Source organism: Psittacula echo, assembly GCF_963264785.1.
Source record: "Psittacula echo genome assembly, chromosome: 6".
In the NCBI taxonomy this organism is placed as follows: domain Eukaryota; kingdom Metazoa; phylum Chordata; class Aves; order Psittaciformes; family Psittacidae; genus Psittacula; species Psittacula echo.
The window spans coordinates 67851089-67923177 of NC_137743.1; the positions used below are offsets into that span (position 1 = coordinate 67851089).

At 37.7% G+C, this 72089-nt stretch overlaps 2 protein-coding genes across 12 annotated transcripts; both read right to left on the reverse strand.

Annotated features, from left to right (window-relative positions):
* Positions 1-605: 605 nt before the first annotated feature.
* Positions 606-45204, reverse strand: ATF2 (activating transcription factor 2). Of its 11 annotated transcripts, none has more exons than XM_080620428.1 (16): positions 44863-45119; positions 41328-41367; positions 40330-40392; positions 35834-35902; positions 35174-35243; positions 34209-34247; positions 33154-33250; positions 31315-31433; positions 29031-29159; positions 24132-24310; positions 23703-23817; positions 23438-23524; positions 14242-14391; positions 12455-12661; positions 6576-6681; positions 606-3211 (listed from the first exon to the last, which is right to left on the reverse strand). In XM_080620428.1, the coding sequence occupies exons 5-16, from the start codon at positions 35219-35221 to the stop codon at positions 2985-2987; spliced, it is 1503 nt and encodes a 500-aa protein (XP_080476554.1). In that variant the 5' UTR covers positions 35222-35243; positions 35834-35902; positions 40330-40392; positions 41328-41367; positions 44863-45119; the 3' UTR covers positions 606-2984. The 11 variants fall into 11 exon arrangements, 10 of the variants coding, with proteins under 10 accessions (XP_080476554.1, XP_080476550.1, XP_080476553.1 ...); XR_013957122.1 differs by lacking the exons at positions 40330-40392; positions 44863-45119 and adding exons at positions 11960-12032; positions 45140-45204 and having other exon boundaries at positions 3185-3211; XM_080620424.1 differs by lacking the exons at positions 40330-40392; positions 44863-45119 and adding an exon at positions 45140-45204.
* Positions 45205-49751: 4547 nt separating this feature from the next.
* ATP5MC3 (ATP synthase membrane subunit c locus 3) lies at positions 49752-53183 on the reverse strand. The gene is made up of 5 exons (XM_080620915.1): positions 53130-53183; positions 52966-53044; positions 51923-52000; positions 51361-51554; positions 49752-49998 (listed from the first exon to the last, which is right to left on the reverse strand). The coding sequence occupies exons 2-5, from the start codon at positions 53002-53004 to the stop codon at positions 49884-49886; spliced, it is 426 nt and encodes a 141-aa protein (XP_080477041.1). The 5' UTR covers positions 53005-53044; positions 53130-53183; the 3' UTR covers positions 49752-49883.
* Between the last annotated feature and the right edge of the window lie 18906 nt (positions 53184-72089).

Consider the following 72089-nt stretch of genomic DNA (forward strand, 5'->3'; position numbering starts at 1 on the left):
GCTTAAAGTTGTGTGCAGCTCAACTTTGATTTCCTTTGGTCAACACATGCAATAAATGCAAGTGCACAGCAACTTCACCCTTTTTCTTTCTCCACATCAGGGTTCTGTCAAGAGCTTTTTCAAATGATGATACAACAGAGATGTGCTTCTCCGTATGTTTCCAACATCTGTAAACAAACCCAAACCATTTTCAGTGTTCTCAAAAATCAAGCATGAGGGCATGTTTTTTTTTCCTCAACCTCTCACAACTGTGGAGCAGTTCATCTGCCAACACCTGTTATTTCCTGGCTTCATGTGTATTAAGGCAAGATGAAGATATCTGGAAGTTAGCTGAAAATTCAGGAGGGGCTGGAGCTCACTGCAGAGAAATGGAATCTGGCTTATTTTCTAAAGAAAAGTATGTGTTCTTGTTTACATAACATTACTTGGACATTATAGTAATGACTTCCAGAAAAACACTGATAATTGCAAGGATGAAGAAATGTCTGAAGACAGTGCTGCCTTTTAGAACAATTATAATTTCATTAAAATAGGAACATAACTTAAAGATAGATTTTATTCTCTTTGATGATTTACTCATGCAAACTGCACATAAAAGAAAACAGTACAGTTTGTGAAACATGTCAAATGTAAAGACCCAAAATGCTACGTACAGAAGTAGTGTGACATACGTCTCAAAACGGAACCCATGGTAGTACGACTAATAACTTTTGTCTATTTGCTGAACACAGATTTTAATTGTTCTTTTTCCAGCCCCACTGTTAAAAGTCATTAACCGTTTACACGTCTCCTATACACGTATGTAGACTTATTTTACAAGCGCGACAGTTTTGTTATAAAAAAACCTCCACTTATATAAATATGATTTAAAAGCCGTTGTGTTTAGGAGAGCAAATTGAAATATAATCAACGAGGCCTTATCTAGTCCACCAAAACTACAATGAAAAGTGACTGTATAGCTTTCTTGCAGAATTCACATTTTGTGCCTTTGTAACTAATTTCCTTCTCACAAGAGGTCCACTGTACTTCACCATCCTGGAAACACTCAGTAACTGTTACAGCTTTTTATCTTGCAATTGGGAAAGTAAGACTTTTAAACACATGAGGTTATAAACTCAACTTTCTTAGTTTTAAAATACAAAATATTTAGAATCCCTATTATTTTCATGCTTAAAGCCCTGCAATGATACATATATGACTTAGATACTTCTTTGTCCAGTTCTCATTATAGCATGGTTGTATATATATTGCAGAAATTATGATTTTCCTGTGGATCAATTACATTTTTAGATTTCAAACTGAATCAAATAGAAACTTGATGGCACTGACACTTAAAAACACATAATATAGTGTGGAGAAGGAAGAGCAAATGAATTACACAACCCATTATAAATGCATTAAATCTTTGTTATATACAACATAATGGAATCCTGCTTTACTGCCAGTTGCTACTATGCATCTGTTTTTGCTATTATACAAAGTTTTCCGACCTGAAAGCACACATCTACTTTTTTAAACAACTTAATCTATTGTAAAATATTGTACTGTATTTTGAACATGATTACAGAATCAAAATAGATAATGGCACATTTAAAAAACTCAGTATCCTACAGATGATTGGATAATGAGAAAAAGTGTACCTACAATCATCTCATCAGAAACAAACTACATCATGGAATGTTAGTTATCCAAGTTCGCACAGTAAATAACATTTTAAAACTGCAATCACCTATCAGCCAGCATCACATTGAAGGCATCTTTAAACATTCAAGCAAAAGACTGCTGGCATTAACTACTGAACCATTCTCACGCACACACCACACACACCACATTATAATTACATTGTTTCCAAGATACGGTAGATACTGATTTTTTTTTGTTGTTTTTCAGGTTTTTTTTCCACAAGAAAGGTATCAAAATTTTTGCTACTAAAAGATGACAGTGCTTACACAAGAATTAAGTACAAGTTAGCTTGCAAATACAAGACAATGACAAAAAAAAGTCTTGAGTTGTCTGAAGAAGGATTTTAGGCTTTTCTGGCATCCAAAACCATGAGTAAACTCCTTAATCTGCGACTCAAAAATCCACAAAATATCAACCTACTCTGGAATACCAAGTATTCCACATTGGATAACCCTGTATTTTACAATATGCTTACTGGTTTCAGCCTAGCAACAAAGGGTAATTATAGATATCTATTCTGACTGGAGAAATAAAGCTCTCCTCCCCCCAGAATGAAAATGTTGGAGGGAAAAAAAAAAAACACAAACCCAAACACCTGACATCAATAATAAAAAAAAGAAATCAAATCTATTTAGTAATGATTTTCACCTAGGATAGGTATGTGCATAAGAGTACTGTATGTCATATACTGTACTGGCCCTATGAAACAAATTAAAACCCTCAACAGTTAAAAAGCCAACCAAAAAACTATACATAAACCAACCCAAATGGTTTTCCCCCAATGTTCTTCCTCTCAATGTGCAAAACAACAAAAAGGCAAAAAGACTAAAAGCAAATTTACTGTTACTGTCTTTCTCTTGCCTAGTGCTTTATGACCTTGCTAACGTTACAAAGTCAATAGGGACTATGCAGAACTTTGGTATAAAAATGTCACATAATATTACTATCACAGTCATGGGGATGACCTTTAGTAAATTCACCCCAATGTTTGTTGAAATAATATCAAATTAAAAATGAAATAAACCACATTGTACTGTACACACACTTTACACATTAAGCACAAAAAAATAACTAGTAAAACTAATACTTAAAAAAAAAATAAAAATAGTCTTTTGCAAAGAGACCAGAACTGGTGTTCTGTCTCATCTTCACCTGCCAATTGTTAAAGCCAAATTTAAGTTGGAGTTTTAAAAACGAATAATTTTAAGCTACAATTTCTCCTAGATGGAGACTGGTCTTTTCTTGATTTCCCTTTAAAGTCACAAATGTATATCTAAAACTGATGCAATGCAAGTTTTTAATCAACTTCCTGAAGGCTGTGACTGGGAGGGAGGTGCCATGACGATCTGGGAAAGCACCGGCTCCGTGCTCTGGTCTGCCATCTGGGTGAGAACGGAGGTGGCCACTGCTTCTGCCTTGGAAGTTGAGCTTACACCATTGGAAGTGCTGACTGAACTGTGCTGAATAGCTTCCGTATGGGGACTGCTTGGCACTGATATGTCTTCCGAACTGTCATCTTTATCTGCAGCTGAAGAAGAAAAATTAACTTATTTTTTCCCCTGAAATGCAGCCCACCATATCCCACATAGCAATCACCCCCCTAAACAATTCAAATTCATAGTGTGACAGCACAAATTGCAAAACAAACTTATTTTCATTTTTAGAAGAAAATACTACTTTGTAAGCAAAAAATATGGACTGCAGTATGGAATATTCAGGAAAGAACATTTTCACATCTTCAAAGCCAGGGTTAAATCAGGCTATTAGCCTGATTTCTTGCCTAGTGAATCATCTGGGGGGTACCACATTTAATTCTAATGATGACTGTTCATGTCAATAAAAACAAGTTATAGATTAAAAATGCTACCAGATCTCTTGGTTCTATATGAATTGGCATTCAATTTTTAATACACGCAAGTGCCAATTCAGTTAACCCTATTCAACAGGCCCTCATCTTTGCTACACCTCTGTCAAGACCTACAAGATCTCATGCAAAAAACAAGTAAGAAGGAATACATGCAAACTTTGTTAACAACAGAAAATCCAGTGTCATTTCCTGAAAAATACTGCATTACTGAGACTAGCATATTGTTTCCCCCAGTCAGAATGAAATGGCAGTAAGTAGGACAACAAATATGGAATACAGTCTCCCCACTATAACACCTGCTCCTCGTCTTCAGAGCTGTTGTTATTCTCCTATGAATCTCATTCTTCTTATTATCCTGCTTTTGCTGATCCCCAATTTCCTTGTTGGCCAAATCCTTAGACTCAAGAACAAGGGTTAGTTTTAAGTGCTACAAGCCTGAGATAGAGAGGAAGTGAAGTAGATCATTAACTTCCATACAGAGAAAGCTATCGAAGAAAGGTCTTCCATTGTTCTGCATCCCTTAATAAATACGTTGTTAACTCAAAAGACATAATATCACAATAATATCACAATGGAAAGGAACATGAGAAAGATTTCTCCTGTACATGGCACTTCCACATGCACGGCCCCCCCCCAGTGTTTAAAGTCGCATTCAGAACCAATTATTTGGGAAATAAAAATGTTTAAATAATCATTTTTCTGATGTCTCTGTCCTGATGACACCCTCTTTTGAAGCAGGCACCAGACTTTTTCAATAAGGAAAATATCCCAAGAACAATTTTCGACAAAGAAAGGGGTATCTGCACAGCTGTGCTTTTCACTTGATCTAAGACAAAAACATGAGTGGGAAATCCAAAAGATCTTAAAAGATAAGTAAAAGTGCCAAAAATACCCTGAAAAGCAATAGACTATTTGTACCTACTGAAGTGCATAATACATGAAACCCTATTAGATTGCGGACTTAGCTGTTAAAGCACAATCTGCATAGTATGAACGAGTACTGTCTCAGCAGTGCACAATATTCAGCACTGCAGGAGCCCTGTAAGCTGGTGTCTTCAATTTCTTCTACAGAGACAGACTGTTAAACCACTCAATACCATTTTAGAAGCAATTCAATTTAGATTAGTTGATCAACATAATGCTTATTTAAAAATACTTTATATGAACACCATTTTCATGAACATATTAACTGAAATCATTTTCCCCTCTCATAAATTGTACTGTGGTAAGTCACTTAGCCAACATGCTTTCCTAACAATATTCACACAGAGATAATACAACAAAATCGTTTCAGAGGGATGGCATTACAACTATCATTCATGTTGAACTTTTATTTTCAAGAAACTAGATGAGCTATGCTTCCAATCTCCTTGCTTACTATAATTTTTTTCTAAAATGTAGGCTTTTTCAGTTTTTTAGTTCTTACTAATTTGGCATTCTTTAGTAAATTAGGAACATTATAGTTCTTTTCTGAGGACAGAAAATAAGCATTACTAAACAGGCCAATCATCAAATCTTCAATGAAGAAATCCTTAGCATGTAATTAGTTTGCCACTCCAAGACTTAAGTTTAAATATTTTTCATGCCAATTCAGGAACACACATCCTCTAAACATCAAAATTCAAGAAATCTAGTTTTTTGTTGCTTTGAAAACCTTGCATGCATAATGTTATCCCCTAGTAGCTTCCATATGAAATTATGTTGTTCTGTCAGATGGGAGCCATAATGGCCTCATCCCTGCAGCAATCATTGTTAATATAAACCCCAAACATATTTCTATACTGTTCCAATTTACTCCAAGATGCTATTTTCTGTCTTGTCAAAATGACTGGAGATCAAAGGACCAAGATTTATAAGCTCAAAACTGACAAAATCAGTATTCTAAATATATATGGCAATAGAGAATTGCTAAATCTCACGAATCTTTTAAATTAAAAAATATTGCCCATTCTGATGAAATTGCTTACAATGACTACAAGTAAAGATGGTGGCCATTAAGTTTTATTGCAAGCACCTGAGGATCCGTTTGCATGCAATACAAAATGTTCCTTTATTCTCCCGAATTACTGACACTGGCAAATTAAAATGAAGTGGCTACATATGGCAGAAACAATCTTCACATTTACAAATATCCTGAAATATCACTAAATCATAAAAATGAAAGCCGTGGGTTATATATTATGAATGTTGCCTAATGCATTCCTAGCTCAGTTATTTGTAACAAATTTGTGTACAATGGACAAAATTGGCCATTTATTCTATAGCACCAGCAGCTGGTTCTGGCACTGTGTATCATATCCAAAAAGGAAGTTACAAGTCAGGGAAGCATAATTAACCTTTAAAATGCTGGAAGGATGAAAAAAAAAATTAAATTAACAACTTTAAGTGAAAATATGCATTAAAAACAAACCATGCTGCTGAAACTTCTGTTATTCCCTTCAGTGTTAGAACTGCTTTTTATAATACCCTGTTTACAGAAAAGTAGTCATCTAATGTGGAAATCAAAACAAGCTAGAAGACACTGTACAGTAGGAGCCCTGAACCTGCATCTTATTATTTTAACGGCTTGTCTGATCCTGAATGTAATGGTAAATGAGGACAGCTGTTATATTACCTCTACTGAAATCTCATTACAATGAAGAAAAAAAAAACCCTCAAGGACCTTTCACTGTACTAGGCTAAGATAAAGTATAAAAAAATCATTTATCATGTGCTTTTAATACTTAAATTATATTTTCCAAAGCAGGTGTAGTAACCAATAGTCCTTAAATGCTAATTATCACATGCATTTATTAAACCAACATAAAACCTTCAATGTTACACAACATTTCAACTGAAAGGACTTAAAATATATTTCTAAATATCACATACACATTTTTGACTTCTAATAACCTTTGAGATTTTTAAAAAAATATCTTTAATGTTATATTAGAACTGCACTTCTCAATTTTAATGTTCATTCAGTTCACTTTGGCAGTATTTCATTGATGCAGCCTAAGGCTATAGGTAATGGAACATTACTCACTATGATAGCCAGATTTCTTCTGCATGGCGGTTACAGGGCAATCTTTATGAGCCAGAAGAAGCTGTTTCAGCTGTGCCACTTCATTTCTCAGCAGGGTGACTTCATTCTAAAGGAGAAGAAAGTTACGTACTTTACCAGGCTCAAACTATATACATTTTGAAGGTAAGTATTAAGTTTTATAGGATTTTCAGTTGTTCATTTAGGGGTAGATAAAACACAGGAAGTTTCCATTTGGCATATATTGCAAAAATGTATACATTTCTTTTATCTCAGAATATGTAAACATCAGGTGAAACTTGCCAAACTTTATTTTATGACTTTCTTAAACCAGGAAATGCTTTTTCTGGAAAATACAACATATGTTTTTCAGTTTGCAGATGCAGAGTCTACACAAGCTCATTCACATGATCCAGCTCCTGTAAGATTCTTCTGCAAAGTTTTGTGATGAATCCTCATCAGAGTAAATCTACATTTAACTACCCACATTTTAACAGATGCCACAGCCAACATTAAAAAAAAGGTAAAAAATTAAAATAAATAATCAGCTAATGCAGAATGAGTTTTGGTGATTATATTTGTACTTGAACTTTGAAAATGTCATGTACTGGAAAGTAATTTAGCAAATGTGCGTTCATTTCTAGATCAATTTTTGCTTTGACATCCATACATACACATGTTGTATGAAGGAATCCTTGATAATACTGACAAAATCCTGAAATGTCAGTTTATGTCACTAAAGCAGAGTGTAATCTAGGAGACAGCACCTGTGGAATCCAGTGACTGGGTTTATTTCTAGGCTGTGCCTTTCCACTACTGGGAGACCTTGAGCAAGGTCATTTTACTTCTTTGTGCTGCTATTTCCTCATTTGTAAAATGGAAGACAGCAATACTCACCCCTCCTGTAAAGCAGTTTGGTATCTATAGATGAGAAGCGCTACATAACTGCATCATATGTGACAACCCAAATTAAGAAGGGAATGGCATTTTGATAGACCCATTTTCACTTTAAATAGTAGAAAAATGTTTCTGTATCTACAGAATCAAGTTATCTGTAATGCTCTGTGATCCCCTTCTCTTGTCACAATATTTGCTTTTCATGGGTTATTTTATTTTAAATACAAACCCTTTCCACTGATACTTGAAGTTACTTAAAACTATAAGAACCTTTGCACGCTAGCATAAAATACCACATACATGACATAACTGTTTGGTAAATGCATATTTTTATGCATTTGGGAGCAAGTTAAAGAGAAAACAAACAAGGGAAACCTGGATTGCAACTAAAAGTATTTGGAAAAAATAAACCACAGGAAACTCGATGTATTTACTTGCTAGCTAGAAGTAAAGCGATGGATTCCAAAGCAAGGAAAACAATTTTTAAGAACAGAACTGAGTAGGTTTAATTACACTAAGTAACACATTTTACAAATATCTGCAACTAAAATAATAGATTTTTAAAAGAAAAGGCTCCTCTTTGTGCCCTCTTTTCCAATTTAGAAAACAAATAATTTCAAGTCTTTGTACTTGCAAAATCCTCTTAAACTATTAAGGACTACTTTTCTATTCATTTTATTGTGTCAAAAATGTCTTTTATCAAATTTGTAACAAAAGCAAGAGTTGAAATAGAGCCAAAAATCTGACTTGATGGACATTTCTAATGAAAGAAAAATGCAGCTGCAAACAAAAAAAATCTGCAATTAAAAAAACCCTACCAAAACACCCACACATTCTCTACTAGCTGGCATTACACATCCTGAAATGTGGGGCTGTTAAGAAAGCACACTACTTCTGCCTCCAGCTCTCAGTTTCCTCTTAGTTCATCACGTTATTACTGAGGACCCACAAATCTGGATGCCGAGCAGGCAGCTGCTCAGAACTGATGTAGCTGGGGAAAAAACAAGAAAGTGCTGATGTGGTTTTGAGACACTTCTTGATAATCTACAGAAGCAGCAATGTCCAAGAATATGAAACATGATTCTGTTACTCAGTTTAAAGGAACATTAGCAAAATAAGTGATTAAATTGGGGGAAAGCTTTTCAGGAATTTTCTACTTCCATCTTCCACATTTTAAGGAATAATTTTATATGCAAGCAGCCGATATAAATATGAAATTGCTGTTCATCAGTGAAATAAAACTAATGTTTATGAACACTTGCATTCCTATACTAAAAAAAAAAGTTGATGTTTTCTCATTGAATACATAGCTAGCACTATTAACATGAACACTGTATGCCAACAGCGTTACATGCAATGCACAAATCATCCCTGAAAGTAGAACAGAGTATGCCTGCTAGACACACAGTACCTAGAGTGTCACAGAGGGCTGTATTTACATATTAAGTGGTAACAACCACTTCTAACTGGTAATAAAGTGGGGTTGCTAGAACCAACTCCCATACACACTGTAATTTCGTATCATGTATGTGACAATGGCAAGTCTTTCCATCTCATTTAAAACATGTTAGCATGTAGTGGTCATTTAACATGTTGAAAACAGGCTAATAAGAAACACATGGAATAAACATTTCAATAGTTCACATCAAGAAAGATTATTTTAAGTTTTCACACTGGAAAAGTCTTTCTCATTAATGAGAGAGATATCAAGTCAAGTGTGCATCAGCATTTCTTTAAATAAACATGAAATATATCTCTCATGCTGTCAAAAGAATTTTTATGTTCCCAGATTTCAAAAAGTGCTAAGATTAGAAAGCAGGTTTCTGGCAGAAAGCATATCTGTTTTTACCTGCACTCCATTTTTCAAGAGATACTTTCCCTTCTGTATTCTTACAAAGGCACACCACGCAGAATACAGTATGTTCCTTCTGTATCTGCCTATTTCTCCCTGGATCCAAAATGCATATGCAATAGTGGGACCAGATTAACCCTTACTCAGCAAGGTGTGGGACAGTATTTATGAATAAAATATATTTACCAAAACTATCATCAAACACATGTAGATGTGACTTATAGGGATAGGGGACTGATGTGGCTCAAACACTGCTCTTCCTGTTTCTTTCTGCGCAACATCAACAAGATACCTCTATATAGGAAAGGGCCTTTTATTTTATTCCAGGCCAGGCTGAAGGGGACTTAAGCAACCTCGTCTAGTGGAAGGTGTCCCTGCATGTGGCAGGGGATGGAACTAGATGATCTTTAAGGTCCTTTTCAACCCAAACCACTCCATAATTCTATGACCTTAACTTATAGGCATTTCTATCAAAATTTAGCCTTCTGAAAGCAGCTTCTGCAGCATTAGTACAAACCACCACTTAACTGCTAATTCATTAAAACTTACAATGACCTTGTGAGGCAGATAGGCCATTCTTCTACTAATACTTTGCCCTCTAAGATTACTAAACCATCAAGGACCAAATAGAGATCACATAATGAACTTTGGCATCTGATCCTGCAATACAATTGAGTGGCCACTGGGGACACACTGTCAATACTTCCTTAATGTTATATAGCATATCAGACCCTGCTGTGATGTGTAAGGTACAGAGGCAACCCAATGTGGTATATAAAATTTAAAATCAATGAACAAGTTAAAACATTAGTAGAAAACACAGTCCATAAGAAGCAAATAGTAAATAAACTTTAAAAGGTTGCATGCATGAAAAAACCTTACAGGGCAAGACTATAATAAAGACAGCCAACCTAACCTACATATATTACTGGTGTTATGCAATAGATGGAAATTTCCCCTTAAGCAAAAATTGGGAAAATAATGCTTAAAAAGGAAGTTACACTTAAACACTTAAAGAAAGAAAGTAGGCAGAAAATCTACACAAAGCTGAAAACTATGAACAAAATATATATATCAACCAAGTAAATCTCTTCAAAATCTGTGTGTACTGTTACAGGGCTTCCAGTCATAAAAACCTTGACATTGACATTAGAAGGTCTGGCACAGACATTACAAGAAAGCTACTATTTGCATTGAAAGAAGTCAGAGTGGTTATGTGAAGCAATGCAATGTAGTTATTTTGGTATTAGCCTACTCTTGGACATGTAACACCTCAGTAAATTCAGCTGAGCAGGTCATTTAGATATTAAACAAAATATGAACTACTAAACCCTAACACTCAGTCTATAAAATTGTACTAAGCCAAAACTCCAAACTTATTAAATTTACTATTAAGCATAAAGTAAGTAATCATGGGTCATTACTGCCCTCTATGCCAATCAGCTGTGTTAGCCTGTCAAGTGAAAAATTATTATGGGAATACAGGATTGATTAATGTTTTCACATGAAGCACAGTTTAATTATTTCTCTGGCATTCAATTTTCTTTTCAAGTCATCCTGCTCTTCACAGTTACACGGTTTTGCTTTTGGCAGACAGTAAGAAATTTTTTGTTGAATTCACTATTACTGAGTTAACTCTTGGAAATCTGGAAATATTCTGGCTACGGTAGTTACATAATTTTTGGTTATAAAAATTGGTATGCAGAAGTTCCAGGCAGTTCACATAATACCAATAATTACTTCCACTTAGAAGCACTGAAATATACCCTATCTTTTTTGTTTGTTTTTCTCCCTGTGGATCTCCCTTCACCTGTTTCTTAGGTTGTTGAAGCTATAGTGCTACATACCATCTTGCAATTAATGGATTTACAGTGAGGACTGTGAGGAACATGTTTAAAGACTGTGAACAGGTATGAGAAGACTATGTATTTGCAAGAAGGTTATCTAATGCTGGTGCACAGTGTCATGATTTTTGGAATACAGGAAACAATTTCACATTGTGTGCTTAGGTAGGAATTTCTTACATTTTACAGTCTGGGATGCCGAGTATTTTTATTTTTGAAGACATGAACATGAAGACAACTGATACACTGTGATCTTGATTACATGATAAAAAGTAATCTCAACACACCGTACCTTCCTTTTGGTCAAACCAGAACATTTTCTTTATCACACAGCAAGAAAAAGACATTTTAATAGGAAAGAAAAGATTAGTGATTTTGACTCACTGAATAGCTCTGATGAAAGGACAAGTGAAACTTTAACATACCAAAATAATTTCCATCGCATTTTCTAAATGAATGTGTCATTTAGGAAATGACACTACTTTTTCTTTCTGTAATTTTCAAAACAAAGCTTTTTGACAATACTTTGTGCCAATTCTCACTTGCTACTGGAAAACGTTAAGAAAGTATGCTTCAACATTTAATAGTAATTTAAGCAAAAGGGTCATATATTGTTCTACAGGGGAAGAAGTGTGTCCACTTGACAACTTTCCAAGATTGCTAACCTCAAGATGAGGTGGAAAAATTACTTGTAATGTACACTAGACTACCCTCTTACAGCTGCTCGCTATAGGGTTTATGCACACTGGGAGGGCAGTGTGGGGAAATTTGCACTGCCACTGCCTGAGCTGTACCTGTTCTGTGGACAAAAGAAGCCTTCAGTTTCCAGTGATGTCAATCTGGCACCTTTCACGAGCACTACATTCACTTTAAAGGAAAAAAAGTGAAGTTAAAAAGAACCAAAGGAAATCAAACAAAATCTTATTTAAATAACCCAGGCTGTGATACAAATTATTAAGAGCAAGATGTTTGTAAGGTAAGGCTATTACTTTGATAATATGCCTTTACTACAACACATCTTGTCATCCTTGTTTGGCATCACAGTCTGAAAGTTATTTAAAATGGAACAAAGGACAAAACGGTATGATCCTGATGTTTACACATGTTGAAATCTCAGTATTTTTATTTTACTGCTATATGCAATTAGTGCTGAATTATCAATTCTGACCTGAGCCACCAGCTGCAAAACCATTTAATTTCAGATTTCATGCAAAGTTTAAGTTCCATTGATCCATTATCAGTAAGAAAGGAAAAACTCATTAATTTTTACTTGAAATAAAAAAGTGTACCTGTAACTGGCCATTTAGTGAGCTCAGGTCCTCTGCTTTTTTCTCCAAAGACTGCACCCAGACTTTCCGTTTCTGTCGGCATCGGGAAGCAGCAGCCCGGTTTCGCTCCAGAAACTTTCTTCTTTTCTCATCAGGGTCTTCATTGGCGGCTCTTCTTCGCCGACCACCTGTATTTGGTGTTTGTGGAGTAGGCTGAGCTGGTGATGCCTGAACACAGTAAAAAGTATTAAAGTGTATACATTTCCTCAGTGGAAAGCTATGTCCTTTAACTCGACATCTATGTTTTAAAACTTTCACTGTATTTATACACTCCTTACCATGTTACATTAACATGTAGTATTTTAATCATGGCTCTAGATTTGGTTTAAAACTGCTCTAAAAGAAGCCAATCACTTCACAGAGTTAAATTTATATGACACTTACATTTGGCAACTGTAAAAAGCCTGGAAGCAATGCTTCTTTAGGTCAACTCTCAGAACATTCTTTTACCAATTCTGATGACAGAAGTATTTACAAAAGGTAAAGTTTAAAAAGCTCTTCCACCCAAAATAACTTTTAAGTTAAATTTAGCAGGAAATAGATTTTCTACTTTTGACCCTTCTGAAATGCTCCACCCACAAACCTAGTCATAACTGAAATACTACACAGTTTTTATGCCCAATGTATAGAAGCTGTTTGACAAATGCTGTCAGTGCTGATACCTATCCTTGGATCTCCAGATAGCAATTACCTACTTGATGTGTTCCTCATGGATGCATACCAATTTCCCTTATATCCACCCACATATTATGAACAGATCAAAATATTGCAATATTGTAAATTATACATTATGCTCCTTTCATAGCTGTATAGAGACCCTAGGCAAAGACTTAATGAATTACGATAACAATATAATGGATCTTAAAATCCTTTAAAGTTATAGGATAGACAGAATATAACTGTCTACATGACATACTCACAGGTGCACCCACACATTCAGTCTAGCACAGTAAGAAAGCTTTAAATTAAAAACCCTAAATACGTCTCAGTTGCCATATTGATTTGGCATAAATTCTAGATAGCTAATAATTAAAAACACACCTGGGAACTCAAATCAGCCTTTTAGGAATGAAACACTTGCCATCTTTTTTCCTTTTAATACTAATTTTTTAAATACCGATTTTAAAGTAACCACAAAATTACTAAACAGCAAGCTTTTCATCTTGAAAATTCTGCCATGTGAGATTAAGAAAATATTCTTTTAAAAGCTGTAAGGTAGTATGGGAGTTCTCATCTATCATCCCGAAGGGACAGCACATCATTCATAGACTCAGAGCTTCCCTTTCAGTATCGAGGATGGCACAGTACACTTAATCACACAGCTGAAACTTTGTGTGGCAGCCCAGATAATCAAATTAACATAAGCATGATACCTGATGCAGTTAAAAAAAATTCTGAAGAGTATTTATGATATGAAATATTCAAGAGATGCAATATAAATACACAATGAAAGCACTTAGCTTTTTCAAATATATATTAACCAGCTGTACAATTTTCAGTTATCACAGAATTTCCTGCTAGCGAACAGAAATCAAGTGAACTTGGTTCTAAATTTGATCAGATACATAATACCTATTTTGAAATTGGCATCTTGGATAATACATTTTAGAAGCATTATGAACTCCTAGGGGAGTCTGCAGCACATGTTAACCTCTATTTTACAAATCAAAAGTAAAGAAAAACAGACTGGGTTTTTTTCTGCATAACAGAGAAGTGAGTAGGAGTAACCCTCTACTTTGTTGTCATACCGGTGTTTCAGTTGTTGAAGTTGCAGGCTGCTGTAGTGATTGTGGTCGTGGTTCCTCTGACTGAGTCCTAACCAATCCACTTGGATGTCCCTTGGCAGTATCTCCATTTGTTACCTGAGGGTGCTGCTGGGTCAAGGCTGCTTTCAATCTCTGGAGCAGAAAAAAAAAAAGAAGGGAAAAAGAAAAGGAAATATTCTATCATGCTAACTTGAGGAGATATTCATATTTATACTAGTAGTTACTTCCAACTCAGAAACAGAAGCTCAACTCTAAAATAGCTGTTTCTTTATTCAGGCTTTCAACAGTGATCTAGGCCTATATCTACTGATAGGTGACAATTTCTTGCAAGCATGACAATAGCAATGAGGCTTTACATAGGATCTCAGCAAGAGAATGATGGTAAGCTGTACAGAGAAATAAACAAAAAGCCTCCTTTGTGATGAATCATGCCCATAGAGAGATGACTGTAAGGTCATGAACAGACAGTTGCTGAAACTGGTATTACACAAGGTACAGATCAGTAAGATAACCACCATACAAGGGAAAATAGGCAATAAAAAAATAACACAAACTTCTTCAGTTTTATAAATCTTAGCGTTCTCTATCCATTTTTAAGTAGCTTGTAATGACTCCCTTTTTTCATGGTCTTTACAAAAACTCACCTTTACAATCCTTCCTATAAGTAATTATTAGATAAAAGCCAAGATCTTTGCTGAAACATCTCAATAATGTACAAAATAATAACAAGATTCATATTACATGTAAAGATTATATACAGAGAAATATGCAACCTGTTACAGCATGCTATTTTACATCAAAATTTTTTAAAAGGTTTGGAGTTCTTCCTTAGTTGCACACAGGCACTATGAACTTTAAAGTTCAGCTGTAAATAATACATTCAAGACCAACTGACAGCTTTATAGATTATTTTAAACCACTTTATTGACTACCTCTTGAAAATTATTTCACTCCCCTTTTGGTGAAATCTATTAAAACTATAAAAAATAATATAGCCTATTTACAAATTCTTAATCTTAAGTGATAAAGGGTCACACTAAATTTCAGTAGATAAGACTGCTCGCAATTCCCAATTCTTCCTTAAAATTTCATTAATACTGTATACTTCATCATGAATTTTCAGTTTTAATAAAGAATTTTCCTTATTAGACAAATGGTATTAAATAATGGTTTTCTACTGAGCACTAGACTTTTAAAGAATCCACTACAAGTTTAAGAACAGGTTAATGACTTAATACCTGACATTCTGTTAATACTCTGGTAACTTGTAACATCATATTTCAGAATATGAACAAAGTATTGCCAAAGTACTAGTATTAATATGATGTCTTAAAAATGCTGGAGCTAGGCTGCATTTGGCCAGCTCAAAATAAACAGAAGACATTGTACCTATTTAAGCAGGTATTCTCTATAACCTCTAGTATACAATGTCTCCCAACAATTAAGTAATTGGAATATAGCAACACCACTCTCCTCTCTTGCATGATGATAGGCTTTCCTGGATACTATTCTACAATCAGAATAACAGATTGCAGACTACCTCTGTCAGAACTGCAAAAAAATCTTCAGGTCTGCAATATGGCAGCTACATCAGCTATCAGATCTATAGAGTTGACTGTAGTATCTAACCACTATTGGCAGATATCCCATTTAAGGACTACAAAGAGAACCAAGAAACTCCAATGTTCCTCCGCAGGGCTGCTATTAAGGAATCTTTCACCAATGACTTCTGTAGGAAGTCTTTTCTGTGGTGACTGCTCTAGATTGAACTAACAGTACCAATTATCTGCAACACACCAGGTACAACGGGTCTGGGCCAATCCACCACATCACTCAACCAAGACACAGTAACTTGATCTATCTATGCTTCTCTTCCACTGCTATGAGAAATAAAAATTATGAGGTTTCATCCAACTGAAGTGTCTGGATGTGTAAGCTCAGTGGTAACAAGCTAACTTCTAATTTTCACAGCAACAGAACACAAGCATTTATATGGTTAGTATGTGTATGGCCAGAATATCTTACCTACTCTGCACGTGACTGCATGAGCAAATCCTTATGTAAGTATCCTCCACAAAAATACCTCAAAATAACAGAAATCGATGAACTCCTAAAAATGCTTTGCAGTGTTTGCGTAAAGTTGGTTACAAAGAAAAAGTTTCCCTGGCATATCCATTTCTTTAATGAAAGAGAGTCCAAGTTCAGAAGATTTAGGAGATAAAACATAACTAATTAGGGTTTGGTTAAGGTCTTGGTTTCTTGTTTCCTTCTTTTTGGTTTGGTGGGTTTATTTTTTTAATGTGCACATAAGGCAAATAACTGTTCTTATTGTCTAGCTCCATTCTTTCTACCTCTGCATTTCTTAAAGAAATATATACAAAGTTAAGCTAAAAAGAATGTTCATGCTATTAAATACGTATATTTTGCTTTTAATTTGAAAGTGGCAGTAGAAAGTGAAAGAAATCACCCAATACTGCCTACATTATAAAAGATCTATCATCAGGCACAATGGATGTTCTGTCAAAGGACTTTTCCTATTGTAATGCTAACATTACAACATTACAATTTTGTAAATTTAAAAGTAAATAAACTCCTTTTGAAAATTACATTGTTAAATGTAAAGAACTATGGAAACAGAAAATAATTGGGTTTACTTTTCTATTACAAATTTTAAAATCTGAAACTAAAATTGGTATGATTAACATTATCCATAAATGCAGAAATATTGTGAAAATCTGAGGAGTATCTACAGATTTTCACAAAGAGATATCCAACTCATGTATTTAAAAGGTTTCATATTATAGAAGGTAATGCTGGAGTAAAATACTATATGGATATTGGGCTTCCTGTGAGCAGGGAGATCGTTACCACAAATACAATGAGAACCTTATTTTTAAAAATCAAGTACATATGCAAACAAATATAAACAAATAAGTGTATAGAGGCATTATTATGTGGAGAAACCTTATGACAACCAAGGTTTGTTTGATCTTATTTGGTTATTAGAGGCAAAGTAAAATAGGTGTTTTCAAATAGCTTAACAGCTTTTAAAATCTTTATTATTAGCAAGGTTTTATTGTTCACGTATATCCTTGAAAACAAATCCTCACCACATCTGTCAAAATTTGGTAGGACTAGATCATTCTATCAAGAGCTCACAGAAACAAGATAATATTCTCCAGAAACAATTTGTGAAAAACTCAGATCCATATTTCATATCTGCCACAAAAGCTCATCAGAGTAATAACCCTCCTTCTCCTGGGTGTTATCCTACCATCTGCTGCTCTATTACTTATCTTTATTTTGCAACTAATTAACAGCATAATCTTCTAAATTCAGCAAGTTAATTATCATTATTGTGGTCTTTGCAGCATCATCAGTCCTTATGAAGTCTTGTCTTTCCACCCCCAGAGAACATACGAAAATGAAGTAGGTTGTGAGAGGGCCTGTTTCTTTAGAGTAGGCTCATTAGGTGTTTGCTGATTAGCTCGGCACGCAGAGAGACAGGTCAGAAGAATTCTGCTGAACACAAGGTCCCATGCCGGGCTCCAGCAAGTTAATGTCGGTTTTGAACATTTGCCAAGCTGCCCTCTGTCACTTCTCAGTAGTAACCTCCTGCAGAAAGCCTACTGGTTGCCCACTGTGTGCAAGGTATTTCTCAGATTGTGACAAAAGGGTTTATATGGGTATAAATTTATATGGATAGGAGGAGACAGAGGGAAATATCTAGTGTTAGAGCAATTTTTAAGTTCTGTAGAAGCTTCGGCAATCCATGCAGAAGGGTCTGAACATTAAGTTTGCATCTACAAGCTGTACACTCAAAAAAAGGTTGTTTTACAAGTAACTCATGTCTCATCTTTCATATATAGAAAGCATACAATTACAAATCTTCTCACAAAAGGATCAGAAGCAACTCTGTAATGGTTAGAATCATACATCCTTACCTTAATGAAGTTTTTTTGTTTTGGCTCTTTTTAAACATAGATACTGCATCTACTTCTAAGCCTCTCTAAAATACCACAAAACCGAGTTCTGCATTTGATTTCTTTAACATAGCAACAAATACAGAGTCACATAAAAAAAAAATAATATCATTTATATTATTCAGTGTGCCACAGAAATCTGGAATTCATTTTTACCCCTACTGAATGTCATTCTCAGTACAAGATACAAGGACATTTTCAAAACAGTAGCAGTAAATAGTCTGGAGCAGAAGTCTTATGAGGAACAGCTGAAGGAATGGGGTTGTTTAGTCTGGAGAAAAGAAGGCTCAGGGGAAGACCTGATTTATCACTCTCTATAACTACTGACAGGAGGTTGTAGTGAGGTGGGTGTCAGTCTCTTCCCCCAAGTAACAAGTGATTGGACAAGAGGTAACAGCCTCAAGCTGCACCAGGGGAGGTTTAGATTGGATATTAGGAGAAATTTCTTCACCAAAAGGGTGATCAGGCATTGGAACAGGCTTCCCAGGAAAGTGATGGAATCACCATCCCTGGAAGTGTTCAAAACCCGTGCAGATGAGGCCCTCAGTGTTACGGTTTAGTGGTGGTCTTGGCAGTGCTGGGGTAATGGTTGGACTTGATGATCTTAAAGGTCTTTTCCAACCTACTTGACTCTATGATTCTAAAAGACAGCTTGTGTCTGAATAAAATCCCTAGTCATACTTCACTTTAGTTCTATAAGCAATAGAGAAATAGGATCCAAGAACGTTCAAAACAGTGCCTTTCACAGGTGTGAACGGATCAGCTATGTTCACTACAATAACTTCAGTATTGGACAATAAAATTAAATGTTAGTTCCCTTATCTTTAACAGGTTTTAAGACTTCTAGGATAGCTGAATTAAAAATTTAATTGTGTTACACGAAGGCATCCTATGCCCATGACCAAAAAGATTTTCTGCCAATTATTTTAAGCATTAGCTTTTAGAAATCAAAATGTCAATTTTTATAAGATCATGAATGAACTTTAGCAAAAGAAAGATATGATGCTCTATGTACAGTCTGGCATACGCAAGCCATAAGGCTACAATAGGTATTCATCAAAATAGTAGTGTGTTATTTTCACATTAATAAAAAGATAGAAATTAGGTTCCCCAAACCCATATTTAAATAATTAAACTCCACAGCACTAGGAAAAAATGGCACTACAATCTCTAATCTGATTTGTATCAACTTAGTTCTCACCTTCACTTAATAAATAATGGAAGTCTAAACAACAATAGCCTTTTGTAAAAAGGTAAGAGAGGAAAGAATTACTGAGATGAGAATTGAAATCAGAGCACGAAGTGCTTTTCTTATTATAAAATTCTAAAATACATTAGTTCCTTGAAATGCCATGCAAGAAATGAACTGCTGAATCAGCCTATGTAGTGAAAGGCACAAAGCACAAATGAAGGGAAGTGTCTGGCTCCTGCCTTGATTTGTGCCAGTCATCCAAAACATAAGGAGTTGTGCCTTCTGCACAGGACAGATCTGTATCTGATAACAATTCAGCAATCTGGGGATATTGTATAAGTGATTATAAGAGATAAAGTTTCTGCAAACAGTTCAAGTATTTCACTCAATCTCTGAAGTAGGAGACCTGAGTTAATTAATAATACCTTGAGATAGTACACTCATACTGCAGAATGCCTTATTAGGAAAGTATGACCTTTGAATAAAAGAAATATTCAAACAATGATGGCCAAAAGCATATATGACAAAACCCTTTGGAGATACAAAAACACACATTAACTTTACAGATTTTGCATCCCATACACTACCAAATTTCCTTCAATATCTGAGGGACAGTTGCAATGTTAGGAAACTGTTTGAACATGATTTTTGTATTTGCTACATATTCTATTTCCGTATTTTATAATATCAAAAAAATCCATGAGACTGCAAGGTCTGTCTATAAAGAACAATAAAAGGTGTTTCCAAACAATAAGTAACAAATAGAACAAAGCAACAACTAAGAAAATTCCAAAGATCTATTACAAACCTCCTTTCAGCTAGTTGTAGAGAACGTAAGTTCTCCCTGAGCCTCCTTTTCTCTAGACTAAACCACTCCAGTTCCCTCAGCTGCTCCTCAGAAGACTTGAGGTCAGGTGGACAGGCCTGTAGTTCCCTGGATCCTCCTTCCAGCCCTTCTTGTAGATGGAAGTCACATTTGCTAACTTCCAGTCAACTGGAACCTCCCCAGTTAGCCAAGACTGCTGTTACATGGCTGAAAGTGGCTCAGTGAGCACTTCTGCCAGTTGGCTCAGTACCCTGGGTGGATCCCATCCAGCACCATAGACTTGTGTGTGTCTAAGTGGCGTAGCAGGTCAATAACCATTTCCCCTTGGATTACGGGGCTTCATCCTGCACCCTATCCCTGTTCTTCAGTTCAGGGTGCTGGGTACCCATAGCATAACTGGCCTTACTATTAAAGACTGAGAGAAACAAGGCATTGAGTAACTCAGCCTTTTCCTCATCCTTTGTTCCCATGTTTCACCTCACATCCAATAGAGGATGGAGATGCTTCTTTGCCCTCCTTTTGTTGCTAATGTATTTACAGAAAAATTTATAATTGTCTTTTATATCAGTACCCACATTAAGTTCTAGCTGGGCTTTGACCCTTCTAGTTTTTAATTTGCATAACCTCACAACATACTTGTAGTCTTTCCTTCTTCCAAAGGTTATAAACTCTCTTTTATCAAAGTTCAGCCAAAGCTCTCAGTTTAGCCAAGCCAGTCTTCTTCCCTAATGGCCTGTCTTTCAGCACATGGAGATGGCCTGCTTCCACATCTTTAAAATTTCCTTCTTGAAGCATGTCCAGCCTTCCTGGACTACTCTGCCCTTCAGGGCTACCTCCCAACATGAGGGAGAAATGTGGCTATGGTAGGCCAAAGGACACAGGAGGTGTGTTCCCAGTGTTCTGCTAACATAGCAATAAATCCACAAATTACAGTATGTTATTAATAGATGAAATATATACTGTGATGAAACATACAGTGTTCACTTACTAAAGTTCAGTGTGATGGCTTGTATTTCAACTTTAAATGTAAACTATTAATGAAATAAAAAGCAAGCAAGTAAAACTAAATATTAAGTCTTCTGTTGGCTTAATATGAAAACAAGCGACAAATAAACCTGATTACCATACCTTTCCAGAATTTAGTATGTAGGAAGCAAAATTATTTCCAAAAGATACATGAAAAAGAAAGGATCTGGCATTGCAGACTTAAATTTAAAAATTTAAATGGAACTTTACAGTTAATAAACCATCACGTATCTGCCAACAATGCATTACATGGCACGTGAGTTAGTCTTCCTGTTAGAAGCTTTTCTACATAAAGTTTCTCATTAAATTGCCTTTCCTTTAGAAGCGATAAGAAATTATGGGTTTTATTTTTGTGAACAGGCACTATATAAAAACAAATGAGCACAAGTAGCATACGGAATTCTGATATTCTTGAATTCTGCTCATGCTTTACATTAAGCAACAAGAAAGAAGAAATACAGCAAATACCCTTTTTTACAGTCTCACTTAAAAAAAAAGATAAGCAGTCACTGAAGTGTGTATATTTGCTAAATTCTAACGAGAAGACTAATGAGACTGTTAACTTTTAAGCCTAATGATCTTTGCTTTTCTTTGCATCTGAGTGATTGCTCCTTCCAATGTAAGATCAAACTCTTCCTCAGATACATGTATTTCCTTCTCTCCTTTTAAAACTCTGTGAAAACAAATCAGTCAGTAATATGCTTAAAAACCTAATTTCTTGTCCATATAAAAAAATTATTTGGAACCAGTTGCTCCTAGATTTCAAAGCAGAATTCAGTGCATGAGTCTCCTATGAAATGCACGATTTCTGAGAAAACAGTTCTCGTTTTCACTTTCTGACACTCTTCTCCTGTAGATCTAACAAATTAATTTCATCAGACCTGGTTACATTTAAATACTCAGTTATTAAAGGATTCCTTTTCCCATTCGCAGGGGTACAAGGATGTACACAAACAGACCTTCTTCCTGTCCTTCCCTACACTATTTTAAAAGTCATAGTGTTCAATAATGGAGGAAAATGAAGGAAGACCTTACAGCATTAGGAAAAGTCAGTGCACTTAGTGACCAGCTCTCCACCTTAACTTCAGTATCTGGTGAATGTGGTCGAGTGTATATACTGGAATCCCATTACTCCAGACAGCAGAATAATTATTATTCAAAGACCCACTGGTTTTTATATTGTGATTTGAAGAGAGAAAATGGGTAAGGAAAGAAAACCTACAGGTTTAGGTCGAGAGAAACGAGGTAACAAAGGATGTTAAGGGCATCGTTTCAATTAACAACACTGAAGTACAAAAATATGTTTTATCTAGCAGGTGTTCCTGATTCTTTTCCAGCACAAAATAAAGAGTCAGAAGAGGAACACTACTTCACAAGATACATACTGTTTACAGAGGCGTCTTATAAATACATAAATGCGTTAATTATGGTTTAAAAATAGATTTTCTATTGCTTTTGAACAGTTGGAAGAAACAGGAGAGCAAAACCAAAGAAGCAACTACCTAACATTGCAGATGATTTTTGAAGGAATTGATCAAAGTACCACCATAACTGGATCACTATTACTGTGGAAAAAAAAATAAAATCTACTCATGATTTTCCCAAATAATCCCCAAAACTGCCCCAAAACAACAGAAACAGCCTCCACACAAAACAATTTCTTAACTATGTCAGTACTACATATCTAATTACAAAACTCTTGCCAAATGAACTGTATTCAGCTGAGATTCTGAAAACATTGTTAAGAAAAAACCTTTTCCAATTTTTTTAAAGAAATATATCCTTCGGGAGGAAACATACTACGCTTCTCAGATGGTGATGTTCCCTGTTATTATGCTACTAATCTTGTCTTTCTTCCAACTAACACTTCTTATCCTCCAATACAGGAGCAAAGAGTTTATTTTAAATTAACTAGATTTTTAACTAACGATTGAAAATAAGATCAAAATGACCATTAATAACAGAACTAACATAGGCTGGAATCTGAAATATCTGTAAAGTAAATGCAGCTGTTATTTTTCTGGTTTTATTAAATTTGTACTTGCAGAATTTAGACTAACAAAAGAAAACTAGAGCTGTTTTAAAAAGCAATAGAATTTAATTAATTGCTCAAGTTACTCTTCTTGAGGAATAATGGAGTTTTTCACTTACCAATTTAGCCTCAGACTGCACTGGCTGTGGGGAGGAGGGCCCTGGGATTCCTGGGATACTAGGCACCATGGTGACAGGTCTAACAAGCTGACCAGATAAAGTATAAAAATGAAGAAAACCTGAGTATGTTATCATAACAGAGAGCATATGACAGCACTACCCTCTGAAGCCAAAACAGCTATCAAGCTGCTTAAAACTAAGTTCTATGCTGCACTTATGCAAATCTGCTCCACTTTCAAATTAATATAGCATCATGCTTACTTACTGGAACTGCAGCAGGGACATGCACATTAGAATTTGTGATAGATGCAGGAATAGCAACAGGCATGGTTTGTCCATTAGGAAGATGTAACAGCAGAGGAAAAGGACCTGGAACTGGACTGAAAAAGGAATGAACTATATAAAAGAAAACTTATTCAGAGAAAAGAACAAGTTTACACATTATTTTAAATTGGTTTGTTTGTAACGTAATACTTATTTGGAGATCAAAACCATGAATTTAGTGATGTGGAGAACATGGAATTATATTTCACATGTAGTGAAAGTTTTGTGTGTCATATGTAGTAAAGCACCACATTACACCAAAGCATCTGAAATTTGTACATTAACTGCAGAAACAGTAACTGAAAGTAAACAAGACAAAATATTTTCCAATTCCATAAGAAAACATTTTACTGAGACTTATGTAACTTACACTACTGGCCTGTTAGAGGATGGAGCCTGGGTAATAACAGTACTAGACGTTGGTGATGGTATTGCCTGCTGAATAATAACACTTGAGTCAGAACTCGTAAGTAGTACATTAGGAACCTGCAGCGACGCTGGACGAACTATTGTTGATGTAGGCTGTGCAGTCTGCTGCAGTGACACTTCCTGCAGGAATGAAAGAAAGTCATCAGTTTGTAAGATCCAATTATAGTCCATTAATTCTGACTGTTAAATGAACACAGTTTGACAGAAAAGATCAGGATTTCTATCACATTATGCAAGTAGAATCTGTTATACATTTAAAGACATTCAAAACCACCCCCCTTTGGATGAATAATTTACACCATCAAAGTGAAATTGTTCCAACAGCAGTGATTTTCGTTTATGACAAACCTTGGCTCAACTTACGCTAAGGCTACTATTATTTATAATTCAGTTTTGATCAGGTATTAAGGGGTTTTGTGCCAAGAAACCCACAGCACTATCAGCACCACCATGTCTACCCACACTCTGAATAAAAAAACCCCAGCATTTTATGGTGTCTTTATGTACATTTCAGGTTCAGTCCATTGTTCTGGATTTAAACAAGAGAAACAGAGGTTTTATGGTTCAGTAAAAAGGAAAAAAAATTAAACCAAAACAAAATTTGTCTTTTTTAGTAAGTCTTTATCCTTTTCCATGTACTTCTATTAGCTAGAGTGCTACTAAGTTAGAAATACTTGGAGTGTTACATTCATAGCTTTGCAAAATATATGCATATCCTGATGCAGAAGAAATTACTTTAGCACAGAAATTAAAATTCATCAGTTGCATGTAAGCAGTGGACAGAACTGACTATAGGTCTTAGCTTAGCAGTCAGGTAAAGTACCTTATCAATTAGAATGTAGAACCTGCATTTGCTGTTTCTCAAAACCTAGACATATCTTACTGTAACCGATGCCTTCCTCCTCAGGAAACCCTTGATATTGTCAGACTTCAGATTTATCTTCAGACAGGATTTTTCCTAGTTATTTATTCTTTTGACACTAGCTACTGCAATCAACGGCACATAAAACTAAGCTCATAAGACCAGCAGTATTTAGTTACTCCACTGTTAAACCATAATTCAAACAAACATCTCAGACCTGTGTCCTACAGGACATTTATATTTATAGCTTAAGTTTTTAAAATACATCCACAAAGCTTTAAGTAGTAAGGTCTTAGTTGTCTTACAGATTGTTTTTATTTTATACATCCATTGCAAAATATGTGTGTTCCTCTGAGCACTTTACAGAACTGTAAGTGGCCTGGTAAACTAGGCTTTAAGAAAGAAAGGACACTAGGTGATTAAGTTTTCTCCCTTCAGAAGCTCAGAGGCTAGATTTGCCATCAGGGTTCATTAGTTTGTTCAGCCTTTTCCCCAAGGGACCTAGAAGAACAGTTATGGCAAACAAGAGGTTTTGGAGAGTAACAATGAGCTGTATTGAAGAAAGCAAGAATTTTTTTCTTTAGTACAATCTGGTGTATTTATAAACGCTATATATGAACACAATACCTACAATTACAGATGAGCATTCAGTCACAAGAAGATAACATTCAGCATGGAATTACAGAATCAGAAAAAAAAAAAATTAGAGTTGACTAATGCATACCCTTAGGACAGGATTAAACACTGCTTTGCAAATAGGGCATTTGATATACCAGCTATACAGATTTTATTCAGTGAGAAGAGCCATAAAAAAATTATAAAAGAGACTGAACTGCTTGATCGTGGGAAATTAGAGGAAGGTATAAGGGGAGAATACTTGCCCTCATAATCTTTTGGCAATGGTCAATTCAGAAATGAATATTGTGTCATTCTTCACTGGTTTCAGCTTCACCCTTTCCTGCTTGTTGTCTGCCACTGTTACCTGTCTTATCACTGTGAACAAGGAGCCACTACAAAGTTCATTCCTGCTGTAGGGATCTAACACAGGAACACCCATGTTTGCTACCAACAGAGGGCCAAGAGCTTTTTTCCCCCGTTCTTCCTTTCACCTGTAACGTTCTTACATATGGCAACCACATTTATATAAAAGTATATGTATAAATGTAAATTTAGATATATGAACACCACAGAATAAATGGCTATGGCAAAGTAAGTCTTATTTCCATGAAAAAGGGATGAAGACTGTCGGCTTAGAGCAGCCGTGAAGCCATGCATATAGCTTTAATAAAAAATGTAAACTAAACAGATATTCACATATTCTCAGCAACAGTAATCCCGTACCAGCCTCTTTTGTATGGGTTTGTGCCAGTGGCCTCTGTAAATACCTGTCTGTGTGGATGGAGAAACAGCTACCAAAATACAGAAGGTCAAGAAGAGAAGTGCTGAGAGGCAGTGTGTCAAAGTCTCCCAAAAATGGATAAACTCCAGAGAAAACCATCCCTGTTGATTTGCAATGAATCATGAACTCAGAACATCAGCTGAATCTGTATGCTAGCATAAACAGGCTATACAATTCACACAACATCCAAAACAACAGTGCAAATCATACTGCAAGTATTTCATATCGAAGAGTAAATATTATGCAGTAACCTCCTAATGCTACTAATGAATACACAGAATTCTTTACACAGTAAAGTAGATGACCAGAACGAATAGTATAACTGATTACTACTGTAAGAAAACAATTGGATTTAAAAAATTAAGTTAGGCAATTAGCCATTTGATAAGAACTAAGCAACCGGGGAAACTGTTGAGGGTCACCCTTTGAAGTATTGTTACTCAGAAACTATAATGAGTTTGAAAGCTCTCAAAGAATAAATTAGATTTCATTTGCTTATTATTTTAAGGCTAAAAGGCTTAAAATATTTCTAATGATATCTTGGTCTATTCAAAGCAGAATATCAACTCTTACTGAAGCCTAATAGAACTCCCACAACTCTCAGACAACTAGGAAAGTAATTATGTTTTACAAGTCTCCTTAGACAACTATAAGGAAACTTAGGACTGTCTTGCACATACAGTAATGGGCTGTAATCATTTAAGGCTACTAAAATATATTCAGGCAACAAAGTGGTTACAGTGCATATATATACATATTAAAACCAGCTATGCCCCAAAAAACCCCAAACTTCCCTCCTTCAATACGTCTACAGGAGAATATAACAATCTAACGGAGAAAACAGCAGCACTTCACTCATGTTTCTCAACTTCTGCAGGCCACATTCAGCAGCAGCATACTCTAAGCAGCACCCTCATCCATGCTCAGCTTGCCTCTACAATCAGACATCAGAACAGCATTGAGCAGCAGCAGCAGCTTTTCACTTCAGCAGTGTTACAGTGACAACACTGAAATTACATCATGAATGAAAGAAGTTTATAAGTACTGCCAAGCATTGAGATATAATTTTCACTTGTAATGCTGCTAATGAGATACTGAACCATTACTGTATAAAGATGATATCTCCTGCCAAAATTACAGCACTTAGAATAAGTATTTGCAGCAAAAAAACCACCAAACTAACCTCTGAAATAAAGACGAAATAAAAACAGCTTAAGACTTGGACTATGATTTGCTTAAGCTAAGCAGCTCTTCACATGTATTCCTTTAAACTACTTTTATTATTTTTGAGACTACATGATTGCCTTGATTACCTACGATTACTCATCCTTGCTAACTAATAAAACTCAACAGAGCTTTGTAAAGCCAAATCTGAACTGAAACTCTCTTAAATTTCTGTAACACACTTAAGGCTCTTCTCACACTGGTGGCTGTTGGCAGGATAAGAGAAGGGGCGCAAGCTGAAACCAGAGATGTTCAGACTGGATCCAAAGAAAAACACTTTCACAAGGTCAGCCCAGCATTGGAAGCACTGAGAGGTTGTGCCATCTCCCTTCTCAGAAGTTTCAAGACCAGACTGCATAAAGCCAAGACTAACTCAGTCTTATGTCAGAGCTAGCCTCTGCTTTGAGGAAGAAGCTGGACCAGGAAATCCTGAAGTTCCTTCCAGTGTGAATTACCTCTGTATCCTGCTGTTCTTCAGGAATAAGGTAGCCAAGTCCCTCAAACACAGGCTGCCCGCTGAAGATGCACATAGTGAAAAGACTGACTAGAACAACCATATTGTTTTATTATGTTTTGCTCCTTATATTTTTATCTATTGAAGTAGGAAGAGAAATAATGAATTCCACTGACTTTGCTTCATTTTGTGTTCTTCAAGAGAATTTGATATGATGAAAACACTGCAAGTCACACATCAAAGTTACCATTACTACTTAACCACTTATTTCTTAGAGCAATAGTTCTAAAACTGATTTGACTGCAACATCCTGTAGTGACAGGTAATACCTCAGTCTTCCATAAGTATTCAAGTAAACACTAAAACAAGCAGATGCCCAGGATCATCACTTTTAAACAACACTGCTATAGCTGAAAGGGTGTAACATTTGAAACAAAAATTATCTGGTCCTTAGCTTTGAAAGGCATTCATCCTTGCACATTTCTGCAGGACATCCCCTACTGTTCTACAAACCTATTTATGGTAAAACATAGGGTAAACATAAAATTGTACACACAAAGAGTCACAAACTGTTGACATTATTAAAAACAAAGCGAAGAAACTGAACTTTCTTTTCTTGTTTATGAATGATGATGAATAAAACAGTTTAAAGAGCCCCCTCAGCCTTTTCTAACATAGCATGAATATTAAATTTTATTTCCTTTCTAGAAATAACTGCAGCAAGCAGAGCTAACTAAAGAATTAAACAAATGAAGCATATATCCACAGAACACAGCACATGAAAATTCTTCTAATTTCAACAGCTAAGTAGTGGGGCTATCAGCATGTAAAATAAACATACAGATTATGAGAAAATTTGAAAAATAAATTCCAAAAGGAGAAAAAAAAAAAAAGGTCTGACCTTTTCATCATTGGTAGTAGACTCTGGATGAGGTAAAGGACTATCTTGATGAGTTGTCTCTACAACGGAAGGTTCTTCAATTTTATTTCTTATAATTGGTGTGGCAAGAGGCGACAGATCTAGAGGCATCTAAGAATAACAGTGCAAACCAAAATTACTCAATCTCTAAAAAATTAGAATACACAAGAAAATGTAAACAACTGAAGAGAAACATCAGCCTTATAAGAACAGAGAGGTGTCAGTGTTTGGAAGATCTTAATGCAGACGCATTACCAGTCAAGGTTATTTTTCCAGCATCCACATGAACACTAATCATCAGTAAACCTTCGTCTTTCAACACAAATGTCAGACTAAGTATTTTCTTCTTGATAATTAAAAACACTTCTAAAGTTTTCCTTTTCCAAGAGTCACAGGAAAATACAGTTGAGGAAGGACTATCCTACACACAAAAAAAATACAGTTATAAGAAGGTATTATCCTTCTATAAATTATTACATGTTACAAAGGATAAAATCCTAACTACATTTCCAAATTGAGAAAACTACTCTGGACAATTAATTTCAGACTTATTGCAGCAAATGGTTATTGGAAATGCAAGTTTATATTACTACTTAGATAAAATCCACCAGGACATCTGAAATGCCACAAAGAAATTAAGTTATAAAAATTCTTAAAGCAGTACTATAGATTTGGAAGCCTTTATTCCTGTCTAGTCTGCTATACAGATATTTAGGGACAAAACTTCCCCAAAAGCTCATCTTCTACTTATGTTCTTCTAGATGTTTTTTTTTTTTTCGATTCATTCCTAGTTTTCCTACAGAATATATTACTAATGGGCAGGGAAGACTGTTACAAGTGGGATCTCTTTTCATACCACAGCTGAATATGATATGCTACAGGAAAAAACTAAATGATCAACTCCTAGAAAGTGTGCTATTATGGTAAATTGTTCCACTCTTTACTCTGATTGCTTTGGTATAATAAACAATCAGAGAAATGGCAGGAGTTTATTTCTCCTTGTAATAAACAGGAAAGTTTGGAAAATAAGTATCAATTAAAGAAATTGTTAAAATATTGAAAATATTTTGCAATTCCTATAACCTCCTCCAAGACAATGGTGAATTACACAGAAAACACAGTATTAGTAAATCCAGAATCAGTATTACCCTATGCAGTGTTTTAAGAACAGTTAGCATACACCAACTTAGAAAAAAAAAAAATTAAAAAAATCATTATTTGGTATAGTTGCAGTAACAAAACAAGGGTGAGGCTTCCTGAGGAATGGATAATAATCCATCCTATTCACATGTACCTACTAAAATCTTTATTAAAACAAAAAAAATGCAGATACTGATTCTGCAAAATCAGTATATATGAGTATAAAAATACACTTTTTATCACTGCCTGGGGAAGTCAGCCAGGTAGCCAACCACAGGCAAAAGTATTCAAAGGGGACATTGAACAAGATTTTTTATTTGCAGAAGTGTTTAAATGTTTGGGCCCCATACCAGTTATGACCGGGAAGCACTAAAATAAACAGAAGAAACTGCATTTAAATGTATGGGAAGTTCCTCATAAAAAACATGAAGTTGCTGAACAAATACAGTCCAAATCTTTCATATATTTCAATCTGTACATTAAAAAAAAAGGTAGATGTTTAGGTTGTGATCAATAATTTCTAGGTAAAAGTGATTTCAACACAAAGTGAATAAAATAACCAAATTACTGATGCTTCCTTAAATTTAGTCAGTATTTAACTCTCATTATGATGACTATTGATTCTTAGAAAAACATGGGTATTTTAAAACTGATCAAAATGATTAGTGTTCACATATTATCCTTTCGATGTTGGTTTCTTGCAAATGTTTTTCTTTCTACAAAAACTCTTTACTTTTCAGACTTATTTTTTGCTTACTCAGAGCCTAACAAAATTTAAATCAAAACTAACGATTAAAGAATTAAGACAAAGTCAATGTGCCCCACTGTCCCTGCTAACTATGCAAGATTAATCAGGTAAACTAACCTTCAGAAGAGTAATCTTAGATTTGTATTCTCTCCATACAACATATATAAGCAGCTGGCAAATGATTAGAATAGAAACATAGAATAGTTAGGGTTTGAAAGGACCTTAAGATCATCTAGTTCCAACCCCCAAACTGAACACTGGGTGTTACTGGTATAGTTTAGAAGGCAATATATAAATCCAAAGTTCAGGGGTTTTTGAATGGAAATTCTGATACAAAAAAAAGTAGAATCTCTGAGAAGAAAAAGGTTTTGAACATACTTTCTTAATGTCATCTTCAGAAGCCTTTTTAAACTCATTTTCAAATGGACTTGCTAGTTCATTGAATAAGCCCACTTCTTCACAGTTCTTCAAGAATCGAGTTGGTGTTGGTGTCTGATCTGAAATGAAGTGTATAAACAATCCACAATTTTATTCTGAAAATACTATTTATAAACCTACTTATCGTAAATATTTTTCAGAATAAAAGCAAACATAAAGAGACGACGTGGTTAAGAACTCTCCCATGCCTCACAAGCAGGCCCCTTTCAGCCTTGCAGGGAGGCCAACCAGAAGGCAGACACCACCTGCTGGAGACAAACAACTGAAGTTTAAAGCAGTAAGCCCCTTGCAGTTCTGGAAGGGTATCAAAGAGTGTCTTGTGGCTGTGTCCAGAAACCAGAGGGAGCTATTCTCAAGTGCTAGTCTAACACAGCAGATCACTTCAGTGAGCAAACAGGTTCCGTTTTTAAATAAAAGTAAAGCATACATACAGGCTTTAATTCTAAAAATAAAAGTGCACAGCTCACAGACAGTTTGCTTCTTTCATCTCATGCTGTGAAGAAAGTAGGGATTACTTTCAAGCATGTGGAACTTCTAAAAGGAAGTGTGATATTATACACAATTTTGTATTGAGTCCTATGATGCCTGTGTAGTCAAGCTGGAATCATAAGACTTCTGGTATCTGCATGACCACTGCATGAAGTAGTTTAAAATAAGTCTAAGGAATTTTTTAGTACTATGCAAATTCCACTTATTTCACTATTATTACCATGTCAAAATTAACCACATTTGCCACAAAGTTACCTGCATTTAAAATACTGTAAAACAGTATTATGCGCACCTTACTAATGTAAGCTGGCATTTACAACTAACAACTGGCTGCAGAGAGAGGCGCTGCTATGGTTTCCTTCTCAAACACCTGATTATTTGCTAGGTCCCCTTTCTTTCGGTATCATTGCCAGGGATCCCATAGACCAACTTAGCTTTAAACATGTGCTCTGGTTTAAGAGTAACAAAGGGTTGTTTTCCTGCTTGTCCTCACCAATTAGCCTCTTACAAGGAGAGAAAAAAAAAAAAAAAATAAAATCGAAGTGTCTGAAAACCTTTGTTCCACCAATGAAAAAAACCACAGTCTGCCAGAATAATTAGCATATGCTGTCTTCATTCAAGAACTTTAAAATTTGTAATACAATCCATTGGTGATTACTCCTGATCCTGGACAAAGAGAAATAGTTACAACTGACCAAGGGTATACGATGAATTCAGAGGGAGAAATACAGTAAAAGTATTTTAATTTTAAGCTAAAATGAAAACAAAAATGATTTTTTCTTCTACTATGCCATTCAAAGAATAATAATTACCAATTCTTTTTTCTAAAGTCACCACAGTATGTAAAAACCAGTATGTATTTTAAAATTTAAGAGCCAAGTAATACCAATGGATATTTAAAATTTAAATACAATTTAATCTAGTTACAGATCCTGTTAGGCATAGCCTTTATTACTGCAGTCTTACTGAATGCTTCTTACATAAGTTAATCAATTATTCAAGTATTGATAATTGAAAAATATTTAGCTCATACAACAGATCTAACCAAAAGTTATTTTTGGAAAACAGTACTGGCTTCAAATTCTGACAAAAGCGAATTATGTAAGAAAATATTGCCTAAGCATACATTGCAGACAACTACAATGAAGAAAATGTTTCATAATCTCTTAACAGAAGTCTATGCATTATGTACAGAAAAAGTCTATGCATTATATACAGAAAATACATAAAACAACATATGCCCATTCCAGCAGAAAAGTGAATAAACTAGTTATAAAAGTATATACTAACCAGCCACAATGACACTATCATTACGAGCCGGACCAAATTTCAGTGTCATCTCATGTTTATGTTTATGGACAGCCAAATGATCCTCATTGGTAAAACGCTGCAGCAGAAAGTTTTAAGAAATAGTTGTAATTTTGAGTGTGAACAAAGTCAATACAATTCTACAGAAAGTAAATTTTCAACATGTTAACAGACAACCCTCTTAGGCGATGTATGTTGTTCCTTGGTCAACAGTACCAAGCAGAAATATTACAAAACTCTTAATGATGTTCAAAGTAACTAAATAGTAGTAGTATGAGGGCAATGGTAATGCAAGTACCTGCATTCATCAAAAGCCCAAGATAAAATTTCTAAGTGCTGCAGACTTCATCAACTGTTAGCAAACAGATATTTGCTATACTAATGGATCATGATAATGTTTAGCAATTGATTACCACTATCTGATTTCTGTAATATGCATATTATCACAATAGTGAGAACTGATCTGTAATCACAGACTTCACTGTATTTAACAGCATAAAGTTTAGCTCCTGCCCCTGACCATTTACTACATAAAAAAGAGGCAAACAGAATAGGAAACACTGGAACAATGTCAGTCAACTGAAAAGCTGTTCATGAAACAAACTTATCAGATTTTGAAAAATCCCTTAGGTTTTCAGCAGTATGCAGTTCTCTGCAGATGTGCCCTAGAATTTGGAGTACACTCTATAAAAAAAAAAAAAAAAGGCAGTAAGCAGACAAACTAGGTGCTGTAAAATAGGTATTCTCACTTTTACCAACTTGCAATTTGCTATGCCTCTGTAATTGTGAGTAAAGACAGTGTTTCACCTGATATAATCCAAGAAAACACTTCCCAAGATACAGGTTTCCTAAAGAGAATACATTTTATAGAATACTCAAGTTCTTACTTTTCTTCGTGAACAGTTGGTTCCAAGACTGTTTTTGATTATTTCTCAGTAATTTAAGTCACTCTACATACATCCCCGAACAGATACACACCAAGGGTCATCTCTCAGAAAACAATACAAAAAGCTTAGGTGACCTCTGAGTACACTCACCCAGAATACTTCTGTGAAAAAGGACACGTGTGTGTGGAGCTGAGAGGAAAATGCAAAATGCAGGATCACTGAAAGATAGGGTGATACAGGCCAGGCACTTTTTTTTTGTTAGAACTCTGTTGCCAAGGGCTCCAAATGCCCAGCTCTCCATAGCTCTTATGCCTTATCTCTACAGAGAGCATAAACCAGAAACTTCGGTGTTCTATTACACTAAAAGATTTAAGTACATCTTTCTGTCCGACTATATGATTGACAAGTTCCCTCAGAGGGAACAGGACCTCCAGATCCTGACTCCCTTTCTGTTCTGTAATACGAGGTAGCATCTGGAGAAGCCTTGCCCATTCTTCACAGACACTAGGTTTTTTTTTCTTCACCGGCATGAAGGATTGCTGTAGCCCCATGATGGATCTTCTATGAGATTTAATTCCCAAAACACTCCTGACAGAGCTTACATTGAAACTAGATTCAAATATGATGGGGACAAACATGTCAATTAGGAGAAGGCAGTTCTCTTCTGCTACTTTTGATGTGTCTGAACATATTAGACATAAGAAGAAATCTTAGTCCTTTCCCGCCTTAAATATAGGGCTCCATTAATATAAAATTAATGTGGTCATTATTCCTAAAAACTAAGTTATGAGAATAAAACTGAAAATATTTTGAACTCAAAATCCAAATAATTCCAAGTGCACTAATATAATGAAAAAATACAGCCTATTCAAGAAATCAGTTCTATATAATGGCGGGTAGACATAATACAACGAAGAAAATCAGCTTAAGAAATTAATTCTATATAAAGGATGCAGGGATATCCATTTCATGCGGCAGATAATGCAAATTCATCTATTTTCAGGTTACTAAATTTAAGTGCTAAGGCAGTTTAAACCACGACAGATCCCTAGAAATATGTTTCACTATTTTACTTTTATTTAATCAATGTCAATAACTTCAAGTCAGACCATTACCTGGCCACATCCAGGGGCAGTGCATAAAAAGGGTTTGTCATCACTCATATTCCACAGGTCGTTGTGCTACCTTTATTGAAATAAGAATAGAATAAATTTTACAAATATTGCAACAAATTATCAATACATCAACATCTATGGGATATTTTAATATTCCATGGTCAAGAATTCTGCCTTCTGGCTAAGCTAAGAATCAAGTGCTGAGGATTTAAGTATAGTCTGGATTCCAGACTCTGTCAGGAAAGTACACAAAACCCAATAGGCACACAGCAGATTTTGAACACACACGTCAAACGGAAAGGCAAGTATTTGTACATAACATGGCTGAAAACAGAGTAAGCTAACTTGTTACTGAAATTAAAATACATTATAATAATGATCCAATTACCACAATTTAAAAAAAGAACAAAGAAGCAGACTGCACCAAATGGTTGATTCCTTAAGTCTTTTCATGATCTTTAAAGCTCACCTTTAAAGGTAGGTCAGCAGATAGCCCTTTATGTAAACTGTTATGAATTTAACTAAACCCCCCATGTACTCTAGTAATGTTTCAGTTATACAACTGAATTACCAACAGGCTAGAAACTATTTAAGAAAGAAGAAATATGAATAACATTTTGTGCTGTTTTGCATACTCACCCCACACACTAATACACATACCTGCCAGATTTCACATAGAAAACTGTTGCATAGGGCAAACTATCATATCCTCCTTTTCATGGCAATGAACTATAATTGAAAAAAGATATTTATTACTGTGCACGTAAAACATGTAATAATACATGATTTTGTAAAGATAAATGATATAATGCCCCCTATTCACCTATGAAACACAAGAGTTTTTCAAAGAAATGTTTACTCCAATATATCCTCTAATTAGTAACAGCATCTGTGGTTTCACCCTGGAGGAAATGCATTCATCTTTGAATATAAATATTTGTATGGAGGTCTAACAATGTTAGTTCTAAACACTGCTTAGCTTGATGAAGCAAATAAAGATGAATAAAGACGTCTTTATGATTAAAGATCATAAGCAAGATAAATCCATCTCTTCCCCCACAGGCTGGTCATGAAAAGTAGCAAGACTTCTGAAAACTGCCTAATCACCCTAAGAATGTATTCTTCTGGTACACCATTCAGCACTAGACACAAGCCAAATCAAGTAAGCACAAGCAAATAACAGATCTGTAGGAAACACATTATCTGATCCTTTTGCCTGCTCCTGTACAGTAAAAAACTATTGCATACTTTCTGGATACCTTCAAGGAGAGGGATAGCCCAGTGTCCTTGGTCATGGGCACTGAATAGCAAAGCAGCAAAACATGGTGTGGAGGAGATCCTTAAGTGTCACTGCTAAATATATACCTTCAACAGAATGGGGACACTGAGCTGAGATCACAAGCTAAGAAGAGATGAATGGCTGCCAGAAACTTTAGAGTCTTTGGCACTGACAACTCAGGGAAATTCACATTCCCAAGGAAAGGATGCCAAAGCAAATCCGGAATGGAGATTGTTCTGCTGTTCTTTGTAAAGAGTTCATAACCTGCCTCAAGTTTCTGAAGGGATTAAATATTTCTTGAGCTGTTCAAATTATGAACTTGGTACTGTCACCAATACAGTATTAACAAGGTTATGGGCAAATCTAAATTCTCATCACTAAGGCTTCAGGCCTTAGTCTGAGAAATAAGGCCCTTATCAATGAAGCTTTAGGATTAAATCCTTATGTTATCTGGAAATTCAACAGACACTTAAAAACTATCCCATGAGCTTATTATCCTTGTTCAGCTATGCAACAGTCAGATATTTTAAATGCATATCCAAAACTAACAGAGTCAGTGTCCTCTGGAACTCAGTTTGCTTTGTTAGGTCTTGATCTTGGGATACCATGTAGTTACATATAGGCACAATACACACACAGATACATAATCTGAGCAGAAGAATTACATCTGTATCAGAAATGTCTGAAGGTATAAGAAACAATTCTGTTTGGGGTTTTTTGTTTCCTTGTTCATTTTTTGTTTGTTTGGTGTGGGTTTTTTTGTTTGGGCTTTTTTTTAATCTGAATGATAAAGATTTTGATGTGCATATAGAGCATTTTTTCCTCACTCTATTACCATAGCTTATTGTCATACTTTAGTATTTTCCTTAGATCATAAGCTGTAAAGATAATTTTTTCAAGTCTGCTTATGTACTTATTTCAAGTCTGCTTATGTTAAAGGAATATTACCAAAACATTTGTATATGCATATGAAGTTATTATCTGATTTCACGTTTTGGTTTGCAAAGCCTGTGAATATTCAATGTCTGATACAAACTAAAAATCAAACCTTGTGAAAAACAAAAACAATGTTGTCCTCCTGGCAAACTTACTGGAAAAAAGTTGGAGATAAATTCATCTCCTGATCTTTGTAATGTTATTTGACTGCAGGCCACAAGGAATTTTGTGAGGTAATGCCTTGTAAAAGGATTCCAGCTAACATCTGAGGGAAAAAAAAAGTACCCTGAAGCACTGAAATTTTTGCACTAAAAGAGAAAGAAGTTCACTTGTGCATTCCAGCAAGACCTTGGACATTATAAATGTAACCAGAAAGCAGATCTGACAGCATGGGAAAAAGAGCTCACTTTCGTTAATACAGCCAAATTGGTAAGGATTTTATTTACCTATTACAGAGACAAATGCAAACCTTGCACCTAGAATGAAATAACTGCATGCAACAGTGCAGTCTGAGGGACAGCTGGCTGTCAAGAAGCTTTGGGGCAGAACCTGCAACTCCTTGTGGACAAACTGAACATGACTTAGCATCATGTCACTTGCAGCACTGAAACCTAGCAGCCTACTGGGCTGAATTAGCAAGAGCATAGCAACCAGATGAAGGGAAGTGATTATTCTTCTTTATCTGGCACTTATGAGACTACAGCTGGAGCGCTTGTCCAGATTTGAGCCCCTCAAGATAGATGACAAACTGAAGAGAAACCAGCAGGGACCCCACCAAAATAGGAGGCATGGCTATTATATAGAAGAGGAATACCAGGAAGCAAAGTTTGTTCAGCATGGAGAAGGAAGGCTAAGGAAGGACCTAATTATGGTATTACACTACCTAATGTATTGTTATAGAGAAGATAAATCCAGACTCTGGGTAGTGTACAACAAAAGGATGAGATGCAACATTCACTAGCCACACTAAGAAAGTTAACAGCAAGTATAAGGGGAGAGGAAAAAAGAAAAATGAAAGTCACTCAGTAAGAACAGCTGAACACTAGAACAGGTTTCCCAGTGGGGCTATGGAATCTCCATCCTTGGAGATAATGAAAATTTCAGTGGATGAAATTCTGAGCAATCTAAGATAACTCTGAAATTTGAAGTGTACCATAAAGATGCTATAGCCAGAAACAGAGGTGAACAGCCTTTCAACTCAGCAAAATCTGAGTAATGATCTGACAGTTTTAGAGGACTTAGCATGGTTAACTTTACAGCCCAACAACTAATACTGTTGGTGCTAGGGAAAACAGACAAAAAAACCCCATCCTTTGCCTCCTCTGTGTCATGTGCACTGTTTGTTGCCTGATAGGAATAATACAACTAATACATAGAAGGCAGATTTGCAGAAAGGAAGTTGATGATTGCCACTCTGATTTCAAAAGGCTATTGGAGACTGACTGCTCTAGAAGAGAATATCACACTAAAAAAAGAGAAGAATTTAGAAAATACTCTTCCCCTGAAAACCAAAATAGCAACTTAAACGCCATCTTGACAAAAATATTGCTCATCCAACCAAATGAGAAATAAAGTATGTAAACTGCTAACCTAATTGCTAGAGATGAATTATAGCCACCTTGGATTGTTACCCAGGCAACAGCAAACACCTTGTCCCATAGAAAAAAGATGGTTCCTGAAGCAATCCAATCTGAATGTGAAACTCCAGCCTTAATTTATCTCTTCAGATAAACTAAACAATTCAGTGCAATGATTCTTACTACAGTCCACTGAACTGCAATTTTCTTCTGTAAGCCTTCCAACCTTAAATTCCTTTCAGTAGCATAAAGACACCCTCGAGTCACATTGAGAAACCGGATCAGTGCTGAACATGGGAAAACCAAGAAATAATCTCAGCAATATAATCAACTTTGGTACTGAAATCAGAAAGCAGTATCTCTTTTTTGGTGTTTGCTCTATACTTAACACAAACGTAGAATACTTTCACGTTCTCTCCATTTAACATGTTGTAATATTTGCAACCAATTAATCAACATTTAGGACAGTGTGCTTACTGAAAAAATAAAGATGTTTTCTATGAAATGACACACTAGCGTTTATATAAATGTACTACAAAAATAGCTTCAACAATTATTTGTATATTTTGATAAGATTTTTAATTGAACATCCTAGGTACACTTTCTGGAAACTATTACTACACACTTCAGGGCTTGCTTCTAAACTATCTTCCTGCAGACAATTTGTAAAAGAATAGAATCATACACTGACTTTAGCAGTGCTTTGTTGACTTTACTGCTAAAGCTTTTTCTGTTTTCTCTTAACTCCCTACATACGGGAACATGTAAAACAGAACTGACACCTCATTTTTTTTTTTCTATTAAACATTTAAATAGCTGTTTAAAATGTACACATATTGATAAACCTTATAAAATACCCTCCAAATTTGCTGGGAAAAAAAAATAATAAAAAAATCATTCTTCATGCACACCTAGTAAAGATTCATCAGACTTCTAGCTAAAGCCTCTACACACTTTACCTGTATAAGGCATGCTGCATGCCAAAAGACCTCTACGCACTAACCTGCTTGTGGACTGTGCAGTCTTACCCTGTAATTACTTATTCTAAGCAGTGCTGCAACACCAAGGCTCCCCTCCTGTAACATTAAGGCTGACACAAACAGCACAGAAGAAAACAGCCTAAACTCAACACAGAAAAGACAGGCAACTATAAACATAGCAAAAAACCCCAAACCAACCAACCAACAAAATCGACTACCAAATCAGCTTTTTAATGTCAGCATTCCTCTATTCGTCACCAAGCAAGACGAGATGCACATCCTCACAAACATGTCACTCCCGTAAGCTGGACAGTCCATAGAGGACAATCTGACAGCTACTGTAGTATACTGATTTATCTACTACTGCTTACGTGTGATACAAACCCCAGTTTTTCTGCTAGGCTGACCACCCGCATGTGGCTCCAATTCAAGAAACATCTGTGCATTCTGGTTTGAAAAAATGAAAGTTCAACAAAAACTGGTTTAGGCCACTGAGACAAATCAGAATTACAGTAGTCCATCAGCACTGAGACTCGCCTGGGTCTATACGCTATAAAGTGCTTAAGCTACAGTATCAGTGATGTCTTTTCCTATGGATGTTTGTGTTTCCTCAAGACCAATCATGTCTATTCAACATTTCCTTTTATTCTTTACATTTGATCTGGAATTGTGACCCTTTTTATTGCAAGATACAAACTCTTACTGTATACAGAATTATTAACTCTTAGTAAGCTTTTTTTGTAGATCCCATCACAGTATGTAGTTGCTTTAGGTTGTATAAGATTTTACTTTATAGCTTCATTTTTTTAATGGGAAACTGAAGCACTAAAGGGCAAGGTATAGCAATATTTCAAAGTCTTTATCAACTTTAAGAGTTCTACTTGAGATGCATACTTTTTCAAAGTGAAGTGGACCAAATATATTTGCCACTGTAAAGAATGACATTATCTTAATGATTATCTGAAGAACTGAATTTAGTGTTTTGCTTGGCTCCAACAAAAATTCTAATAGATAAGCTTCTTCAGAGAAAAATAAAAAAAAAAGTAGCTATTTTTGTTTTCCAAATTTAAGCCCTTCACAGTTCAAAGAGATGCTTTTCTCTTGCAACCAAACAAATCAAAGCAAATCAAAACGAACAGGGCACCTTCTATACTTTCAATACTTGCATACAGTATTGCACAGCTTAAATTTTCATCACCTTTCACATTTAAGCCTATCTTTATTTCCACAATTATTTCCACAGTTTTCTATAGAGGCAGACTTGCAAGTTCTGCTTTCAGTAAAAATCCAAAGTTAGTATGTAGAACACACCACTTAATAAGAAGCAACATAAATAAAAACATAATTTGTATTTTAAAGGAAAAAACAATTGCTTCACTTACCTGAAGGGCCTGGAACAGCTTTTTTTTTTTTTTCCGTTTCCTATAAACCAAAAGAAGAAAGATGAAGCAAAAGTGGTGTAATTAATACTTGAGCATTACAGTCCACTTTCAAATGTGTTCTGTCTGTATTTGTGTAATGCCATAGAATTTAGAGTTCCTAAAAATTAAAACTGAATGATGAAGAGAATGGAGGAGAAAAAAAACAGAAAAGTAAAATTATTCCTCTTCTTAAAGAAAGTGAGATCACCAGAAAGTAGCTCAGCAGATTCTGCAACAAAACTGTAAGATGTAGGCCAGAATATTTAAAGGTTGTAAACCTCAAAAACTGGCAAGCAGTTAAACGGGAGCTCCTTCTTCACACTTCACTGCTTAACAGAATGGTTGTGCTATTTCCTAGAAGACACATGACCAGTTTCACAGAGTTCTGAGGAAGAATAAGGAAGAATTTAATGACCATAGCATAATTCTCGTATTTTTTCTTTTAAAACAGTCAAATGTTGGGCACTTTTTGCTTTGCTATTATTAACTGCTTGTAACTAATGCCTAAAGTTAATTCCATACCTTTCATGGTTTGTCTAAGATTCTATAAAAGGGAGAATATCTGGACAAGATGAAAAGATGCAAGAAGTGAGGAAGATTGACTTAAGTTCAAATAGGAACAAGAAAGTCAGCTGGACAGTCACATGTACAGAAACAAACCAATTAAGTCACTTCAGCTTTGTGGAAGAAGCAGGCTTTTTCCACATAAAGGTACATTTCTGGTAAACAGAGAGCACTAATGGAAAAAGTAAAGTCCTCAGGCTTAACATTTCCTGTTGGCTTAATACGGCAGCTCCTAAGTTAACCCCCTGGCTTATGTATTTTTAAAGGTGCCTTGGTCTTTCTTTGACTTACTGAAAACTCATGCTGTGTGAATTATAGCTCTTGTAGACAAGTGAAAGGCCAATGAACCTCAGAAGTAATATACACGGGTTAATATTCGACTGATACTTTCACAATTTGCTTAGAGAGATATAAGGACTTGGCTTCCCCAGCTCATTTATCTAGGTTTGAATGTCTTAATTTTGCCCATCAATCTAATAAACATTAAAAATACAATCTCCATTTCCTACACTACTTTCAACAAATAGTAAAAAAAGCTTAACAAAAAGTTACTTCATTTTTAGATGTTTTTTAGATTGCATCCCTGAAGTATAAAATTGAATACAATAATTAAGAATTTATTTTTAAAAAATATTTAAATATATCATAAGTATCTCACTACAGGACTCCCACTGCTCATTAAAACAGAACGATTTTTTTTTCCTGTGAGGAATAATACAAATGACCACTGTCATTTACCTAGAAAGGGAAACATAGCATATTGCTTGGAATAGAAAGGAAGCTCCTGTCTGAACTGGAGCTGACTGAAAACTTCTCAGGCTGAACTGAAACTGATGAAGAACAATGCTAGAAACAGTATGGCATAAACTTGGGATTTTTTTTTTTTGCATAATTATTAAATATTGACTCATATTTCTATCACTATATCAACTGCGTATTATTGATTTGAAATAAATGTAGTTAAGTTATGCAGGGGGACAACAATAACTTGAAATCTATTTATTATTCAAAAAGATAAGTTAGTAGTATTGAACCATGTTTGCTCCTCTGAAAACATTTAATGCATTATTTTTATCCAGAAATTAGAATTATTTTAAGGAACCATAACAAAAAAAAAAAAAAAAAATCAGAAATAACATATGACTTTTTAAAGATATTAAAACTTCTCAAAGTCAAAAATGTGCCTTTGTAAGTTTAAGTTAATTAATAACTGAAGGCAAAAAAAAAAAAAAAAAAAAGAACAGCTGATGACAAAAAAGGAATTACAGGCTCAAGATACACCAAAAATTTTAATTAAATGAGATTAAAATCATTCATCTCAGGCTGCCCAACACTTTGGTCACACAACAGAAGTAGAATGAAAACCAAAAGTATTTATAAAATTATATATGATCAAATGTAAGACCTGAAGGTACATTATGTTAGATGCTGCACAGTCTAGGAGTTTCTGGAAAAAGACATACCAAACAATCATATTTCTAGCCTTCAAAGCAGGATAAAAATAACAAATACACTGTGAAGAAGAAAAAAGGCCCAACTAGTTGATTAAGTATTAGCACACAGTATCAAGTATTAAAACATACACTCATAATGAATATTTTAAAAAAGCTGCTTCACTCCATGTACAGATTGATTCTTTTATTATTTCAAACTTTTTGATGTGTTATATTACAAGCAGCCCCTGACAAAGTTCCTGTTTTTAAATAAGACAGCTTCCCAATTCTGATTCTGGAATGCAGAATTATAAACACTAAGAGAATTTAAGTGAACACCTAATGACTACAGTCTGTCTCTCTGAAATTATGTCTGCAACTGGATATCTGCTAATAGATGTTAACCTATGTTGCAGTGGAAGGCTGAAGAAATCAGTCTAAAACACTTGTGGAAGACCAGGGCCACAAGGAAAGGTCCTCTTCATTTTATCAGCTAGTGATGAATTCAGCATCTAACACAGACCTAGCAGTATTATGACCTTAACTTCAGCAAGATCTCTTACTACTAAACTCCATCTAGCATGGGACATCATATTCACTGAGTAGAATATGGCTAGAAGAAAACAAAACCATTATTTTAAAATGTGGAAAAGAACACAGATCTTAGCCATACTCAGGGTCACTATTTCAAAAGCAGCAGATAATTCAGAATTGAGCTTTATTAAAATTTCTGATTCTAGTGCAAGGGGACAGGTGTCAGTATCAGCATTTGAAGATAAAACATCTCTGGGAAAAAACTATATAATGAAAAACAAATCAGTGACTCGAGTATATTGATAAAACATTGAAACATACTCATGGATCTCACTCCAAGAGAGTGTGATGCAGAAAATTGTAGCATGAGTAGGACTGCAGAAGCAACATGGCAGCACACATATCCCTTAACTCCAAACATTAAGTTGCATCATGGCATAAAACATCTGTGCCTAAAACATCGTGCAGCCATCACTGCTTGAGGGTTTATAATGTGAAAGCTTAGGAGACCTTTTATTAGGACAACTCGAGCGGCATAATGCACAATAACAGGCAAAGTCAATGGGACAACTGGTCCAAAAGGCCCACGTCGCGGGCAAGCCTCCACATCCCTCTGGTGCAGAAGAGCCGTTCTTACCTTCCCTCCCAACACACCCCCCGCACGTACCCCTCTCAGCACCTTCCGCACAGCACCGGATACAACCCAAGATCTCCCTTCAGAGCAGGCGGATGCAGGGAGAGGCCTCCTTGGAGCTGAGCTGAGCCGGCAAGCCCAGGCCCGGCTGCCCCCTTCCTCCCGCACTCCCTCCGCCTTCCATCTCCCGCCGCGGGCCGGGCCCGGGGCAGGTACCGGCGATGCCCCAGCAGGGCAGCCCACTTCCGGATGGGGGGCGCGAGGAACTGCAGCCCCCTTCACCACTCGCCTCCCCGCTCCGCGCCCTCGGGGCGCCCGCCAGGACCCCTACCTCCGGGCGGGTAACGGTCTCCGCGGCGCCGGCCGGGCCGCCCCGCCCCAGCTCTAGGGGCAGCGGGAGCCGCAGGCCGCGGTGGGGGAGGGGGCTGCCGTGAAGAGGAGCGGCGGCGCCATGTTACTGCCTCCCGGGTATCCCCCGCCTATTGCCGGGGGAGCGGGGCCGCTCCCTCCCCTCCGCCCTCGGTGCGCTCGCCCGCCCGGGCGCCGCCGCAGCGCGGAGGGAGGAGCTGTCGGGCCGCGACAGGCCGGGCTCGTGTTTACAAACTCACCCCGGGAACACGGGCCGAACCGCACATTAAAGGCCAGGTCCCCCACAGGCTTCCGTCACTTCTCGCGAGAGCTCGGCTGACATCTCCGCGGGTAGCGGGGAGGTGAGGATCACGTGGCAAGGGAGGGCGGGGCGGAGGGCTGATCCGCGGTGCCGGTTGGGCGCTGCCGGCGGCGGGAGGTGAGGCCGGAAGCGCCCGGTGCCCGGGTGTGGCTGAGGGGGATTGGGGCTTGTGTCTCGGGTATAGTGCTAACAGCAGCTCCTGCGCCCAGCATGCAGTGCAGAAATGCACCCCTGACCCTGCCAGGGAGCCCAGCGGGTGTGGCTGGCTGAAGACCTCGCCGGCTACGCTGGTAACGCTGCCGGCTACGCTGGTAACGCTGCCGGCGGTGGAGGATTTGTGCAGCTATGCCGGGTGGGGAGCGCGGAGGATGAGGCGCCCATCCTCTGCTGGTGGCTGTCCAGGAGTGCTGCTGCTGCTGCTGCTGCTGCTGCGAGGGGAAGGCAGCAGAAAGCGGTTAGAGCCTAAATCGCTCTAAGGCTTTGCTCAGCAACAGCTCTTGGTGCGCTGGACACGTCTAACTTTAGGAATAATCAGCCCTCCAAACCCGTGTACTGGCTCTGTTCCTCTAGCTTCCCCGTCTTTGTGCATCACAACTCCCATGTCAGGAGCTAGGTGTGTGCCTGAAGCCAGGTTTCTCCTAAACGTTCACTCGATTTAACGTTGCACCAAACCCGCTGCAGCACTATACAATGAAAGGAAGTACATAAATTTTACAAACGAGGAACTGGAAGCATTTTGCATTAATAAAAAAATTCATCATATATGATACGTGGTGAAACAGTTCAGCCACTATGTACCCTGAATCACAGATGAAGTTTTAATTCTCTGCCTGTGTATCATTTGGAACTGTCTTACTCCGAGACTGATCTGAGAGTATTGAAAATATGAGTAACCACAAAATAAATATATATTTTTAAAATAGTAGTATTAGTTCCAGGAAATTACACTTTTTCTAAGTTTCCCTGAACTTACAAAAGACAATATAGTATGTTTCACTTCTTGCAAATTATTTTTGTGCAACAATTTTGCAAAGTTCTTTAAGATAAGGTGGGATAAAAACCAGTACATAAAAGTACATGTTTGCTTAAAAGTGGAATTACTCTTTACTGTGAGCATGTTGCAAAGGGCTTAAATATGAGTGCAGAAAAACCAAGGAGTATAGATCAATTTCTTCACAAAGCAACTTAAAGCTGTATGTAAGCAAGTATTTTTCAGTGGTTTAGCTTTACCCTCACGTGACAACATCAGCCCTGACCAAAAACCTGAACCGCAAGTTACTTGCCTTTCTTCGTTCTAAAATTGGTGCAAAAAAAACCCCATAAATGGAGTGAAAGCAGGAAGGAAAAAAAAAAAAAAAAAGGCAGCAGGATGAATCACTTTTTTACCTGCAGCAATAACTTCAGAGTGTAATTTGTAACACAAATATTTCCTTCATTATACGTTAGGATAATGCTATTGTGCTCATCACTTTCAGAGGTGGCATGCTGTCTGATCTATTGGGATAGCAGCCAGCATAGTTATTCAGAGACAATGCAGATCTTTGCTTCAGCTTCAACAATGAAACATGAAGTCTTTGGATCTGGAGAACCTACAGTACAGATTTCCATGAGCTTTTTCCGTGAGTCTTTAAGGTCAGCACAGTCCATACAAAAGAAACTGAAAAAGGTTCCAGGAAAGTTAAGCCTATAGCATAACCTCATGGAACTTTCAATCTGTTTTCTCTAACCTATAAAAAAAGAGTTCTTGATGTAAACTCTTAAGGAGAAGATAAGTTTGGGTTCAGACTTAAACAGGGAAGATTTAGGTTGGATTTAAGAAAATTTTTTATTGTGAGAGTGGTGAGCCACTGGCACAGGTTACCCAGAGAAGCTGTGGCTGCCCCATCCTTGTCAGTGTGCAAGGCCAGGTTGGACAGGACTTTGAGCAACCTGGTCTAGTGAAAAGTGCCCCTGCCCACGTCAGGGGGACTGGAACTAGATGACCTTAAGGTCCTTTCCAACCCAAACCATTCTATGATTCTGTAAGAGTCCTGCTGCTGCCCAGTCACTCACTGCAAAGAGGCTGGGAGAATTTTGGTTTGGGGTGAGGATTTATTGTGGGTTTTGTTTTTTATTTTGGTAAAAAACATTTGATCTTTTACACATTTAGTTGTCTCTTTTATGAGCATTTTAGGAAAACTGAAGAGTATCTTCTGTCTTTGTAAGACCATTCAAATTGACCAAGTGCTTAAGTAACCACTGAAACTATGCTGTTTTACAAGAACAAGGAAAATACAGAATGGAAAAAGGCAGCCAACGTGCCCTGTGATCATTCAGATGTGAAAATCCACCCATCGCTCATTGTCTCTAAGCCCCTTATTGTCTATAAGGAGGATAATCCTCTGTGTGAAGGTTTGTTGCCATGTTTTGAAAGTCCTTGATTAGTCTCTTATCTGTAACACTGAGATCTGATTCTTTTGAGATTGACATAACCAAACAGGAAGTTCACTTGGGTTTTGTCCAAGTTCACCAGTCTAAGAGTGAGTTAAAAGATAACAAGCTTGGGGAGATGCTACTACTAAAACAGACAGGCTTCACATCCATACACAGGATCACCTGAGATGTCCACTGCCTTTCAGACAAGGCTAATCATAGAGAAAGGGGTACATGTTGACAGGGTGAACTGCATGGGAAAAGATGGGATGTAAATCCAGAACTTGTTATTCAAACCTTGGTGACTCCTGTGGCTTTCTTATTGAGGTTACAGAGCAATAGCTTAGCCAGATCTTCCAACACCAAACACAATCACAACTCAGCAGAACCATTTTATATGGTTCAAATAATATGACAGACTCGGAGCTAGACTTTGCCACGACAAGTCTGAAGAGACTTGTTTGATCGAAGTTGGAATTAAGCTACCTCATTAGACTAGTCCACAATATTAGCAAATATGGACTGCCACCTCAAATGCCCTCAGAGACCTCTACAGTACTGAAAGAACAGAGCAAAGTTCACCTACCAGCAGCACAGAAGTACACAGATGAGCTTTAGCCTAGAATTCTAATAATCATTATCTACCTTTCATCCAAGGCAAATGCACTGTATGTCAGCTCTGTAATAGAACAGCTTATGAGAATAAATAATAGTAAGCTCATAAAATAAACACTGCATGAGCATAAACCACATGAAAGATAACTGCAGTATGATTTACCTCCTAACCCTCTCTCACCCTGCAAAAAAAACCCACTTCCAGACCTAGTCATGTAAGGCACTACTGTGCTATAGCTGAATATTTAAGGATGCTGCATATTCTACACCTCTAAACCTCACATATATAAATGGATGCTCTCTGTATCTACAAAGCAACTTTTAATCCTTTTGAGATGACTGTGTTCTCCGAAGAACATATGGGGAGATTAACTTCTCATGCTAGGTTTGAGTTAGGCTACATGAATCATAGGATCATTCAGGACTACCAAGTCTACCACTAGACTATATGAACACCAGTGTGGTATTTGAATTTGGATGAAAACAAGTCTTACCTGCACCTTGCAATTATCTGAGAGCCACTAGTCATTTCTCCATTTCCCCAGGGACAGGCAGCTTACATTAAAAGATCTCCTAGATTTAATTCAGTAATCACCCATTTAACAGCAAGCTGACAAAGCTTATAACAAGCTTACCCATGTTCTTCCAAAGTACAGCTTACATTTGTTGAATGATCAGATCTATTATTTAATATTCTGAATAAAGCTTGAGATGCTATCACCTCCCCTACCAGATTAGCATATAGTAGCACACAGCATGTTGCTGTAAGCATAGACAATACTGTAAATGCATTTAAATTAAGACAGATATCGTGAGAAGCAAAGCTTGATAACTGCAGATATTTTCTTAATAAAAATGCTTTGATCCTACTGCTACTAAAAGAATTTGAGAGAGAATGCAAGGCTGACTTAACAAAATTAGGAAGCTGGAAGTTATCCCATTTAATTACATGATGCCAAGAATGCAGTAACTAAGTAAGAGTGTAATATCAATGTGCCACAATTCCAGACCACCTAAAAATATGGATCACCTGAAGAAATTGTTAGTTTAGTTCAACTGGAACACTGGTCAGACCCAAGTGGAAATTTTTTACCATGGTGATCAAAATTTATCATGTAACTGAAAACTGATGCAAAGGGAACTCTCCTATCACTGTTTGTGGATTTGTGTTTAGTTCCTTCTAGCAAAAGGCACCAGAACACCTTATGTGCCAGCCAGCCTGGAAAAACTGTGCAGAAACAGTGCTGGGTAAGTTTGAAAGGCAAGTGAAGGAACAAGGCCAGCAAGTACAGCCTTTCAAATGTAATCTGTGTATCCTTTGATTTTTCAAGGATATGCCACATTAATTTTAACAGACAAGCAACATGCTCATATATATTAATAAATAAAATGTTCAACTTGAAATCATTATTTGAAGGCTTCTATGTTATATGTCATTATCAGGAGAAATCCGTGGTGACTGAATGACAAGATGCTGTCTTCCAGATACCCTAGTGAGAAAGACAATAAATGCAGGCAACAGGTTGACAGTTAAAGTTGTTATCTTTAATGAAATGACTTCGGAAACAGCATCAATTTCCATGATACCAACATTTTGGGAGTCCCATAAAATGCAGAGTTACATTCCAATGCCAGTATTACAGGCAGATCTCCTTTCACATGGCAAATAGGATCAAGAATGCAACCATCAGACAGAAGAGACCCATAGCTTCAGACAGGGCGAATCCCAGGATAGCATATGAGAACAGCTGCTGCTTCAGAGAAGGATTTCTAAAAGAAAGTGAAGGTGTAAGTCCTTTTTATCTTTACAATTAAGATGTTTTTCATACAGTTTAATGCATCTGACAGATTCAGAACCTCATACTTCCTTGCCACATATTCAATAACTGGAAAATCCCATAAATCCAAGCAGGAGTAATTTTTAGCAAGGATCTTACTGAAGACAAATGAGTTGGCAATTAAGACTAGATTCAGATTATGCAGATTTTATATGGCTGTTACAAATAAGCACAGTTTTTGTTGATTACATTCCTATATGCTTTTGAATTTGACTTCTCCACATCCTCCCAAGCAGGAACTGTCAGCACTATGCTTTGTAAATTTACTTCACATCTGTGACATTAAAACTATATTCCAAGGAAGTTTGTGTGCAGCGTTTTAAGTAAGTCTAACACAAATAGAGGAACTGAAAGCACCTAGAGCAAAAAAAACCAAATAACTACACAGCAGTTTGTTTCAAAAATGCAATGAATTATCCCTCCAAGTGTGTGGAAGAGTAGAAAAACTTCAATATGAAGTAACATTCTACAACCTCTTAATGAAATTCATGCCAAATTAAGGAGACATTAGTTTTGTACTGAAAATACTTATACTTCTTCAAGTGGAAGGCGAACTTCCTTGTCTTCAGTAGGGCTTAAAAGTCTTTATTAAGAAATAAGACATTAAGTCTTAACTGGTTTAAAGAGCAAAGAACATGAAACAGTCTGTTAAAAGCTTTTTTATGTCTGTATCAAGTCTGCTCTTCCATGATACCACGCGAACTATTTCTACTACACGAACATTGTAAACTTATCTGGAAGGAGCTCATCCCTACTATAAAATTCCCACCCCCTTCAGATTCCATTCTATAAAATAGTTACACAGTCTGAGATACAAAGCTGATTGTGTTAGAAAAATGAATTAAGCACCCATTTCTAGGCAACAATCCTAACTACAAAGTCTAAAGCATACAAACTCACATTGCTTATTACCAGTTTTCATGCAGTCTCTCTTTAGGACTTCTCCCCTCACATGGGAAAAAAAAAATCCAGGCTAGATTTTTAGTTCAGTTTTGGAACTAAATGCTGAAACAGTGGACTTTGGTGATCAGAACATCAACAAAGTCTAATAATCTCACTTCTTTCATGTCTCTTCTCTAGGCAGGAGTATACATAATTCTGAATTTAACAACGGAGCCATCCCAATGAATGGTTTCATATTATTCTATTTAGCCATGTTTATCACTAACAGTAATTATTAACAAAATTTATTTTAGTGCCATCATCCTTATTACTGCTTGGCTTATCTGGGGGGTGCTGTCTCAACATATATCTGCATGCAATTCGAGAGCTTTGTAGGACAGAGATTGATTACCTGGCATAACCAATGATTAGACTACCGAAGACTGTTCCAATACCAGCACCAGAACCAGCCACACCTACTGTGGCAGCACCAGCACCAATAAATTTGGCAGCAGTGTCAATGTCCCTGCTGATAGCACTAGTCTGGAATTCTCTAAGTGCTAGTCGGGAGACAGTATTTTGAGCCCCATTAAGTGTTGAGTTGCCCTAAGAAAACAAAACATGAAAAAGATTATATTCAGACACAGACCATCATCTATGACCACTTTAACAGTGTTATTCTGCAATTTCAAAAGTTGTATTAGATCCAATGTCTAGTTGCTCTTCCAAGTGATGAGACTATACTAAGAGTTAAAAAAACTTCAGTGTTACCTGTTCCACATGAAAGCAATCAAATTTAAATATGAAAGACTTTTCAGGGGAAACAGCAGGACAGCAACAGGTATTATGGGGTGTTTGACTTAAAGCAAGTTTCATGCTATAGGTATTTGAGTTAGTACAAGTGAACTCTAGGTTGAGGACATTTAGGCTCACCAGGTAATTTAGGAAGATACAGAATTTTGTTTATAAGGTACCTCTCCATTCTTGACCTCTGGCCTAGACAACACAGATGCCGAAATTGGTCTGTACAAGATTCTTGATCCAGCACGGATCTGCAAGAGGAGGAAAAAACCTATAAAAAACCCCACATTTGATCATAGCTGTTCCAATAAAATAGTCTGTAAGATGGCTACTAAGCCATTTGTCTTACTTGAAAAACAGCAATCTTTGCATTTCTGGATATACAATAAAAGCTACAGAAGCGAAAACAACCATGAAATCTGATAGCATTGTTCTTCAGACACATTATTGTGAATAGTTATGTCATTCAATGAACCTGTACATGCTTTATACTGAGAGAAAATGTAGCAAAACAGCAACAAAAAAGCCAGGCAAACCAGCAGGCAGCAATACACATTTTGAAATGAAAAAAACAAAAGCCACCAAAATTAATTCCAGAATTGTTAAATGCACAGACACAACATAGGCTTTTAAATCGTCAGGCATAAATGAATGAACCCTCTTTCACAAGCGGCCTGCATATGTCCTTGGGCTTCCAGCAGGCTAAGGTCATATCGGCTCTTGCACAAAGCTTTTCCTGCAGGGCAAACCTGTGCCTGCACCTTGCAAAACGAGACGTTCTGCAGGCTAGAGAGGGCGGTTTCAAGCAGGACAGCCCCTTGTCTTTGCAAGGGCAAAAAATCCCGGCCTTGCATAGGGCAAGCAACAGGCTAGAGTTTGACCTACACCAAGGTGCAGAGCGCATCAGGCCCAAGAGCTTTTCGATGCGCTGCCCTCCCCTTCACCGCCCGTGCGGGAAGGCCCCTCACCTTGGCAAATGACTCTGGCCCACACGAAGGAAGCGCGAAGGAATACCCGGGCCCACCGCAGCCCCTTTCACCCTTTCGCACTCGGCCGGGCAGCCCGAGGTACTGACTCGTCCCAGGGGCCTACCGAGGGGCCCAGAGACCCGATCGACTACCGGGCGCCTTGCGACCGCCGCCGCCCTGCTGCAGCCCGGGACACGGCATTCGAAGCGGCACCGGCGCCCCCCGCGGGCCTGGGCGCCCCCACTCACCAGGGAGGGCGAGGCAGCGAGCTTGGCGCAAGCGAACATCTTAGGGGGCGGCGTCCCGGGGGGCAACAATCCGGTGTCTCTGCAGAGAAAGGGGAGAAGGTGAGGAGATCGCGGAGACAGACGAAGGAGGCGATGATCGCGGATACCCCAGCAATCCCACTCACCCGCTCCGGCTGCCGCACCTCAGACCCGACAGACTGGGACTTCTGTGCGCAGGCGCGGCGGGGCCGGCGGCAAGCGCCCGGATGCAGCGCGGCGGAAGGAGGCGGGCCGCGCCGCCAAGGTCACTTTGTATCCGCTCTACTGGCGGCGGTGGGGGCTGCATAGCCCATGGCAGCTCACCCCAGCGCAGCCGCAGTCGCGCTGTGCCCGCTTCACCACGGCGGCGCAGGCGGGGCGGTGACGTGTTTGGTGCGGTCCTCAATGGCAGCCGGGGACGTGGGTCAGACTCAGCACCCGCGCTTGGGGCGGCTCGGGCTGGCGCCCTGGGGCCCGCGGCAGGGCAGCAGCGCGGTGAGGAAGCTTCTTTTCCGTGGTGTGGAGGAAGCTCGTTAACCGGGAGAGATTTAAAGCGCTGTGGCGTGTTGCACTGAGGGGAAGGAGGTGCGAGGGCACCGCGGAGCGTCACTGGCTGGTGAAGCCAGGCAAAGCAACCCAGCCCCGGCCCGCCGTGTCCCTGCGTGTCGGTGCCTGTTGGGGTGCCGGACGCTCACAGGCTGCAGAAACGAACCCGGAACGCCTCAGGTCCCAGCATGGCAATAGTCACAGGCAGAAAAATAGGCCGAGTCCGGGAACACCTGAAGTGTTCAAAACATCCCCACTATTAAGTCGTTTTTGTATGATGAGCAGGTTCACATGCAAGTAATGAAGAAATACTTTTTAGTCAAGCTTAATCACAAGGTTGTCATTGCTGAGCTGAGATTACCACTTTAATCACTCACGTGTTCTTCAGTATTTTTCACTTGACATTGGGGATCATTGTTTAATGATCATTTATCACTGTTAGTAGTATTACTGCCAACTAGGGAAAATGTATAAAAATCCACGTTTTGAGTAAAACACTGGAAAACATATATTTAAGTTGTTACAAAACTTGTATTTGATAAAATCTGTGCCATAAAAATAAGCTCTGAAATAGTCTGTGTGCTACAAACTGTCTCCAAAGGAATGAGTAAAAGGATATGTGCATTATATTTAGGGATAGGAACGTAGCACGATCTCTTAGGAATCTGCTCCTGGCCTCTGCCAAACTTATGTGGAGTACTGATGTTGCTGTTGCTGATTGAACCACATCTGCCACACAGCTGAGACATACTCCATAACAGCAACTTGAACACCCACCAACAAACACGATTTATCGGCACTTTCAGCAGCTGCATACTAATGTTAACGATAATGTTGCTTTTAAAACCCACAGAGCTGTGCTTTCTGATACTTTGGTACTGCAGAGCTGTGCTCAGTTTAAGGTCCTAAGGTCAGAGACAACGGTACAGTTTAAATTTCCCAGCTTTCTGCTCCCTGCCTCTAGCACAACAGCAAGCTTGGTTTGGTTACGGTGTGCATCCAGAGTCTTAGTAATAGGTCAGTATAAAGGGAGTCTATAAAGGTCACCAAAGAGGTGGTAAGTTGCCTGCTTTTTTATTTTCTTTTTTTCTTTTTATGTCTTCCACTGTTCTCTGGGAACTGAGATGAATGGGCATGTCTGCAGTGCTCAAGATCAGAGCATCCCGACACGTAGGAAGTCAAGGAAGAGGGCCAAGAGACCTGCGTAGCTAAATAAGGAACTGCTGGGTATGCTCAAGTGGAAGAGCAGAGTTTACAGGTCATGGAAGGAGGGGCTGGCCACTTGGGAGGAATATAAGGCTGCTGCTAGAGGATGTAGGAAGGCAGCTAGGATGGCTAAGGCCTCCTTAGAATTAAACATGGCGAGAGGGGTCAAGGACAGCAGAAAGAGCTTTTTCAAATACATAGCTGATAAAACTAACACCAGAGGCAAGGTTGGCCCACTGGTGAATGGGATGGGTGCCCTGGTGACAGAAGATACAGAGATGGCAGAGTTATTGAATGCCTTCTTTGTCTCTGTCTACTCTGCCGGAGGCAGTCCTGAAGAGCCCTGTACCCCTGAGACCTCAGATGAAGTCAGGTCACTGGAGCAGTTTGCCTTAGTCGATGAGGAATGGGTTAGAGACCAGTTGAGCAATCTGGACATCCATAAATCCATGGGTCCAGATGGGATGCACCCGCGGGTGCTCAGGGAACTGGCGGAAGTCATTGCTAGACCACTCTCCATCATCTTTACCAAGTCTTGGGAAACGGGAGAGGTGCCTGAGGACTGGAGGAAAGCAAATGTCACTCCAGTCTTCAAAAAGGGCAAGAAGGAGGACCCGGGTAACTATAGACCGGTCAGCCTCACCTCCATCCCTGGAAAAGTGATGGAACACCTTATCCTTGGTGCCATCTTAAGGCATGTCAAGGATAAGAGGGTTATGAGGGGCAGTCAGCATGGCTTTACCAAGGGGAAGTCATGCTTGATCAACCTCATAGCCTTTATGAGGAAATAACACGGTGGATGGATGATGGCAGAGCGGTGGATGTGGTCTACCTTGACTTCAGCAAAGCATTTGACACAGTCTCCCACAGCATCCTCATAGCTAAATTGAGGAAGTGTGGTCTGGATGATCAGGTAGTGAGGTGGACTGCAAACTGGCTGAAGGACAGAAGCCAGAGAGTTGTAGTCTATGGGGCGGAGTCTAGTTGGAGGCCTGTATCTAGTGGAATGCCTCAAGGGTCAGTATTGGGACCAGTATTATTTAATATATTCATCAATGATTTAGATGAGGGAATTGAGTGTACTGTCAGCAAGTTTGCTGATGACACTAAGCTGGGAGGAGTGGCTGACACGCCAGAAGGCTGTGCTGCCATCCAGCGGGACCTGGACAGGCTGGAGAGTTGGGCAGGGAGTAACTTGATGAAATATAACAAGGGAAAGTGTAGAGTCCTGAATCTGGGCAGGAACAACCCCAGGTTCCAGTATAGGTTGGAGAACGACCTGTTAGAGAGCAGTGAAGGGGAGAAGGACCTGGGGGTCCTAGTGGACGGCAGGATGACCATGAGCCAACACTGTGCCCTTGTGGCCAAGAAGGCCAATGGCATCCTGGGGTGTATTAGAAAGGGGGTGGTCAGTAGGTCGAGAGAGGTCCTCCTTCCCCTCTACTCTGCCCTGGTGAGACCACATCTGGAATATTGTGTCCAGTTCTGGGCCCCTCAGTTCAAGAAGGACAGGGACCTGCTGGAGAGAGTCCAGCGCAGGGCAACTAAGATGATTAAGGGAGTGGAGCATCTCCCTTATGAGGAAAGGCTGAGGGAGCTGGGTCTCTATAGTTTGGAGAAGAGGAGACTGAGGGGTGACCTTATTAGTGTATATAAATATATAAAGGGGGAGTGTCACGAGGATGGAGCCAGGCTCTTCTCAGTGGCAAACAATGCTAGGACAAGGGGTAATGGGTATAAACTGGAACACAAGAGGTTCCACTTAAACTTGAGAAGAAACTTCTTCTCAGTGAGGGTGACGGAACACTGGAACAGGCTGCCCAGGGGGGTTGTGGAGTCTCCTTCTCTGGAGACATTCAAAACCCGCCTGGACACATTCCTGTGTAACCTCATCTAGGTGTTCCTGCTCTGGCAGGGGGATTGGACTAGATGATCTCTTGAGGTCCCTTCCAATCTCTAACATACTGTGATACTGTGATACTGTGATACCAAGTGGTTCTTCCATAGGCAAACACTAAGTGGGAAATAAGTATCAATGGCAAAACCCTTTAATGGTTAGGCAGAACTTTGCACTTACAAAAAATAATTTCAATCTATCTGCTATTGTGGTAACAAATATTTTCAGCACCATGAAAAAACAAAACAAAACATAAAGCAGATGTGGATGCTGTGCTGGTGGAATGGCTTAAATGTTGCTGTGCGCTAATATACAAAGTACATCATTTACCCTTAGGAAGTGTAGCAGCGAGCAGGCCCTTTGCAACAAAGAAACTCACTTGTTCATGGCAGGAAGCACAGCAGTTGGAGATACACTTTCTTCTTGGGAAGGTAGTGGTCTGCAGCTCCGGGCATCAAGCAGATCTTTCCAAAGCTCTCACGAATGGAGAAGAAAGAGGACATTAACGCTCCTGTATACCCACAGTGCCAAGTCACATGGATTCAAACAAGTGTTAAATGGAAACCCTCTTCTCTCACGAAGAAAGTGCCCTCTTCTGTCATGATTCCCACCGAGGAATGTTTTGCAAAAAATGCATTCACAGACAGGCTGATGTGAACAATGTCAAAACCACCATTAAACAGTTGTTTATAGTTGCTTTTAAGGCATAACAGCTGATATTACATTTTAAGTGCAACTCATCTGCTTCTTTCAAGGAGGAGTTAGGAGAGCAGTTACTGATCTCTGGGGACCATGTTCAGTTTAATTCAAGCACATCTTCATAAAGAAAAAAAGATTTGTGTTAATCTCACACTGTTTTCTATCTGGTTGACCTGTTGCTAGGTCCCCAAGGAAGTGCATCAGTGCACTAAAGAACGGTGTGATTTCCAATTGGTCACTACGTTTCTGAAAGTCTATTTACTTGGAATTTTATCTTAAACTCCCAAAATCGCTTGGAATAGATTCTGTGCTTCCCAACTGTCTCTCCCAGACAGAATCAGTTATGCATGTGGGCAGTGGCCAAGGCTGTCGGAGGAGGTTTTCTTCCCATTTTGCCTCTGGCAAAGAAGACAGAGTGCAGCTGTTTGAGCAGTACACTTCTCTCCCACAGTTCTCTGCTGTTAAAACAGGTTTATGTCAGGGCAGAAAGATCAGTAAGTGACCACAAGCTGTAGTTCACTATCATGGCCTCATTTCCTATAAAGGAAAGAGAAAGTTGATCCCAGGTTTCCCAAGCTTTTGGAAGATTTTCCCTTAAAGCATAAAGATTCTCTCAGTCATTTTGTCCTTATTTTTAGAAAAGCAACAGTCTGTGTCATCCTCATGGCCAAGCAGCTCATTTCCTAGATACACCATGTAATGAATCAGTCCTACAGTGACATGTAGTTTCACTTTGTAACCCAAAAATGAACTGGTATCTACACATATTGGACTCTGTTACAACACATGAGTACCAGAACAGACGTTGCATAAAAATGGTACTTTTGCCTTGACTTCTTAAAGAGATCTGTGAAGTCTCATATCTGTTAAGTTTGCCAATCAGAAAGCAAATAATAAGGAAACTGGACAGAGTACCTGTAAACTGGTATGTCTGCCGAGTAGATGCAGGTTGGTTTTCCTCCAGGTACAGATGAATTTTGGCAATTGCAGATTGATTCAACTGAACAAGTAAAATCCTGTGCAATGCTGAATAAATGAGTACGTCCAGAGTGCTTTGCACCAAAGGGTCCATCAGAGTTCAACATCTATCCTTAATAACTTATGAAAGATGAATGTCTGTTCTGTATTAGCTAAAGGAGAAATCTTGGTTAGCTGAGAGAAATGCGATAGCCCAAAGCCTAAATAAAAAGTCCTTCTAGATCAAACCCTATTCCTGCAGGTTAAATTTTATCTCCCAGCAGAGAATTATTAACACAAAACATGCCACATACTCACACTAATCTTTTTTTTTTTTAAAAAAAAAAAAATCTGTTTTGAAGAGGAGATGTGTTTGGAAAACCTGTATATTCCAATAACTTTTAATTGTTGGAACACCCCAACGGATTAAATTGACTCAAAGGCCTCCTGAGATTGTCCTAATGTTTGTGAAATGTTTTGAAATGTAAAATGGTGTTATTACTTCAGAGTTAGCTGTCTAGAACTTCAGGTTTATGATGTAGTTTGCAGGGCATTGATTGATACTGATTTACAAAGTCAGGGTTTTTCAGTGTTTTTTACTATGGTCAGTATTTTTCACTTCTACTTTTTCCATTCACCACTGTGTGGCTGAATCTTCCCATTCAGGACTGCATAGGTCTTCTCACATAACTGGAGCCACAGCTTGTGGAAAGAAAGTATATGGAGCAGAACTAATACACTTCGACATATTTAAACCAATTTAGCTCTGAGAAGAAGGAATGAAGCCATTATTAGAGGGCTCTGCTTTAAGTAGAAATGATCTTGGTAACACTCTCTAAATACCTCTTTACCTTATTGATTATTAGTATTTGGCAAATGTTGATATAAATAATGTTGGGAGTTTTAATTGCTGAGTTGGCTGAATTGGAAGTGATGCTTTATCAGAAAGCAGATAATAAAGTTTTCTCTCATCATTGTAACTTTTCCTTTACAGGGGAAAGGGAGAATCTGTTTCCTAAGTGAGAAACTTTCTCAGAGTACTTACCCAAGCTACTTTTTTTTGCTAAAATTAGTTGTCTTTTAGTCTCAACAGCTCCTTTGAGTAGAGAACTGAAATCAATTAACAAAGTAGGGCTAATTTAGACTGTAGAGCATTCTGCTCAACAGTTCATTGATTATTTTAACACCTGAGCCCTAGAAACAGATGGCTTTAACCACGAACATTATATCATGTTCATAGTTAGCAATATTCTGAAAGTATGCTAATCTTGTTGAGACCAATGATTCAATTTGAATTGAAAATCATTATAATCCTTGCCATGTCATTTCTGAGTCTCTGAGATCTGCTTTAAATGGCACAACGATTGTATATGTAGGCTCTACTACTACCATAGCCGTAACACATAACGAAATGGGACGTTGACAAGAGGAAAGCCATTCTGCTACAGCAGAAATTCAGCACGGAAAAGAGGTGTTTTCATCTTCATCCTGCTACTGCATTCTGGTGGAAAGTGAGATAAAGACTCCATGAAGCCGTGCCAGAAAAGACTGGTAGATCTGCTCCCCCTCTGGATAACAAGCCTTGTTGTCCAGCATTCAGGTTCTGCTGGTTAGCTTCAGGATGCTGTGCAGCACTGTAAACATGTACAGCCATACCCACCCTTTGTAAAACCCAGCATGCTACAAGGTGGAAGATGATCCTGGTTTGGTTGGGTTTTTTTTTTTTTTTTCAAATTAATTTTATATGTCAGCAAAAACTACAAATTGTCTAAAAAATACAGATGCCATATTTTAATGTAATATTTATTTGTATTTGCAATATAATGGAAAGTGGAATAAAAGGTTTGTGGATAGATCCACTTTATGCTCCACATCTGTTACATTGTGCGTGTCAGGATTGCCACATTTGGGGTGAGTTTTCATGTATTTAAAAATCATTATTGTGTATTACTTCTTATTTTTTGCAAAATTGTTTTTTCAGGAAAAGCAGTAATAAACCAATCCACTGATGTTTAATCAAGCTAATTGTTATAAATACACATAAAATTTAGAACCGTTGGAATGAAAGTTCCTCTTCATTTATTATGTTAAAACATAGACTCTCTTAACTAAGGTGTCTTATTCAGATGACTCACATTATTTCCCAAACCTGTGTTGCAAAAAAAAAACCCAGCTGATACCTGAAATGGTCAGTCAATTGACTGGGTAACACACATGTAGATTTCTAGTTTATGGAATATAACTGGATTAAATGAAAATAAATTCTGCAATGGCTTTTATTCCTACTAATAGTACTAAAAACCTTTTTAATAGAAGATGAAGTTCAGCCATAAGTTGACTCTTTTAGCTGCACTGGTTAGAACACAATGTCAGCAACCCAATTATAACACATTTCTTATGATACACACTTTCTGATAAAACACAGATCCAGAGAAAACACAGTCAGCCAAAACTTTGGCCATATTAGAGCCAGTGTTTCCAAAAGTATATATAAATTTTGGTTGCTGAAGTTGAAGGAACCCAAAATGGAGGGATGTTTTGTTAGCAGGCTCTTTCTGAATGTACAAGCTTTTTGTGCAGGGCAGATTGCAAATCCAGATTCTTAGTTTTAAAATACAGTACCTAAGCTCTTTTTGTTACATTTTTGTTCTTCCCGTTTGTCAGAATCATGTAAATTATTCTAGGCAAGTCTTTCTGGGCAATATATTTTGGAAGTTCACAATCTGGAAGGAGAAATAGGCAAGGTAGCTGTTCAGTGCTCAAAAACCATAGGAATTGTAGTTCCTGTTTGGAGATTAGTGTTTTGGATAACTGATGCGCTATGGCTATATGTGCCATGTAAAGAGCAAAAGCAGGGTACACATATATTGGCTAGGATTGTGGCAAAAGGATTTTGTTTTCCTCCACCCTCTCCTCAGAGAGTATAGTTCCAGTTTATGGTGGGAGGGAGATGAGACTATAGACCATTAATACATACAAGATTCATTTGCTTAATTGTAAATGATGTACCTTACAACTATGATTTTAAATTCTCATACACTTGCAAATTGCTTTGGGATCACTGCCTGAAGGCACTGTATAAATGAGGAATATTCATTAGCATCTGAAAACTCTTCAGTCTGAACCACTTAGCAGAACACCTGTGGAATCATTTTGACTCCAGTGCAATTTTTGCCCTCTAGGACCTGGCGCCAGTCTGAATACAGAGAAAAAGTTGTTCTAATTCAACTGAGTACTATCATGCTCTGTGTGGCTCAGATGAGATGTCTTTAAATTAGTATAATTAGTTTTGCTTATATTTATAAATAAGATCATATATTATTTTATTCTGAACCTAAAGTATAGAAACTCTGAACAGCCTGCTGTTTCTAAATTCTTGGGAAGGACTGTGTCCCTAATATTTAGACTTGATGAACATACTGGTTCTCTGGCATGCCTGCATTCACTTCCATCTGTCGTGCTGGCGTCGTTCCCATTTGGAATTATCTATGCCAATTTCAACAGGGCATAGGTGCTAACCAAACATGGTTTTAGAGGGACACCTTTCATAACACAGCAAGTGCCATCTCTTTTGCCAGGAGATCCTGCTGTTTGCAAATAATTCCAGCTTAAGGCCGCATGCTTCATTACATAGGATCACATCTGTAGATGCTTGTGGGCATTATAAAAAATCAACAAATGTCTACTGTATTTCTCTTTCAGTTTGGCTCAGCGTTTGGAATTCTGCATGTGGAGAATGAATGCTCTGCACCTTGTTAACAGAAGAGAGCCATAGGCTGTTTATGTTCTAAGCAGTCTTAAGAAGATTTTGCATCAAAGCTGGGGCAACAAACTGTGGAGGTTTACTAGAGTTGTGCTGCTTTTTCAGGTGATCCTTGATTGCTTTGTGTCTATGGTATATTCTAAGGATGGAACGATAAGAGGATTGTCTTTTTGCACCACAGCTGTTGCCTTTCCAGATTCTGAACAGATTTGTGTATAAGGCATATTTTGCCCCTACTCAACTGTAAAGTGGCATATATGTACAGCAAAATTAATATTGCTTGTTAAACCTTATATTTTATATAATGCTCTTTATATGTAAATATTATAAGAATATATTATATGTATCATATCAATATATTATAGCTGCAAAAAACCCTTCTGTTTTGCCCCACTGAACAGATTACTTGTGTTAGCAGAACTACTCAGTACCGTGTAAGACTAGAAATGGCTTAGGAAAGAGCAAAAGCTGTTCATAAACCTCAGCTGGACAGCCCACTATGCTCAGAGTCTAAATATAATTTCATAGTTAAGCAAAATAATATTTTGCACACAATATTTCTTCAAAGACAATATTTGGAATAAGATTCAGGGTGGGTAATTTCCAGCCATACATTTCCAGTCACAACTGCTGACTTTAAGATATTTTGCCGTCCAGCCAGGATGCATAGAAAAGAAAACAGAAAACACAGCCCTCTCAACACCCATAGTGTTTTTACAATAGTACACTTGCATTATGGCACTAGGAAAGACCATGTTCACATGTCCTGCATAGAAATGCATTTTTGCAAATCATGGGAGGCATTTTCAATTGTTTTCTTTACAAGAAAAACTCTTACGGCTGTTTTAAATATATTTTACATCTCCTGAAATAATACTGATTTTAAGAATGTGAAGAAAAGTAAAATTTTTAAGGTCCTAGCATTTTCAAGGATACAGAGTGATATGTAGATGCATGAATATATTGGAAAATGCTAATGAATTCTATTGAGAATTAAGGTCTACAATTACCAAACATCTGCAATAATTGAACATTTCAGAGTAGTCGTATACATTTCTGATTGTTTTTGTTGTTTAGCGTAAGTCTATGGCATCAGGTACAGTTGACAAGATTTCATAGGCTTTGAAGTACATTTAATGTGCTTCTCCTATGCTATTGAAAAGTCAAACTTCAAAATACTGTGTTGAGCTCAAGAAACAAGGATAACCAGTCTCATTTCACAGTGCATTACTGTACCTATTTTTCCTATTCTTTGCCTCCTGTCACCTGTCCCTATTCTTTTCAGCAGCTAACTTGACCTTCTGGACTGTTAGCACTGATTTGTCTTCCAGACCACTTGGGCTCAGAGATACTTGTCCTCCATCTCCTTCTTTTCCTTCCATTAGCTCCTAAAAGTACTCTCCTGTAATAATTGTATTCGGGTTCAAACTTAAACAGGGGAAGTTTAGATTGGATATAAGGAAGAAATTCTTTACTGAGAGGGTGGTGAGGCACTGGAATGGGTTGCCCAGGGAGGCTGTGAATGCTCCATCCTTGGCGGTGTTCAAGGTCAGGTTAGATGAGGCCTTGGGTGACATGGTTTAGTGTGGGGTGTCCCTGCCCATGGCAGGGGGGTTGGAACTAGATGATCTCAAGGTCCTTTCCAACCCTAACTATTCTATGATTCTATTCCTTGGAAATCACCTGTCCCTCAGGGAAGGGGAGCTGAGTGACAGAAGGAGCTGTATGTTAGTGCCATGGAATAAAAAACCTTGGAGCAGATGCTTGAGGGACCAGGGGTTTTCCATCCCAGTAGATCTTAAGGAATGAAAAGAAGGTAGTACTCAAGCACGGTCAGACAAGACGCTGCCTCATCTAGGGTATGTTGTAGTTTTGTTAGAGCCGTATTTTAATTGTTCCTTACTAGTCACAACAGCAGAGTCATAAGGCAATAATCTGGCTGCCTGTTAAGACTCTCAGCTGTGAGATGTTGCAGTGAGCAGCCAGTCCATTATCTCTGAATCCAAACCTCAAATCTTTCCATAAAATATGAAGTCAGCCATGGTATTCTTGTTATGGAGCACCTAAAGGCAGCATAACCAGGGCAGGCAGTAGAGTAGTTGTAAGAAGTGACCTGTTTGTTTAGGTATCTTGGAAGATTTGGCTAATTGAAACTGCTATCTCAAGAACACCAGTAATTAAAGATAGCTGGATTGTTCTGATTCATGGATGGATTGCATTTTTTAATGCCTCAAAAAATGACTAATAGTGTGTATAAATAGTGACATCCAGTGTTCAGTTAGATCAACCACAGGTCTGTGTTCCATAAGGTCATGCAATTAGAAGATTTATTACAGAGCCTATTTAAAATGCCTGTGTAAAGATAGTAAGCTAATTTGAATATTAACTACCTGCCAACTTCAACACACCTCCACAATAAAAATTTCCTTCCTGACTTGTTGGGGAACAAGAATGGTGTGGCTCTTGTATAATGCTTTAACTTTCTTTTTTTATGACAGCAAGCGTCTGATTATTCCCAGGTGTTCCTGATTTCTTCTTTTTCTGCTCCTGTTGCCGTGAATGTGGCCATTAGGGCAGCAGTCATAAAGGATGTGTTCACCACTTCCTTCTGTGTCTGTCTCTTTAACATAGCCACAAGTCCACCGTCTTCTATCCACATTAATTCCCTGAGGTATCCACACAGTATTTGTGTTGACTGCCTTAATTTTGATCTTCTCTAATCATTCCCTGCCAGATGGCAGTTAAAGTTTAATGGTCCCTGTAAAAATAGTTCCCTTTCTTCTTTTAATCAGTCATGTGTGTTTACTTAGCTAACTGTTAGATGTTCAGAAAGCATGAAGGGACCACCAACACAATTACTTCAAAATACACATCCGTATTGTGATTTTGATGTTATGTAAAAGAGTAAAGGGTTATAGGGTAAGCAAGATTCCTGGAATTGGCATGGGCTACACGATCCTAAATTTTCTGTGTTTCTTTAGACACATTAGAAAGATGAAAGTAATTATTTATGACACTTCATATAATTAAACATAGAATAACATCTTCTGAGCTCAAATGTTTTTGTATGTTATGCTAGAAAGCATGAGTATTTTCCTATTAGGGATGAATTAAGCAATGCATTTAAGCAGATGCTTAACTTCAGGCATTTGTGTATGGCTAATGATAGATAATACAGCACTGAGCAAGGTACTTTGGCATATGCTTAATGTTAGGCCCCTAAGTATTTCCACTTAGGTAAAGAGGGTAAATAACCTTCTTGCATGTTTAAGACTTCATATCGACACCTAATGACACAGAACCTAAAATTCTCCACTATGTATTTACTTGATTGAGGCTTATTAGAGGTTTGAGGGTTTTGCTGAATCGAGAACTTAATTCAATTGCATATTCATGCTATTCCTAAGTAGCATATCACTTTAGAGGCAAATGACTTAAGCTGTATCAGACACCTATGGAATGAGAAGGTATTATTGTACCATTGAGAAATATGAAGAGCCTGGAAAAGTGATAGGCTAGGAGTCTAATCCAGCTCACAGTGCTGCCAGAGAAAAGATTCCTGTGGAATTAAATGGAGGCTGGATCAGGCCCTGAATGCCTTGCCTACAGCAATACAGGAAATATATAGAAGAGTCACTAACAGAACCCAGATCTCCTGATTCAAATTAGATGACTTTTGTATCTAACATCTGTGTGCACTGCAACTGGATGTGTCACTGCAGCCTGCACAGGCTAGATTCTAGATTAAAGCTTGCGTGAGAACGCCTAAGTGAACTGCAGGCTTCACGCCCACCTACACATCCCAGTAAGATGACACTAGGAGAAGCGTTGACCACCCTATATTATTCTCCCTGGTGAAAGACTGAGAGAATAGGAATCCTCATACCTTGCTCCAAAGCATGTTTAAACAACCATCTCCAAAACATGTTAACAGATACAACAAAGTATGCACTGAAACAGTACTCCCTGCCCCATATTTTTTGTTTTAAATTACAGTGATGGAACTCAGTTATGCAGAACTTCTGATCACCTTAGTGTTTTTTGATTTTGTCATGAGTGCCTGGGAGGTGGGCAAAGGGAGCTGCTTCAGCTCCAATTTTTACAGTTACACCTTCATAAATCACTAACTATTTGGTTCTAACATAAAAGAAATAGCTGTGATATTTTGCTTAAGATTTTGACTTGAAGGAAGATTTCTGTGCTTCGTCTGGGTGTCTTTCCTCAATTCCTATTTACATGCAGGTTTTTTTGGGCAAGATCTAGGCCAGAGAGCAGAGACATAGATGGGACTGTTTGTATTATAATAGCTGGGTGACCTCATAGAGACCAGGGCCTCAGGGTACTGAATGCTGGGAAAAATGTAGTAAAAGCCAATCCCTGCCAAAAGGAACATGAAGTCTAAATACACAAGCTATTTTATAAATCTGGGACACAGAGAAGTTGATTTGCCCGGTGTCAGACTATAGCAGTTGCTAGTGACTCACTCTCTTGTGCCTTAGCCAATAGCCTGGACCCCAGCAGCATCCTTCTTCTCTATTTATATTTAATTAAAATGTCAGCAGAGCCCAGCTTTGCTAAAGTTTTGTATATTTCAGCTGTAAAATCTGTCAGCTATGGGAAAGTAGACATAGCTTTATTTTTCTCTCCTGTAGTTTCCCGTTTCTGTATCACAGAAACATGCACTGGTTCCATCCCTGCTTGGATTTTAATGATTGCAAACATGTGAATGATCAAAATAGAATTTGCTGGGCTGATGATGGCTAATAGCAGGTGTTGAAGTGAAGGCATTCCCCTGCAGACACAACCCATCACGGTTGGGCTGATGCCCAGTTCATAGGAGGGAACACGAATCTTTCAAATGGAAAGGGAGATAAATTGCATCTAAACACTCTAATGATGATAATGTAGAGAACAGATGTAGTAACTGAGTATTAGAATCCCTCTACACGCTCTTTACTTCTATTACACTAACACATTATATACTATTGACTAACACAATACCAGGATGATGTTTGGTTTCATCCTCTGGACTTCTCTAGATTTGTACACCTCATAGGCAGAAACATTTTTCACTAGCAGATTGACACAAAGGTTATTTTTATAAGCTTATATGAAGAGTGCATTAGAAAGCATTTGTTTCAGATGCACAAATTTTGCTGAAACATTTGCGCTGTAAAAATTGAGATAGCTGCAGCTTCGAAATCCTGATTCTGGGCAAGGGATTTTGTTTCCCTGCCCCAGGTGTGGCCACTCACACCTCTGCAAAGAGAGTGTCATGGAAAGACTTGTAATTCAGAAGTGGTTTGGATCCGCCTTACGTAACTGTAAGTGACATAATGATTTCACAAGGTGAAAGTCAGCAGAGGAGGAGGTGCAGAAGGCTGCCAAATGAGTCTAAGCATGGAGAATATGCAAGAACCATGCAGAACATTTATACACCTGATACAGTATATGCCAGTTGTTAAGGCAGAAAGCCAAAGGTAATGAGCACTGTGAGAATTATGAGAGCTCCTTTTTGGCCCAGGTCCTTGCCTGTAATTGAAGCGCTATCCTCTACTGATCCTTCAGGTGCTATCAGAATGATTTTATCCAGGCTTCAAGGGAGAGCCAACCCCTAAAGAGTAGGGTAAACTTTCTTTACACTATAGCTCTGTGCTAGAAGCAAGCTATGGATGTGACTCATGAGTATCCTTAATAGTTTTCAAAGAAAGTGAAATTCCTAAGTGAGGTTTTGATTTTAATTTAGGAAGTTATTTTTATGTGTGCTGCAAGATGAATAGAAAACCATATGTATGTTTAGATATTTATGTTATTAGAACCTATGTATATTACAATGTTTTTACTGCATTTGCATTAAAAAATATATTTTTATACAGTATTACAAAAAAGTAACACAGATAATAGCCGTCCAGGAAAATTCTCCATCAGTCTATCACCTCCATCAGTTTTAACAATAGGATATTTTTTTCTTTAACCAGCTTCTAATGTATTCCTAGACAAGGATTAGCTGTAAGACATTCAAACCTTACTGTTGAATAAAAGAGTTTAGGTTTTTTTATCCTAGTGAGGTCCTCACTTATGGTATTGAATTTCAAGGAGTTTGTGGCTAGTCTGGGATGCTGAAAATTTCTCTTTATTTCTCTGTTAGTTTCCAGCCTGGAAATGTTTTTTTGGAAGGATATTCTACACTTCAGAAAATAGTCAGACTGAGAAATCAAAGACTAACTTGGCAATCTCATTAACGTTCATGTAGAAGTCACTTAGCTTTCCTCACCTTCCACTTTCTGTCTGCATTCATATGTTTGTACTTCACTTACAAACTGTTTAGGACTAATGCTTGCATTTACTTTTGGCAGGGGACCTGAGTCAATTATGCTGCCTAAATAATCAAATCTATTTTTTAATCTGTTCATTTCATGGTATAGGTATGGGGCATCTGAGTTCTCCACTTTGGAAAAATATTCCGAAACTTTCAAAGAATAAAGTAGTAATCCCGTGAAGCACTGAATGTATAACTGACATATCCGAAAGATAAGCAAAATAATTCTTGGAGCTGCAGATAACATGCAGGTTTCCAGATAACCATAATGCCAAAATTGTTTGCTGATAGTTCTAGTTATTTTATTTTATTATTTTATTTCATTTTATTTCATTTAATTTTATTTTTTGCCTGGGAGTTCAGTGATGTACTATAATGAAAGGGAGGAACTGTTAAAGTAATTTTAAACTGAAAATGCAAACCAATGGAAAACCCCTGTGCTTTAGTCATTGAAAACCAGACTGGGTAAAGCACTACACTCGATCGCACACCTGCAAACTGCTGTCTCTATTTGTCACTGCTGACATATTCAGTAAGTACCACTAAATGCACTATGTCTGTTACACAGCAGTGCATATAGTTGCTAGTCAAATTATGAGAAGGGCCTCCTCTGGCTGTTCCATGCTACCCAGTATCTTTTTACCTTGTGGTAACAGTGAGAATTAGTTTATCAGAAGGACATTTGCAAGTTGTAGTATTAGCTGAGAGAAATATAGCAGAGCAAATCCATCTTTCTCAGAAGAAACAACGTCAAGGAAAAATGAGTAGCTGTATAATGCATCGGTGCTTCTGTCAGAGTTCGTAAGTGGAAGTTACACTGGTGTATTAAATTGGCAGCTTATCACCTTTGATCATGCTGTATCCATCTAACTCATGAGGAAAGTGTAAAAACATTAAAGAACTGCTTTTGCACCCATTATCCTTATATTACACTTTGCGTTTTTAATGCTTTAACAGAAGCTGGTGTTTGAAATGTATCCATGCAGCATGGAAAAAGCTGGAGTCATTAAACTGCATGTCATACAAAGAATCATCAACAGAATCATCTTGCATTTAATTACCAGATTTCTAAAGCAATTACTAAATTTGGCCCAGGTGCTTGCCTAGAGGGAAGCCAAGTTTTCCTTCTATTTTGAGAAATTATCCTCCATGCTTTTCTCCTTGGATAAGGAGTGTGTAGTAAGAGTGCTGCTTGGCACAGGTGGCCACCAGCACATAGGATGCTGTGCAGGATGCCTGTATGCAGGCAGGCACAGTGCATGTAGGAAGACGTGCCACAACAGAGCAGGTACAGGTGGTGACTTCACCTGCCCAGCAGGCTGTGGAAAGGACTAACCAGACAAGCTAAACTTACAGCAGGAGTTAGAAAAGAGCCAGCCTTCCTTTTTGATTGCACGGAGCTATTTGTTTCTTACAGAGGTGTCTACATCCTTGTGTTTGTCTCTTATTTTTCCTATATGTTCCAATGATAACTTGACAGAGAGTAAATATCAAATTTGTTTTTAACTACAAACAGGCATTTAGTAATTGCCAAAAATACTGAAAGTATGGAAACAAGTAAACAGCAGTCATAGAAAAAGTGTGTTAAAGAAATTGGCTCATCTAATGTAAAACAGTAAAATGACCAAGTTCCAGGGCTGAATTATTCCCAGAAGTAATACCATTACTTCATTCAGGAAGCATTAATCAGTGGGATTATAGCTGGAATATTTTTAACGTTAAGGATTCATCTTCAGAAACATCATTCTTGGATTGCAAAATATCCTGTACCTCCCAGTCCTAGAACAGGGTTCTGTTAGTAACTCTGCATATCATAAACTTCAATTTGCTCATGAGCCATTTTGCTGTTCAAGAACTGTGTGAATTGTTAATTTTACATCAGGAAAGGTTTAGAGTCCAAGGAATTCAGCTTTTATTGAGGTGTGGGATTTCTCTATTCTTGAAAATCCTGCCTCCAATATTAAAATATTTCATTTTTCTTGTCCATAAGAGAAAATTCCAGGCAGTTACTTATGGCTGCCCTTGTAAGTTGTGGTAAGACATCTTGAGAGGTAAGGTGATCTCTTACCATAAAGGGGACTATTTAGTGTGGTAAGGAAAAGAAGTTGGTTTTATTTATTCATTTACGAAAAATACCCAGAAGATTGACACTAATTCAGGTGTGCAAAGCTGCATGACATGGAGAGCTTTTGGGAGCTTTTTCCTCTGGTGTCTTAGCCACACCGTGAAAATTTCTTGCCTAGTGAGATAAACTGATGGATTGACAAAAACACAAACTCCGCCTACCAGAAGCTGCAGTAAAGCAGTGTCTTAGTCCATAATGCAATACAGAAAACACCATGTTCATAGTTTTTCTTTCTATTACACAAGAAACCAGAGTGAGCAAGTATGTGCTGAATTCTACTTACAAATACTGTGTAGAAAACTGACAGTCTTCAAGCTTTGATAGTTCTACTTTAAAACTGATGCAGGAGTGGTGGTTTGGAATTGCTGATAAATATTTTCCCTGGGAAAAACGTATGAAGTAGCTTTCACTATATTAAAACTTTAACCTCTGTTAAACTTAGTGTGGTTTTAATGTCTGCCATTCTTCTAGGATTGTGAAAATGTGGTGGTTCCTTGAAGCATCACTGCTCACATGGAAATTGCATTGGGATTAGGCTAAAGTAGTTTGCTCTTATAGGAGGAAAAAGTCAAGAAACTGGAACTATGTTATAGTTTTCATTGTATTCCTCTCAAAAATATTGTCGCTGCTACTGGTGTTTTTGTGCTGGATTCCTAATGTAAGAATTACAAGTAATTGGAAAGTCTTTTGGTATTTGTCAGAAAACTGTATTCCAATGATGACACCTCACACCACTCACCTAAGCCTGGCTCCTTATGTACCTGCATGCTACTGTGTAGTCAGCACTCCTATTGTCATGTCACTGCTTCCAAGGGTATCCTAGACAGATCAGAGCCATAAATATCTCTTGAGGTGGAAGTAATTTAGTCATGTAGGTCACTGTATTATTTCAGTCCAAAAAGCTATGCTTAAATAGAGACTATCAACTGAGTTGAAATGTTTTTGTGATATGCACTGATGTGAGACCAACAAGCCTGTTTCATGTAGTTGGCTTAAATAGACTTAGATCTTTAATTTCAGCTGTGCTGTTACATTTTCCTGAAAGCTCCCTTATCCATAAAAAAACAAAATAAGAGCAGAAGCACATTTTCTTGTGACCTAAAAGAATTTTGCTGTTAGTATTTATCGCATTCAGTTTAAACAATAACAAGTGGGGAAGATACCTTCCTTGTGTCTGAATGATCAAAACTTAGACTGCAGTGTGCTTTCCTGCATGTGTAAAGGTACAATCTGTGTGCTATATACTAGATCCAGTCTCAGAGTCTTCCTTCAGATGCACATGTACAACTTCTATAGCAGTCAGCGGAAGGTGCATACACAGATTAAATGCTAAAATACTATGGCATTGCATCCATTTGCTTTGGCTGAGAATTTTAGTTCAGAGAATTGTCAACAAATGGTAATTCAGTGCTTTAGCTCTTTACCATATTCACATTATGAAGATAAGAACAACTTTCACTCACATGGTATTAAACAAAGATCTAATATGAGGTGTGGAGTGGGCTTGGCCTGGAAAACGTATGAATGTTATGCACATACATCTCCTGCGTAAGCTGCTTATGGTTTCATTTATGGTACCCTGAACAATTTCTGC

What these genes read in the sequence shown, in the direction of transcription:
- ATP5MC3 (XM_080620915.1), bottom strand. Translation starts at nt 53,004, where the DNA reads ATGTTCGCTTGCGCCAAGCTCGCTGCCTCGCCCTCCCTG. An exon ending in TCGCTGCCTCGCCCTCCCTG is followed by an intron (nt 52,001 to 52,965) that starts GTGAGTGGGGGC and finishes CTCCTCTTGCAG; the next exon opens with ATCCGTGCTGGATCAAGAAT. An exon ending in CAGAGGTCAAGAATGGAGAG is followed by an intron (nt 51,555 to 51,922) that starts GTACCTTATAAA and finishes TTGTTTTCTTAG; the next exon opens with GGCAACTCAACACTTAATGG.
- ATF2 (XM_080620424.1), bottom strand. Translation starts at nt 35,221, where the DNA reads ATGAGTGATGACAAACCCTTTTTATGCACTGCCCCTGGATGTGGCCAG. An exon ending in TCCTCTAACAGGCCAGTAGT is followed by an intron (nt 23,818 to 24,131) that starts GTAAGTTACATA and finishes TTCCTTTTTCAG; the next exon opens with TCCAGTTCCAGGTCCTTTTC. An exon ending in CACTAAATGGCCAGTTACAG is followed by an intron (nt 6,682 to 12,454) that starts GTACACTTTTTT and finishes CTTCTCCTTTAG; the next exon opens with AATGAAGTCACCCTGCTGAG.